This window comes from Ambystoma mexicanum, chromosome 1p (genome assembly GCF_040938575.1).
Source record: "Ambystoma mexicanum isolate Mex_15411 chromosome 1p, UKY_AmexF1_1, whole genome shotgun sequence".
Taxonomy (NCBI): domain Eukaryota; kingdom Metazoa; phylum Chordata; class Amphibia; order Caudata; family Ambystomatidae; genus Ambystoma; species Ambystoma mexicanum.
The window spans coordinates 1,257,255,347-1,257,327,435 of NC_090921.1; the positions used below are offsets into that span (position 1 = coordinate 1,257,255,347).

Genomic DNA, 72,089 nt, shown 5'->3' on the forward strand with positions numbered 1-72,089 from the left:
CCACGGTAGGGGTACTGGTGTTCTACGATTGGTAAAGGGCACTTTTCCTCAATGGCAGCCACCAGCAAGGGACACAGGCCATAGTATTAATGCAGGCCACATATCCTATGAAAAAGGTGCACATAATCCAGAAAAGACGGATGACTCCGATTAGCTGCCTTGCAGAATGCAAATGTGCTCAAGCATGGAGAGAGGATACCAATTTAGAGCAAGGGGAAAGCTACACATACAACAGCATAGATATTGGATGAAGCTTAGAAACTACCAGGAAGGTGTCCATAATCCTGACAGAATGAGATTAGACGAGGGCCATGGTTTTCAAGTAGTACTACCATTAAAGAGCAAATAAATACGTGTCTGTGGTGTGCAACATATAAATACCCACCATTATTATAGAGGAAGCAAAACTGCAGCCAGTGAAAACACGAGTGAGGCTTTTTTGAAGATCATACACTGAGAACAAAATCACTCTGAAGTGTGACAATTTTTAAAAAGTTTAGGGAAGGGTAATATTGATAGATTAGGCAATGCGAGATTAAATTAGATGAGGATCACACATTGTTTAAGAGGCTTGGCTGGGATTTGCGCCCACTGCAGTTTCTGCATTTTACGACTTTCTTTTTCCAGTTCTTACCATGAACTAAAATAATACAATTTGATCGAAGTGACTTGGAAAGTACACAAATCACATAACCCAACATGACAATTTTTTAAAAATAGTTAAGCATCTAATGCAAAATGGAAATTATTGTAGCTCCATTGTCTCCATCATCACGGGAAGTATATAAGTAACAGCAGTCTAATTGATCGTACAAGATGTTATCTGGATTTCTCTTTTGTATTTTATAGCTTTAAACATGCCCAGAACACAGAAATGTGAAATTATTATTTATAAACGTGCAGATAAACCTTTGAATTAAAGAAAAAAAGCAAACTGTGTTTTGGTGTCAAATGAGCAGACCTTAAAAAATGCTTGCCAGAGGCCTGCGTTTTCTTGTCCACTTCGTTCAGTTAAATGTTATGTTGGAGGCATCATAGCGCTAATGGAGGAGAGAATCACAGAAAAGGCCAGCAGGCTAGCCAATAGACACAAATATTTAGAAAAGGAACATTTTCAGTTGACGGTGAAACAAAAGATGATCGTTGATAGCACGGAGAGTGCAAGCCAGCTGATTCCAGAGTGTGGTGGCAGCTACAGAAAACGCACGGCCACCCACTCTGGAGCGGCAAAAGTGGGGGACCTGTATAAGAAAGGCATTGGCAGAGTGAAGCGAACGTGATGAAACCCCAGGACAAAACGTGTCCCTAAGATATTCAGCCCCTTTCTTCTGTCTAGAACCCCTTACACTCAAATGGCTTATATCAAAAGGGTTCTATGTTATTTTGCCGCAGGATTTTTCTTTTTTTGGGGGGGGTTACCCCCCGAAACCCTCCTTTTTTTTTTGTTTACATTATTCCCTTTCACCCACAAATATTTATTAAATTTTCAAACCACGCCCCCCCAAAAAAAATCCCGCGGCAAAAGAACTTTATATCATCAAAAGAAAGATGAGTCAATGGGCTAAGCACTGCCACCAGCATGTAACAAGCCAAACCTTTTCACAGAAGACAGCATAGTACTATCAGTGATATAAACTGATTTGTCCAGGATAACTGTATCGTTTGCTGGCAAAGCCAGGATATGGCTATGAACACCTTGGTTCCACAGTCTGGAATTTGGTCACCTAATCACCTATCCAGACAAACACTTTATACTAATCATCAGGAGTGGCTGTCTAGGTTTTACAACCATGCATCTGAAGAAAACGATTTCTAGATCTCACCAAAACTGACACATTTGTGTTTTTCTAGCAACCACTATCTGGTGCAGGTACAATGCTGATAATAGCTCCTGGTGTGCTACAAAACAAAGGACATATAAGTGCAGATTTACCGGCTTCAGACATAGCAAAGGCCGTGTCAGATGGAATTTCTTTTTGTAATCTTGCATATGACCACATATATCTGCAAAGAGTGCTTAACACACTGAGCTATCTTCTGCGCCATCACAGCACTCAAATGTATCAATATGCATTTGAACTTTGGATGTTACACATGATCAGTATGCTCCCCACAGAAAGGTGAGAATGCTACAAGAATTTTGCCGTAATTAATGAGAAGACCCGCCTGAGAAGGAGCGGGTGCTTAATGCCCTCTGTTCCTCTTTCTCCTCCTAAGAATGATAGAATATTTGAAGATCAAAAGAGGAAATGTATCCTCTAAAGGAGTTAAAAGCAGTGGCGGGGTATGTTGATCGGATATATGCAACCCCTGCTTATAGGATAACATGGAAGAGAGTGTGAAGGAGCAGCTGAATGCCTCTGCGGGAAGTCCCGCCCCCATCCTTCCTATACGCTGGAAGCCAGAAATCACGACATGCACAACACCAATGATGGTACCTATTTCACAAAGAGCCTTCGACAAAAAGGTATCCATTGAGAAGACCCTATATGATGTATAACCGTAGAGATGACAATCTCTTGGAGGAGATCCCCAAAGGAATATGAAGATGAGAGAAAGAGAAGTGGTGACGTTATAGGAAGCGAGCATGACGCATTGAGAAGAGTGGCTGAAGAAAAGGATGTATAGACTTTATGAAATCTGATGATGAAATAAAGAATCGAGTAAACTTTCATATGCAGAATGAAGATGGCACGTGTGAAGATCACTGCAGAATATGCAAGCCATTTTATAACTGTACAAATGCAGCAACGCAAGTAGACTAGGTGATCTTAAAGGCTAACTATACGTAGTGAATAGATTGCAGGCAGTGCCACCATTATATAGAATTCTGGACATTGGTGTTGCATATTTAGTAAGCTCAGTCCCAAAGAGAAGGAAGGATGGGAAAGCTGTGTCACTGCAACATGAAACTAAGAGCATGGAAAGGCCGGGAAGGGCTGTCTGGCCTCATGTCAAAGGATGAAGTAGCTAAGAACTGGTTATCTATCTCTAAAGAACAGGAACCGTGAGACATTGAATCATCTTGTGTTAAGGTACAAAAAAAGAACACCATGAGTGCAAAGTAAATAAATTCAAGAGAATTCAATGCTGCAAAACAGGCCAAAATAATGTCTCCTTTCACGTGAGCCAAGGATGGAAATAGGAGCTGAGCTGGCAGACCAGAATTGGGATAAGAGTGTGATTATACTCCCTTATATTCCCAGGAGTAAGGATACTTTGCAAGGCCAAGTTCAAAGAAAATCTGAATGGCAGAAGGCATGAGTGATGAGAGATGTTGGGCTAATTGGGTGGGGAGACACGGTCAAGTCCACCCACTGACACCTGGGTACCAGCTTATGTGCTGCTAGTGAACTGAATGTTCCAGAAGGGCACGAGCGTGCCAACCAATTATAGCGGGCCATATATCGAAGGGCCTTATAGTTTGAGAGCCAATTATATACTGTGTACTTATTAACTGTTGAAGATGGCTTGCACTAGGGGTGGGCATAAGCTGTCCACCTGACTGTAGAGACCCAATCACTACCCATCCCTATATAGAAAGTATACTTAGATGTACCCCTTGAGCGTATCACAACACCCGTAGTTTTTTTTATTTGCCATGTAGTTTGATGGCACGCTTGATGAATTTTTAGTATATAAATGTGTTCTTTATGCAAAATGATTGAGAGCTTGAACGAATGTCCGTTGATGTCTGTTGTAACTCCCAGATTTAGACAATTGATAAAAAAAACAGTGAAACAAGACTTTTTTCCAACTTCCTGAGTCAGTCTTATCATTTGGTATAAGAGTTATGCTGCATCCCATCCATGCATGACGTGTTACTGATTTAAGGACCCCCTGGGTTCACGTGGTAGCAATGTCAGATGGTTGAATAAAGACCCATAGACCTGTTGACTCCAGAGCTTCGGACGATTGGATATCCTTCACCATCTAACCGGAAGATTGCAGGGTTTCCTGTGGAGAGTGGCCAAACAGAAATCTTGCAAGAAAATTAAGACAGTGGACAGGGTCCCTCGTTGATGAAATCCCTACCTGGATTCCACAGGCGCTTTGCGGACGGAAGGTGAAAGTGGTCGATTGGAGGAGGATACGATACAGAGGGCTTTGTGCCAAATGAGCGAATGGTGAATAGACTGAGGGGAATGGCAAACTAAGGGGATGGGGTTGTGATAATTTAAATATAAGGAAAGTAAACGAAAATAACGGGAATAACAGAAAATATTGTGTAAAGAGAGAGAGAGAGAGATATAATGCTCAAGAGTCCTAACCCAAGTTTTTTTTAGAAGCAGTGTTTCACACTCCAATCAGAGTAAACTAGGCTACGTGCAGGACAGGTCCGCATATGGTGCCAAGCTAAACTCTCTGATAAGAGTAATAACTAGGGGCAAGAGGAAAAGGGTGATCACCAAAGTGTTTATGTGAAGAGTCGACTAGTTTGTCTGTTTATGTATTTGTGTTGAATTAAGGTGTCGAGGAGCAACACAAACAGTTGTGTGAAAATTGAGAAAAAGTCAAGAAGTCATACTATCTATCTAGGGAAGTGGTTGGTACCAATCCAGAGGTAGACACTGAAAATTGGAGAAATAAATGTTTTCAGCAGTGATTGTTGGCGCGTGCTCATATTTATTGTTTTAAGAATTGAAAAAATGGCAAAGGTATTTTATAAACTCTGGTAAGTATTGACAGTCAATTGAGACTCGTCACAATGGGAGATTTCACTCCTCTGATGCATTTATATAAGACATTGTCAAAACACATGCCCAAGCCCAAACAGTATAGTGCAGAATTGGTGAAGGGCACGGCAGATAAGATCTTCATGCCATGGCCACACGGGGGATTGTTGTCAAAAGCGGTATTACAACACATGACCAAATACTTGCACACTGCGTACACCAGAAAGAAGTTAGAGAAGAGGTTAGCTATTTAAGAGCTCTGGAAAATGTACCAGGAAGAGATGGAAGATCTACCACCCGAAGAGTGGATGCCTCAATCAGTATAAGGAGGAAGGTGTTGAGCCGTCAGCTCCCCTTACCTTGCCGGAAATAAAAAGTGATAGTACAGAAGAAATAGGATTGTATCCTTTAAAAGGAAATGAAAGCGGCAACAGGGTATAGTAATCTGATATACAAACCGCCTGCTTATAGCAGTGACGATAGTCCAGAGGAGGGTAAGAGAAAAGAGGAGATCTTTAAGATCTTGCAGCACAAGAAGGAGAAAAGTGAGTGATTGAATATATCGACAGAGATAGAATGAGAAATTAAGAGATGAAAGGGGAAAATGATAAAACTGACGAGGTAACGCTTGTACAGAACAAATGGATGGGAGGACAGATATTACTCACGCTAAATGGGAAAAGCATTGAGGAAGTAAGGCAAAGAGAAGATCAGGATGAACAGGATAGAAAAGACAGGGAACAAGAAAAGATATTAAAGGAAGATGAGCATAAAAGTGGCGAGAACAGATGTATCAAGAGGAGCAACAAAAGAAAGAAGAAAGGGCAGAGGAGCAAATGAAGTATGACAACAGGCAGAGAGCAATGGAAGAACGGGATAGGCAAGAAAGGAAAAGACAAGTGGAGAAAGTGCAGAAATTAACGGACAAAAGAATACAGAGAAGAGGAAGAAGGGAGAGCAGGAGTAAGGAGAGAGGAGACAAGACAAAAAGAGGAGAGAGTTAAATGGGAGGTGAAAAAGCAAAGAAAATTAAATGAAGAATTAGTACAAAAGAGAAGACAGCAGGAGTTTGATATTAACCTCATTCAAAAGGAGCTAATGGAGCCACGTCCTACAATACGATGGGACAGAGTGCAAGAGTTACTCCCAGTAAAGGGAGCAACGCCAGGGCTATCTCGAGTGGCCTTAGAAAAGAACTTTGATATAGGATGTATCAGAGACAGGATCGATAAAGCCTATCAAGAGTTAAGGGAAGGTACCAATTAACACAACAATAAAAGGATTTAATGCAAATAGAGAAGAATTGAGGGCCATCAGGCTCATGGCCCTCCAGAACAAATATATTTTGGACTTGATTATAGCAATTGAAGGAAACGTTAGCACCAAGATTGGGCCTTCTTGCTGTACTTAATCACCTGCCCATGATGGAGAAAACTGAACCCTGATGAAAGCAATAACTATGCTGTCGACCCTGCATACTAAAATGGTGGAAGAAATAGATGAAAGAAGATGAAGATTGGTTTTCGTCCCTGATTTTATGGGTTGTAACCTGGATGGCAAATGCATTCCAACTACTGGAATCAATACTAGTGTTGGCGTGGCTAGTATTCTGTCTTGTAAGAATATTCATAGGACAGAGCAAGAAGACAGCAAAAAAAAATAATGGGGCTGAAGGTAATGATCGATGTGAATGCTGTGGCTGATGAGCATACACATACCGAAAGCATCACCCGTGAGCAAATGTAAGGAAGTCCTCTGGCACCTTCAAAAAGGTAGTTTGATCATCCCAAGAATCATAAGAAATATATGGCACATTGAGTATTCTGTTGACCAACTGGTGAATGTTGCCACATGACATGGAATGTGGGTGAACATGTAAAAAACACAGGTGACCCGAGTGGGGTGACAAAGATATGGATTCTGAAGAACCAACAGTATGAAGAAAAGGAGAAGAGGATTGAGGAGTTGGTTGAGGAGTCAAGCAGAGGAGGGAATGTAGAGATGGAGATGTACACATCACTCATGCAGCCTGCCCTCTCACCTCTGTCACACTGGAAGAACAGTAAGAAGTCACTATGCATGACACCTGGTATTGTCCCAATACTGCATCGAAGATATGAAAGACGTTATGCGCTCAGACTGCTAAGGATTTCAATCAAGCGACACACCTTGGTCTCGGTCTAGTATGCAGCGCTCGACGGAAATGCTTATCTTTTTATATTGATTCAATATTGAGATGGTACACCACTCATATCACACCCTCTTTTCAAATATCCCGGGTCACAGTAGACCATGAAAGCGGCTGGTTGGTGAAATGGAATATGTATTTATTTATTTTAAAATTCAAAAGAAATCATATACCTTTAATATGGGGCAGCAATCTCCAATGGGGTGATATTTACAATGAGAATGTGAGCAATTCACTGGGTTCAACCTTCTAGTGAAACATATACACAGCACAGAGGAATAGGAGCACTTTTTGATTTAGCAAAGATAGCACCCAAGTTAGAATTTCCCCCTGCAATGTTCCCTCAACCCACAAATAATCAAGTCTGAGTGGATAAACAGACAGAGCATGTAATCAGGAATAAGAGGCAAGAAACGGAATCCAAATCTGAACTTCCCTCCCCAAATAAGAGAGAAAAACAGATTTTAAACCCCTTTCAATGTTATAAATTGACATTCGGAAATGGACCAATAAATAATGAATGTGTGTTAAAAACCTTGAAGCAAATATAATTCCTCACTAAAGCAAAAATGCAAAGACACTAATAATCACAAAGAATGGATTATCAAAAGCATACATTTCGAAAATGAGTGGCAAGTTTAAAACATGTTGCAGCAAAATTACATGTGTGAAAGTTGCATTTTTTCCATTCCCGCCTAAAATTAACCAAACCGTTTTTAATAAAAACGGGTGAAATACACTGATTTGGTTGGGGTGTAGAGGTATATCTCAGGTACAACATGGAGGTGAAAGTAAATCTCTAGCTGGTAAATTGAGAGAGATATGGAAGGTAGAGTGAGGTTCGTTTTTAGGAAAATAGAGCAGTGAAAAGAGGAATCGGCTTTAAAATTGAAAGGTAAATCTCACTTAAACTAGATTTAATGGCTAAGAAAAGAGGAACGCCACCCGTGAATCTCAAAAGTTACGCTGCAGTTGTAACCCTTCACACAGTGTACCCCTTTTCTTAAAGGAAAATTAATTGATTTAAACACAATATCGCTGATGACTTAGGATCTGGATCTATGCAAGACAGAAATGAAGAGAAACGTGGTGCTAACACTAGAAATCAAGGGCAAAGTTGCAAGAATGAGTCAGACAGTTTTACAAGTTATCAGAATAAGGATAGGATGACTTAGAGTGGGGATAAGAACCCAGATAAGATAGGCTATGGGTTTAGATGGGGTAGGGATGATACTCATAGTCCACTTTAGTTTGGGATTTTGGACTATAAAGGATTCTGCTCAATACATGGCAGGCCGCCTGGCAAACAGCTGGGCAGTTCTGTTCACCGGATGGCACTTCTGGACTGGCAATTCTGGTCACTGGATACTAAAGATCAGCTGGATGGCAGGTTTGCAGGATGCATACAGTTAGTGGGATCAGGATGCTTCCCAAAACACCACAGCTTTCCCTTTTGGTTATTTGGGAATTTTATGTGGGATTTCAAAATGTAGGCCTTGCTGGGAATAGGATCAGCACTGCTTGGGTTTTGCAGTGGGCCCTGGAGTAGGGTCTGCAATGTTTTGGCCTTGTAGTGGGGATCTGGAATCTGGATGGATGGAACAGGAACAGGCCACTGGCGCAGGAAAATCAGGAAGAGTGGGTGTGTCTAGAGTCTTATCAGGAACTCTTATTTATAATGCCTAGTGACATCATCAAAGTATGTGACTTGGGCAGGTTTAACTAAACATGCCTCTAAAAACTGGATAGGACAAGGATGATAGTGTCTGCCTCGCTCTCAGCTGGTTGGATTTCAGAAAAATTATGTCAGATTTATGATGTGATTTTTACAATGTCCAAAAACCACCCACAGTTACTTTACTAAAATCTGATTTTGCCACAAACATACATTTATACCATTGTAATCTCTCAGCAAATTATATACACAGGTTACATATTTTGTGCAGTACATTGCAGTCCAATCCTCCAGTCCGTGAGACCTTGTTTCCCCTTTCTACTAGTTTTTCACGCTTTTGAATGGGATTTATAATACTCAAAATTCTATAACTTTATACAGGGGTGTATGTACGAAAATTCACATTTGCAACATGGATGCTTTTCTCGTAGTCTGCCATATTTTGCCATTTCTGTCCCCAAGCGTCAATGAATTCTACCAAGTCTTAAAAGAAAGCCCAAAAATCACTTTTACACTACCAAAATTTTACATGTTTACAAAGTCTTGCTGCAGAGATAAAAAGCCTTTAAGGTTTATTTATAAAACAGTCTTTGGAAGCAAATGGCAGTCCATGCCACTGCATCATTTTTTTTCCTTCCTTCAACTATTACCAACTGTCATTTCCTTCAAAGCAAGGTGGGGGTTTCTCAGCTTAATTGAAGGTTTTATTGCCCCTTCAAACTTCACAGGTTATTGTCCCAGGACTTCTATTGTCCCAGCCTGGAGCACAGACGAATGTCTGACGAGCGTGTGAACTTTCTTTGTCCTGGCCCATTCAATGTTTTTCAAGCTGGCATTTATCACTTTCATGTCCTGAGAGTTTATGGTGTGTCTCCCTTCCGAGGGGGAAGTTTCAGGGCTGGCACCTGGAATAACTGTTTTTTTTTTACTTGCAAATTCAGCCCATGTGTTTTAAATCTTTATTTTCTTATTTTGGGTCCGGAATTAAAATCAACTTGTGGAATAAAAATAGCCCCTGTATGTATTTTGACCAGCCACAAACCGTTCACATTGCTAGGTAATGGCATGTTTTCCTTCAACAGTTTACATTTTAAATGGGCATTTTTCTCCTTTACTTTCTCAAAAGCCCATTTTTATACATGTTTTGAAAACTGCTAGCATTTCCTTTCAAATTCGATTTTGCCATCTGCCTTCCCAATATTGCCTTGCAGCCATAGTTAGTTTCTTGTACACAACAGTCTGTACAAGGCAAAGGTCTCCTGGAATGGACATGTGTACAGAGCTATGATTTCTTTTGCAGGGTTCATTCCTTTGACACTTTATAGCACAAAATAAAGTGTTTCCTGTGCACAGCAGAAAGTGAAGTTTCTTGTTGATTTCTCTCAGAGTTGGTTTGACAGGGCCTGTCATTCAGGGATTATGCCTGGTTTTGGTGAGGCACAATGAAAAATCCTGGGCATGGGAGGGCCTTTTTAATCACCGTAGTTTAAGACCGAACAGATGGCATTATCGTCAAAGCAGCATTTTTAAAGGTTTGAAAATGTTTCATTTTGAAGGGGCATTTTGGGTTTCGAGCAAAGCAGTGCTTCCTTTTCACTTTATTCCCTTTATATGTTTCAGAACACACTGGCACGCTTGTGATACTGGTAATGCATTGGAGGGACAGGGCCTCCCTGTCTTTGTCCTGTAGTCCTTTTTCATTTGTGTTCTGTATTGTTTTCTGCCCAGTAGTCCATGTGGGACTCCTGGCAGTGCAACTCTTCCTTTTTTTGGTTTGGTGTACAGACCCATGGGAGACCCTTATGGCACCCATGGGTAGGGGGTACAACCCTGTGCCCCTAGTGTATGTTTAGGGCACCTGTGTGTGGCCCACAGAGCAGGGTATAGGCTGATGGCAGCTCCATGCTGAATTTGATAGGTGCTCTGAGTATCCTCCATTTTGGTTCTACCCAAGCCCTGCCATTGGAATCAGATGATTCCTGATAGAAAACAAGATGGCCCCTGTGGCCTCTTGCTTTCTATTGCCTGTTGCCTCGTTTTCCCAAAGTCCTGGGAAGCCCTGACTCTGTCCCTTCCACCTGACTGGCTGTTGGGTGGAAGTTACATAAATGGTGTTGTTGTGAAGTCCAGGCCAGACTGGCTGGAGCCTTCCCAGTGACTGTATGTTGTGGGTACACCCTGTGGGTGGGACCTGGGTGAATGGAGTGTGTGACCAATATGCACTTCTTGTTGTGGCTGTCTGGGTTCTGGTATGAGAGACAAAGACTGAGACAACCCTGCCCAAAACTGGTTTGAATGCAGTGTGTAGTGTTGAATGGCTGGGTTCTTGCCCCAATACACATTCCGTGTTGTGAGTGTCTGAGAGGGAGGAGTATTGCCTGAATGCACTGTATGCCTGATTGGCTGACTGACTGCATGAATGACCTTCTGTATGATTGGCTGCTGAGTGTGACCCAGCAGAAATTGTTCAGAAGCTGTGTCTACACTTGAAGAGTAACTGTAACTGCTGATCCTCAATGCCCAGCTGGAAGAAGAACTGCTGCTGCATTTGCTTCGACCCGATCCGAAAGCTGTTGAGTTCGTGGAGGACTGATCCGAGAGAGGACCTGGTTCGGCGCCCTCTTCCCGTGCTCTGAGGGACCATCGCGCACCGCAAACCTTCGCCGAAGCTCCCTAGAAGACAGACACTTGAAAGGCTGCCGACCGGAGACGAGGACCGCTGAAGAGACCGAAGTGAAGCACCCGGACATCGACGCTGTCGAAGTACATTGCCGTCGACCAGGGTTGGGAGTATCGCTGTAACCGTTGGAGGCCCATTGAAGCCGTGTTGCCCAGGAAGAGGGGACCGTTTGACACTGCGCCGCCTTCGACCGGAGCTGCCCGCTCCTTTGCCTAAGACTGTTGAATCGAAAGGACTCCCTTGTCCGCACCGATGACCGCTTTATCCCACCGGAGAAAGTCGAAGATGCCAACGCGCCGAGGAAAATCCGCCGGAGGGTTTCCCGCCACCCAAAGACCACAAAGACTTTGACGACTGGACGCCCTTGTCGGGCCACAGTTCTTCTGAAACTCTTTGCGGTCCAGAACTATCAAACGCTGAGGTTCCCCTCACACCTCATCCTCGCAGGACGTCGCCAACGAGCACCGCCTGGATCGACACTGTGGTCTCGGCACCCTCAAACTTTTCATCCACGCCATTGACGCCAAGTTCACCTTGTTCCGCGCCTCTTGACGATCCGTGGCTCCTGCTTTAAAGGGAGTCACTCAAGAAGGATCCATCGATGCTTCTTCGAAGAACTCTGCTCCACCAGGTACATTGGGGGATAAAAACATTATAGGAGAGAATAAGACTATTGATCAATATATGGACTGGGCTTGTGCTATATCTTCATTTTACAGGTTGCGCAGGTGGGGGGATCTCCACACAGAACTGTGTCTAGTGGTAGGGGCCAGTAATCTGCCTATTGTTTCAACCATCTTGCTTTCCTTCCTATGCATATTGCTGGTTTCCTTTTTATTGATCTGTTTGACAGTATAGTTCATGCACTTTAATGAGATCTGATAATAATTGTGGTACCACTTTAGAACCACTTTAGAACCACTTTAGAACTGTATATATTTACCATTGTTGATTTTCTGAGCACAAAGTGAGTTATTGTGATAGTGTATATAACCTTGAATATTAATTATATAAAGACTGTGTTTTCAGTAATACAGTGTGCGGACATTCCTTTGTGGGGGCTTGGGGACTACACTGTACTTAAGAACCAGCCTGCATCACCTCCTGAGAAGCTAGGCCTTGATTGCTCGTACATTGCTACCATAATAGAGAATCTTGGCTGGGGTCCTCTGTGCCTCTCCTCTACCATATAGAGAGCAGAAGTACAGACCCCCCTCCAGTCTTTACAACGCTCCTTCAGTGTGTCCCCATGTTCCATCTTGCCTGAAGTGTGCTAGGCAAGATGGTGCAGCCATCTTTTTGTTGCTGCAAAAATGCAGTTTTGAGGTCCTGGTGCATACAGGAGCCAGAGCAGCCATTTACTGTTTCTTGCGCACATGCAGCTAGGTGATGTTGTGAAATACTGTTGAGTGGGTCAATATATCCCACATATCCCCCCCGACTCTTCTGAGATTTCAAGTCGAGAGAGAATCGGGCAAGTGGGATTTCTTCATGGGGCAAAGCAGGACCAGTCAGGTATGAGTTCTTCTTCCCTCAGAGAGCAGTGGGTCACGCTCCTCTCCCTGTCTCCCAGCTTTCTCTTGGATTTTCCTTTATGGTGCTCAGCGACAACCCCAGATTTTCTTGGGTTTCTTCTTTCCAGGTCCCCGAGGAGGTCCTCCTTGGTAGTGATGGTGCAACCAGTACAAATCTATGAAAGAGAACACAAACCGGTTACTACCATTTCCCACTAACTGCCCTCCAATCAGGTTGACAGCAGTGGGATACGCAGGCATTCAGTGACAACAATTGATAATGAAATTAAATACTCCCTGATAAATAATTATACCAAAAACTCTAACTGTTCCCTTCTGGTTTTCCTTTTTCTTATTCTCATGTTTCAGATGTCTCCTCTATTTCATTCTCTCTTGGCTCCTCAATTTATTTCAAAGTGTGCCTAGGGTGACAACTCTTTAGCTGATTAATATGGACCAATTTCTCTTCTGTCAATTCGCCTTTGGGGATGCAGATTCAGTAGGCTAGGCCTGGGAGGGTGACCTCTTCTCCAATTTTGAACTTCAATTTCCTACGGTAGCACTGGGGCTGAATGGAAGGCTTTTTTTCAGGACTGCCAGGGCCCTGAGATTTACTCTCCAGTTGGGACCGGGCTTGGAAATAACTGGGGCCCAAATTAATCTCGGCTCAGTTGAGGATGTGACTGCCAATGTAGAAGGCGGAAGGAACACCTTGCACGACCCAACTATTGTGTTCTATGCTTTTGTCACTTCTAGAAATTTTTATCATACAACTGCTAAGCAGATGATGTTTGGAACAGGGAATTTCCAGGCCCCATACCCACTGATAAACTGACTCCACAGCGGGCAGTGTCTGGTCTTTTGGGAGTTTCGCTGATCAAGCTTTCTTCGCTAATCAAGTCAACTCAGGCGAGGACAGACTCCTTCCTGTCATTTAACTGAATCGGAAAGAAGAGCTGTTCGCCCGACTTCTAAATGCCAGCTATACTTTGTGCTGGTTTGTTATCAATTTTGGCCATAGAATTGGGATTTTCATATTGTGAATTGGTATAGAATTTCAAAGTATTTCCTTCCAGTGTGGAATGCCATTTGAGACTGGAAGGAAGGTTGATTTTCAGGAATGGAGAGGAGTTCCCATCACCAGTTTGTTGTCCAACAGCAATTATTGTAACGTCGGGTATTTCATTATTTTGAAGATGAAACTTAATTTGATCTGGTTTTTGTTCAACCATGTGGCATGTGCCATTTAGACTAACATGGTTGACACTCTGTTTTAATTTTATTGGCCTGTGCGTCTGGGTCCAGAGTAACTTGTTCACACAGTCTATTAGGGGAGACAACCTACGAAGGCTGTCATTCCCTATTAGACAGGGGGTTCCCTCTAGAGCCACAACTATGAGTGGGTGCTTCATCTTGTGCCGCCCTATTTTAATTTCCAGCTCTGCAGTCCCCTCAACAGGAACTTACTTCCCGTCGAAGTTCTGGAGTTGCCCAGGAAGAGGGGTGAGAGGGATCTGGTATCTCTCCCCCTTCCGGAATTTAGCTGATCAAAGGCCCTTTTTCACAGAAGAGTGGCTTGGGATCCAATGTCCACCAGCGCCGGAAATGCACATTGCCCTTGAACCTGGACCGGGGCATAAAATCTACCCTCCTTCTCCTCCAGGGGGCAATAATAATGTGCATTTTGGGCAAGTTGGGTGGTCAATTTCCTTACTTTTAACTCCAACACAGGGGTAGTTTGGGCATAATTCTGTGTGGGAGTTTGGGGATCTGAAAGAAAATGTTTACATTCTGCTATTAGAGGAGTTCCGGGCTTCCTTTTTTTTAACATCTTTATATTTTTTACTGACATATAACAAACAAACACACTACACATGACATAGGATGCACATTATTTTTAAGACTGGGGGAACAGTTCTTTCAGTAAGTAGCTGTATGGGTATTTGAGCTTGAGTGGGCAATTTCTTCCTGCTGGGGGTTGGTAGTATCCCGGGGATGTTACATTTGGGTTGGGTTTCGAGTTGAGTGATTCATTGTTAGATTAGTCCCTGACTGGCCTCAGGTAGTTCCGCAGGGGGGGGCCCATGTATCCTTTGGTCAGCATGCGGGCGTGATATTTCTGACATATGTCTCCTCTATCTCCTGTATGTGTATGAGGTCCTTCAGCCACGCTCGTCGAGTGGGGGGTATTCCACGCTCTGAGGATGTTCCTCTTGGTGACCATTCCCGCCACCGCAAATAGCCGCTGTGTTTTTGTTGGAACTTTCCCTATGCCTCCCAATAGGTATCTCAGAGGGGTGGCTGGGATCTGTAGGCCAATGATATCACTCGCCGTTTCGGCCACCTCCATCCAGAACAGTTTTATCAGGGGGCAGTCCCAATACATGTGAAAGGAGTCTGTTGCCAGGGTCTGACACTTGGGGCATTCTGGTTTCAGGGTGGGGTTAATTTTAGCTATTTTGCTGGGTGTGATGTGTAGGTGATTCAATATCTTAAATTGAATCAGTCTGAAGTTTGCGCATATTGAGATTTGGTGTATTGGCAGTATCTTGTCCATTGAGTTTCTTCTATGGGGGCACCCAGGTCTTTTTCCCATTTAGCTTTCATCATGTTTTTAGAAGAGGTGTGTCGCTGGGCGGCCTGATATAGTGTGGAGATACCTCCTGTGAAGCCTTCTGGTGTCGGGATTTCAGTGAGGAATGGGTGTGTGGGGGGATTTCAGGGAAGACGGGCCACTTTTTTTGCATGCAGCTTTCATTCTGTGGTATTGTAATGATGTTGTTAGCCCCGTTCCCACTTTTGCCCGAACAATTTCCAGGGATGCAAACTTCCCTTCCGGGTATAGGTCTCCCACTCGCATTTCTTTCCCGGGGTCCCATCTCGTCTGTATGGCTGTGCCTAAAGTAGGTTCAAGATCTGGGTAATGCCATAATGGGGCATGGGACCAGAATGGGTTCTGGCATCCTACCCTGTCAAATATTGGGGACCAGGCTTTTACAGTGGAGCTTACCGGGTCAAGTTCTCCCTTGTCTCTTGTAGTTTCAGCAAATGGCATAGCCCCGAGATTAAATGGGGTGGCTGAAAACTTCTCTGCCATTATATGTGCCTGTGGTTCCGCAGTTGCGCCCAGTATTTAGCAAAGTGTGCTTGGGCTGTCTGGAAGTACAGTAGAAAGTCTGGAGCAGATAGTCCCTCCGTTTCATATCTTTCACACATCTTGGGCCATTGGATACGTATTGTTCCCCAGCTCCACACAAAATTTGTCACCATTTTCTGCAGTTTTTGAAAGAACGATCTGCCAGGCCATATCGGGATATTGCAAAATAAATGTAATAATTTTGGTATGATCACCATTTTCAGTAGCGCTACATCCCCATATAGTGATATCGGGAGTTTGTCCCATACCCTGAGTTTATGTTCTAGGAATTCCAGGTAGGGGTCATAGTTGTTTGCAATTAAGGTCTGTTTATTTGTGGATAGTATGATCACTAATTATCGGGCTGTAGTGGGCGACTATTTGAATTGTGTAGTGGCAGGGGACTGCACTGTGGAGTGTGTAAGGGGGATAATTTCAGATTTTGCTTGGTTTATACGGTATCCCAAGTACTTGGCGAAAGTCTGAATTTCCCGCATCACTGGTGGTAGATGAATTTTGGGGTGTCTAAGTTATAACATAGTGTCGTCTGCATACAGTGAGAATAGTTGGGGGGGTCACCTGATACGACTTCCCCTCCATTCATGTTCGTATCTTATTTTGGCTGCCATTCCCTCAATTGTGAGTGCAAAAATAAGGGGGGATAGTAGCTATCCCTGTCTAGTGCCTCTTCCATGCATAAAGCTTGTCGATAGGGTGTTGTTAGTCTTGACAACTTCTCTTGGATCGGTGTATAGGACTCAAATATATCTGGTGAATACCGGGCCAAACCCCATTTTACTCATAACCGCATACATGTACCTCAAAGATATAGAGTCAAATGCTTTTTCAGCACCCAGGGTGACCGCTACGGTCTGGGCTTTCAGGTCCATTTGCGAGGCAATAGAGAAGAATCTCCTGAGGTTTAGTGCGGTGGATCGGGTGGGGATGAATCCCGATTGGTCGGGGTGGACTGGCTTGTTCATATGTTTTATTAGCCGGTTAGCGATTGCTTTGGCGTACACTTTGGCGTCCGAGTTGATTAATGATAAAGGTCGATAGGACGCGTGCTCTTGGGCTGGCTTATGTGGTTTGAGAAGGACTGTGATTATTGCTTCTCTCATAGTGTTTGGTAAGAACCCTCTTGTCAGCGCCTCTTTCCATATTTCTAGTAATTTCTGGGTGAGCTCTGTCTTAAAAGTTTTGTGTAGATCAATTGGGATACCATCGGAACCTGGGGGTCTTGCCTGCTTGTAGATCCCTGATGGCTTGCTCTATCTCTTCGATGGTTAGGGGGTGGTCGAGTTCTGTTTTTTCTGCTTCGTTCAATCTAGGCATGGGGAAGGAGTTCATATATTCCTGTAGTTCTTCCAGGGACTCTGTGTCCGCATTGGCATAGAGTTTATTGTAAAAGTTCCAGAACACATTTTTTATATCCGCCGGCCTATTTTGTACTGTTCCGTCGGTGTCGATTATGATGGTTATATGTCTCAATTCTTGTTCCGCTTTAACAAGGTTGGCCATATTTCTGCTGACTTTGTTTCCTTCGCCGTATCTTCTTTCTTTCATAGGTTGCGTCACATATAGTAGTTCGCGTTCAGCTACTGATTTGAAGTTTGTTAGTAGTTCCGATATTTTGTGGAGGTGGGTTTTGCTATTGCTCAATACATGTGCGGCTTGCAGTTCCTTCATTGTGCGTTCGTTGTTGTCTAACTCTATTCTTATTTCTTTCAGTGTACCATATGTCCGCGACATTAATAGGCCTCTCAGCTATACTTTGAAGGTTTCCCAGATAGTAGCGTTAGAACCGACAGTGCCGGCATTCAGCTCGAAGAAGTCTTCTATATCTATTGTAAGTGTTTCTATCACAGTGTCATCTTTGAGCAGGGCGGGGGGCATTCTCCAGTTACGGGGAGTGGATTCTGAGTTTTGTGGGATCAGTTCAAGGAGGTCCGGGGAGTGGTAGGACTTTGTCCGCGGGAGAATCATGCAGTCATTTGAATCTGTGATGAGGTTCAGTGAGCATAACCAATAGTCTATTCATGAGCATGAGCCATGTACACTGGAATAGAAAGTGTATTCCCTCTTCTGTGGGTGTAATTCCCTCCATACATCAGTTAAGGATAACGTGGACATGATTTGAAGCATAGTCGCAGCGGCTTTAAATTGGCTTCTGTTGCCACTCGATGTTTGGTCCAGGTTGGGATTGAAGATAGTGTTCAGGTCGCCTTCCCATATCACGTTGGCCTGGCCAACCGGCGATATCAGTTCTAGGATTTCCAGGTAGAAGCTTGGGGTGTTGATATTAGGGCTGCAGGTGTTTACTATAATCGTTTCCACGTTATATAATGTTCCCATGATCACGTAGCGGCCCTCCTCATCTATTGCGGTTCTGGCTATCTGGTAGTTTATGCACTTATGTATCACTGTAAGCACACCCCTTGCTTGGGTCGAGTAGTTAGTGGCGACTTTCATGGGACCCCAGGTTTGAGCAAACGTATCCGTTGTTTTCTTTGTGGCGTGGGTCTTTGCAGGAGAAGTATGTCTATTTTGTGTCTGTTGGCATAGCTTATCCGTTTTCTTACTTTAATTGGAAGTGCCAGACCTCTGCGTTCCAGGTTAAGAGTTTAATCCCCTGTGTCTTTCTTACTGAGGACATTGGTGGTTAGTTGTCTTTTAAGTTCTGGTGGACTTCCCCTGGTCTGGTGCAGTGTATTCCTTGCATCTGTCAGTTGTTTCTTCATTTTCGTCATGTTTCCCTTACTCAAACTTAGCCTATAGTTAGGCCGGTGGTTCGGATGCCTTCCATAGGGTTTGTTGTTTATTCTTCTTCGATTCCCAACAGGCCCTTTCTTCCCCCTCCTCCCTCCCTCACCATCCCCTAAAGTGGACAGTGTAACCCTTTGAAACAGTGTCAACTTTTGCAATGGCGGTTGGTCCTGTGGGGGAATCTCTTTCTTTTGACAGACAGACCACCTCGGGGGTCACCAGGCCTTGTTGTGGTTGAACGGAACCTGTGTTTAACTTGGACATCTCTTCGGGTTCTCATCTTCTTTCAAGTGTTGGAGCCGCTGGGTTGAGTATTTTTGTCTGGAGGCAGTGGGATGTTTCGTTCAATGTAGCCCATTGCCTCTTCAGGAGTGTCAAAAAACTGTGTCTTGCCAGAGATCTGTAGGTGGAGTCTGGCTGGGAATAACATGGCGTATGGTATAGCGCGGGCTCCGAGCACTCTCTTTACTTGGCCAAATGATCGGCGGGCTAGTTGCACTCGATTGGAAAAGTCAGGATATATATGTATCCTGGCAGAGTCATACGATAGGGTCCCTTTCTCTCTGGACAGCCTCAGGATCAGATCTCTGTCCCGGTAACTAAGCAGGCGGGCTATTACAGTTCGAGGTGGAGCCCCTAGTTTGGGGGAGGGGGAGCAAGAGATCTGTGGGCTCTTTCGATCAGAAATTGCTGGGAGAATTGTGCATCCGGTAGGATGGTGCAGATCACTTCTTCCAGAAATACTTCCATTGGGACATTAAGGGGCTTCTCTGCCAGGCCGACCACCCCGATGTTGTTCCGGCGGGATCTTGATTCTAGGTCCTCGCATTTCGTCTGGGCCATCTTCAGATTCTTCCTGATGTCCTCAATGTCTTTGCCATGTTGAACGGAGGTGTCTTCCAAATCCCCTATCCTGGTTCCCGCCTCTAAGACCCTGGCATTTACCTGTTGTAGGTCGGATTTGATGGAGGATATGGGGCTGCCTATGTCATCTAGTCTGTTTTTGACCACTGCAAATCTGACCTGGAGAGCCGTCATGTGGGGATCTGAGGTGTTGTTTTTAGGGGGTTGGTCTTTAGCGATCGACATTTGGGGTGTTTTACCACCTGTGACTCCATGTTTGCATTCATGAAGGCGTCAATGGGGCCCGTTCTGCTGCTCTTATTGCCCCTGGGCATTTCTTTGTGGACTAGATTTAGTATCTGGTGTGCCCCACTTGTTTTGAAAGTGGTAGTGGAATTGGCCACAGTTGCCTTCGTGCTTTGCTGTTCTGCCTGTCTAGTCAGGTTGGGTTATAGTCCTGGCAGGGGGCTTGAACAGCTGGGGCCTAGTGTATCTCAGGGCGGGGTTTGCGCTGCGGTGTGGGCCTCGGTGTGTGGGTCTCTTCGATCAGAGTTAGTGTGGTCGGTCCTGGAAGCCTGGGGGGTTCGTCCTCACCACCCACTGATGTGTCTGTTCTCTCAATGGGCTCACCAGGAGGGTATGGGAGTATTAGTCTGATGGCACTTTCTTCCCAGGGTTTATGGATGCACTCTGGGTATCAGAGGTTGTTCACAAAGGTATTGCTTAAGTGGAGTGTCCCTACCAGAGCCCAGTTCTTCGGGATAGAGGTTGCTGACCTGTATGTACAGATACTCAGTCTTTGCCAAGGAGCAGCTTCAGGCTGGTATGATGGGGCACGTGGTTGGTAAGCAGATGGTCATGGCATATGGATGTTTCTGTGCACCTCTTAGATGATATTTACTTTGTGTGGGTAGCTGCCAGGTATGTCCCAGGTTGTTGTGGTGGTCGGAGGTCGGGGACAGTGCCTGCTATGTGGCGGGTCTGCACCCGTCGTCATTGAACGTGCTGGCCTCCCTTTCTTGGCTGCTCGTGTACTAAGCCCCCAGCCCCTCTGTCAGCTACCCGCGCCTTGAATGCGGGCTAATCTGCCGGGTTATTGTTAGACTCCTGACCCGCACCTGGCCCAGGAGGGGTCCTGCCACACGTACCTTGTAGTGGGGCGACGGCCTCACACTTGGGGTGCACCTCTACCCGGGTCGCCCGTGCCGCTCGCTCACAGCGCACACGGCAGGTGCCGGGGATGGGGGCCCGTGTGATCACCACAGCCCACAATGTTTGTCGGATTTCTGTTGCTCACCGCCTCCCAAACCCCAGCTATTAGCTGCTCCTCTGCTCCACTTTGGTGGACAGGGCTATGCGGGCAGGCGGAGCCGTTCGGCCTGCGCCGCTTCTGGGTGCTGCAGTGCCAGCAGTGGGGCATGGGATCTGTGGCCCATGTTCGTGCCATCTGGAGTGCAGGGGCAGTCAGCGAACTCCATAGTTTTTGGTTGTTTTAATATCAAATAGGGATGTAGCAGCAATTCTAGATACCCAAGAGTGTCCCCTAGACGAATCTGGTCATAGTTTTCAGGCTGCAGGTCTCATTCAGCAGGATGTAATCTGATGAGTTTTGTTATGCGGCGCAGCTACACAGCTAGGCGGCCATGTTCGTCAGCGTCCCACAGTGCCCCCTCCTGGCTCCCCTTTTTCTTATTCGGGGCTGTCCCCCCCTTTTGGAGGCAGTCACCAGAATTGGTTGATGAGGTTTTTGATCCCTATGTTACTATTGGGTTTCCTGGATGCCTATTCTGGGGTTGAATGATGGGCGATTCTGACTCAGTCCCCACATCCACCCAATCTTTATTTAAATCTCTCGGGACCCATTTTTCTTTGGGAGGAGTTCCCCTGTCCCTGAAGGAGAAAATATTTTTCCCAGAATCCTTTAAGGATTCTTCCCCTTCAAATTGGAGGACACTAACTTCCTCTACAAAATGGGTCTTTTTGAGTTCTTTATTTTTCCTACCTACCCTCTGTTCCTTGGGTTGCAGATTTTTGGGGGCAGGAGATTTTTGTTCTGGTTCCTTGGTGTCCAGGGGCTTTTCACGAGTAAGGAAGGAAGCTTCTTCTAGGGCTTTACATCCCCATTCCCCCGTGCCTCCTCCTCTGGAAGCGGTGAGTTGTCAGGGTTCTTGCCCCATCATTGTTCTGGGGTACCAGACCCTTGGTTTGTGGGGTTCTTAGCAGCCATGTTCATCTGAGGGTTCTGTTGAGCCCTCAACATGCGACCCACATCCTGGGTTAGGTTCTGGACCTGGTGCTCCAGTTGGGACACCCGTTCCGGCTCGTACGGGGGTCTCTGATCAATCCTAGGTGGATCACGGGAAGGGTAACTATCCCTTCTCCCGTAGTACCATGGATACTGTGAATTTTAGTAACCAGCCACCCTTGGCCTCCCCTCTCCCGGATTGGGTTGTCTGGGTTCCTGAAATCGGGGAATGAAAGGAGGGTTGTCCTGCAGGTTGGGGTTTTGTGAGTATCAGGGGAAGAAACTTAACCCAGCATTTGGGGAATTACTGCCTTCCTGGGGGAAGTTAGGAGGGAAGTTTCCTGGGGCAGTACTTACCTGATTGGATCCACCCTTTGGGCTGGAGGAGACCATACATACCCCAGGATTGGTTGGTTGCCCTTGTATCGGGGGCTGATATAATCAGGGGAGTTAGGGGTCGCATTACCTCCCTGACTGCCACCTGTTTGTGACTGGCCTGAAGGCCTTCTGGGTCTTGGATTTTGCTGATTTTGTGCAGGGATATTTTTAGGCCCCCCCATCTCTAGGTCTAAAATGGGGGCAACCTTCACCTCCGCCACCTTAGTAGCAGCAGGGGTGTTGGCAGGGGTGTTGGCTTGTTTGGGGTTTTTGTTCAGATTTTTATTTTCTGCAGGTTTTTGGACCTCATAAATGCGGGTTGCCTGCTCAATGTCCCAGTCCAGAGATCTTTTCTCGTGGAAGTCCCTCGCCAGCTTTGTCATAATATACTTGGGGAGTGTATGAAAGAAGGTGGTTACAAACTCCCTGCTATCCATGCGCACCCTCCTAGTGGTTTGTGAAAAAGCGCGTTTGAGCTCCTGCACAAACTCTCGTGGGACCTGATCTTCCCCGCACTGCAGATTGTAGGCCACTTTGCGAGCCTCCTGGGGGTTTCTGTGGGCAAAGAAGTGTTTCCAGATGGCCGCTCTCTAGGTGGACCATCTTGAATGGTTCTGGTCCTCCAGTCCAGCAAAGAAACTGGAGTACTCAGGGGAGAATGTCCATTTTACATACTCTATGAGGTACGGGTTGTCTTTCATATGAAAATTGTCCATCATCTGCTCATAGAGTTCCAAGTGTTCCCAAACAGAATATTTTGCTTTTTTATGGTAGGGTGTTATAACACTCCTAAGGGCCTTAATCTGCGTAATGGGGTCTTTTATCATCACTCTCTTGAGTTTGTTTGCTTTCTTTGGCTTAGTCACCCGAGTGCACTCGGCCTCAGACTCAGAGGTGCTACTAGTTGAGGTCCCCTCATGATCATCTAGGCTCTCCCGAATTCTGTGAGCTTGAGAGGGGCTCACAGAATGGTGGGGCTAGTTTCTCCACTCCTGTGGGACACAGCAGAGTTGTCTTCTGACTTCTCCCTGCTCCCAGGGTTAGCACAGTAGCCCCCCCACGGCCCTAATTGGGTAGAGGTCTTCAGGATGCTCTTTTGGGCCTCATTTCATTGGGTTTTTCATCAAATTGGACCAACCGGTCCCTTGGAAAGTAATATTTCTGAGGATCTAATTCCCTGACCCTCCCCTCATAGGCGACTTCCTTGTCAGAGACATCAGCTTAATGTTTGGGTATCTATACAGGGACGCCTGTCCATCACTTTCTGTGGGGCACTGGCCTGTCAGTTCCATCATGCGTGGTCTATTAAATTCTGATGGCCTCATGGTCTCTGGTTCAAGTGAACTGGCAGCCATGAAGTCAGCAGTGTACAATGTGTTAAATGGGTTTGAGTCCCTTAGTAAGGAGGTCCTTATGCTATGATCAGCGGTTGCCTTGTCCCTCTCTTTTTGTTCAGGGTCCCTCCAGTTAGGATTACATCTAGCACCCTCTTTGTCCAACCTTGCTAGTTGCTCCTTCTCAGCCCCTACTTCTTGATAGTAAGCAAAGACCTTAGCTTTTTGCTCAACTATCTCTATGACCCACTCTTGCGCTGCCACTTGTTTGTGGAGCTCATCATTCTTTTCACAGAGAGCCTCATTGTCTCTCTGCACTTCCTGTATGGTTTGGGAATAATGAGACAATTTCTGTTGCAGGAGACTCACCTCCTGAGTTTGCGTGTCTTTGCTCTGGGTGTTCTCTTCAAGAGCACCTTCTACCCATCTGGTGTGCTCCAGTAGATTCCTGTACTCTGTTTTGAGTTCATTTAGTTTCTGGAGGGCTAACTCACTTCCCTGTGACTCTATTTTTAATGTGCTTACTTTCTGGCCTAGGGCGTCTCTCTCCTGACTTGGGGTGCCTCTCTGTTCAGCCAGGTTATCCCTTTGTTTCCTGATGATATTGAATTTCTGGCGCTGTTCATCAAATTCTGTCTGAGAGTGGAGGTCCGTCAAAATTAACTTATTATTTTCCTCTTTCAATTTCTCTATCTGGTCTTGTAGGGTAACTATCTGCTCTGCACAGACCCTATTATAGGTTAATTGTTGAGTCAGCTTCTGTTGACTCTCTTCCAGGGAGTCAACCTTTTCCTGACACTCTAGTCTTAATGCGTCTTATTTGGGCCTCTTGATCTGCATTATTTTGCTGTTGGCGAGCCAAATCTTCTTTTCATTTTATGATATAATTTCCAGATTCTACCTCCAACTCTTGGCTCTTCTGTAATTTCTGTTCTGCTAAATCTAGATCAGTCTGGATTTTATTTAATAGTTCTGATTGATTCTGCGCTAGTGTCGTGTTTCCCTCATGCCTTTCCTGCATGATTCTGGCAATTTTGCTTGGCTCCTCTTTAATTTTTGGGGTCATATATAGCTCACTCAGAACTTGGTGTGATAGGCCCCCGTCCTGCCACACATCCAGGTTCATGGCGGTGACCTGTTGTGTTATTTCTTGTAGCCAGACTTTTTCATCCTGTTCTGGCCACTCACCTCTGACAAATAGCTTGTGCACAAGGTGCTCCCTAGCCATATTGATTTCTACTACGGTCATTTTGGACATGTTCTTTCATTCTTTATTTATTTATTCATGTAAGGGTAACCTGTATTCTGTTGCTTTTCTGTCTATTTTGGGGTTGATTTTAGTTTTAGTTTTCTAGGCACAGGCCTACTTAGAGTATTTGCTTTGGGGAGGCGCTTGTACAGTGTAACCCAGTATTCCAAACACACAAAGTAGCACTACCTTGCAGGTTAGTCTGCTGTGTTAGACTGTCACGGGTGGTAACCAAACTGAATCCTGGACGAGCGCTCAAATTTGTTAAGGATTTAAATCAGGCAACACACCTTGGTCTCGGCCTACTATGCAGCGCTCAATGCTTATCTTTTTATATTGATTCAATATTGAGATGGTACCTTGAACCAGGCTGGTTGGTAAAATACAATATTTATTTATTTATTTTAAAATTCTAAAGAAATTCAAAAGAAATCATGCACCTTTAATATGGGGCAGCAATCACCAATTGGGTGATAATTACACAGCACAGCACAGCGGAATAGGAGCACTTTCTGACTTGGGAAAGATAGCACCCAAGTTAGAATTTCCCCCGGCAATGTTCCCTTAACCCACAAATAAACAAATAAACAAATAATCAAATCTGAGTGGATAAACAGACACAGCAGGTAATCAGGAATAAGAGGCAAGAAACGGAATCCAAATCTGAACTTCCCTCCCCAAATAAGAGAGAAAAACGGATTTTAAACCCCTTTCAATGTTATAAAATAACAATCGGAAATGGACTAATAAATAATTAATGTGTGTTAAAAACCTTAAAGCAAATATAATTCCTCACTAAAGCAACAATGCAAAGACACTAATAATCACAAAGAATGGATTACCAAAAGCATACAGTTCGAAAATGAGTGGCAAGTTTAAAACACGTTGCAGCAAAATGACATGTGTGAAAGTTGCATTTTTTCCATTCCCGCCTAAAATTAACCAAAAGTTTTTTAATAAAAACATGTGATTTGGAGTGCGGTTTTATGATTGGGGTGTAGAGGTATATCTCAGGTACAATATGGAGTTGAAAGTAAGTCTCTAGCTGGTAAATGGAGAGAGATATGGAAGGTAGAGTGAGGTTTGTTTTTAGGAAAATAGAGCAGTGAAAAGAGGAATCGGCTTTAAAATTGAAAGTCAAATCTAACTTAAACTAGATTTAATGGCTCAGGGCTGCAGTTGTAACCCTTCATGCAGTGTGCCCCTTTTCTTAAAGGAAAATTAATTTATTTAAACACAATATCGCTGATGACTTATGATGTATGCAAGACAGAAATTAAGAGAAACGTGGCTCTAACACTAGAGATCAAGGGCAAAGTCGACAGTTTTACAAGTTATCAGGATAAGGATAGGATGACTTAGAGTGGGGATAAGGACCAAGGCAAGATATGCTATGGGATTAGATGGGGTAGGGATGATACTTACAGTCCACTTTAGTTTGGGATGTTGGACCGTCAAGGGTACTGGTCACTACACGGCAGGGCGCTTGGCAAACAGCTGGGCTGTTCTGGTCACAGGATGGCACTCTGGACTGACAATCTGGTCAAGGATACTAAAGATCAGCTGGATGGCAAGTTTGCAGGATGCATGCAGTTAGTGGGATCAGGATGCTTCCCAAAAACACCACAGCTTTCCCCTTTGGTTATTTGGGAATTTTATGTGGGATTTCAAAATGTAGGCCTTGCTGGGAATAGGATCAGCACTGCTTGGGTTTTGCAATGGACCCTGGAGTAGGTTCAGCAATGTTTTGGCCTTGTAGTGGGGATCTAGAAGCTGGATGGATGGAACAGGAACAGGACACAGGCGCAGGAAAATCAGGAAGAGTGTGTGTGTCTAGAGCAGGCTTGTCCAACCTTTCTGAATGTGGGGCCGAAGCATTAACTTTTTGTCACCCAGTGGGCCGGCGAGCCAAAAGTCAACAACCTCACCCAAAGCAGTATATTAAAAAGCGATATTGTGTGACCTTTGACACAATAGCATCACAGGCAGTGATAGTCATTCAATCCCAAAGATAGCTTTTGGTGTCATGGGCAGTGATCAATTGATAAGTTGCTTGCATTGATTTCTTTCAGTGTCTATGTGTTCATATTTTTCAGAAATAGTGGGGGCGACCGAGCGTAGCGAGGGAGCTATAAGGTACTAAGGAGGGTTTGGGGCGGTTGCCCCCCAAGAATTTCTTTTCAAATATGAGGTTGAAATGGTGCATTTTACAGCAGAAAAGGTGACCAAAAAGCCATAAGTTTACAATCAGTTCTAAAGGGGAACATGAAAATTCCATGTCACCAACAGCAGAAAAGAACATTTTACAACACAACACATTTTAATGATCAATGGGCCTCATTACGAACTTGGCGGAGGACCATGGCGCTATTAGCACCATGGTCCATGCCGCTAAGGTCCCAACTCCGTCATGGTGGATGGCGGAATTACCGCCCCATTCCAAGGTGAGTGGGGCGGTAATTCCCCATTCACCAATGGCCCCTTCCCCATTCCCATTTTTGCCCCATAGGGCATAATGAGAATGGGGAAGGCGATAATTACGGCACCGTAAATTATGGTTGCCGTAATTATCGCCAAGGTCCCTTTGCGGCATGGTTTTTAACGCCTGCAAAAAGCAGGTGTTAAAAACACCATCCCGCAAAGGGACCTCGGAATCAGGCGTTAAGGGTCGGCGCCGTTTATGGCACCGTTAACCCCTTAACGCCTGACTCGTAATGAGGCCCAATGTGTCCACAGTGTAAGACAGCACTGTCACTGATGTAGCACATTGTCATGCTGGTTGTACCCAAAATATGCCTCTGTAGCAACATGTCTATGCTGGCTGTTCCCAATTTAGGCCAGCATTGTCCTGTACAAAGCATGACTGATGCTGCCTGAGCATGTGCAGTATGCCCAATACATATGGTAGCTTATCTCTGTAATAGACATTACTTCTGCGGTGATGAAAGAAGCATAATTCAATTCAACAGCTAAAATGTGGAAAAGCGATCACCCAAAGGTGAACCTAATTGAAGAAACGCAATGTGAGCACAATCAGCAGGCCTAGTGCACACTTTACCTTTTCTTTCACCAATAAATCGGGGGGAGAGCGCGAACGCAGTCCCCCACTACCAGAAATAATGCAGTTGTGTATCCTGCATTTGGGAACATAGCAGGGGTCAGCAAATCAGATGTGCAATGGGTAAGCCTCACCCTGGGAGATATGCCCTTGAGATCACATTCTCCCCTGCCAGCTAAGTATGAGTTGCATGCAAGAGGGCAGGGGTTGGGTCAGTTCTGGGAAGCCCCGCTAAGCGAGGGTGAGAAGGCAGGCCCTGACCCAGCCTCAACCCCCCACCCCCCGGAAGCTCTGAGCGTCTGCAGAGCTGCCTGTCCCGCGTGTAGGGGGAAGCTCCAGCAGGCAGAGCCCAGCAGAAGAGCAGATTGTAGCGCAGTTCCTTTCTCCCATCAGGCCCTGCTCGGCCCGAGATTTGTATAAATAGCAGGATGGCTCGAGCAGGCCTGTTGCAGTCTGCCCACTGGCCTGTCGGCCCCACACGGGCCCATGGCCCTCCTGAGTGGAGCTGCTCAGCACTGGCCCCATTGACACCATCATAATCAACCTGGACCTCGACGCTCCACCACCCCTGAATCTCAGAGTTCTGCTCAATGACAATGCTGAAGTTTTGACATCTTTGCTGTAACCATATGCCGTGTTGTGTCAGCCGAGCCTGCACAGCGCCAAAGGCAAGTATTCCCTGGTCCGGGCCCAGAGGTCACTGAGTCTTCCAGTGCCATCCACTTGGCATGGCCTACTGTTCCCAGCGTTTTCTACCCACAAATCAGCACCACTGCCAAACAGAACTGCATCATTGGGGCCCATCGCTGCTGCCCTCCGACTTGACCCCAGCCGAGCGCAAAGGCACCCATGCTTCTGGTCTGATGCTGAAAAGCCTGGCTCTGCTGAGATCCGAAAGACAAGAACTAAGGTATTTTGGGAACATAGCACTATTGTTTTTTGTGTTGCAACTGTATCAGCTCACACCTCTCTTGAAGGGTATAGGCTGCCCTCAGACTGCGCTACCAAAAGAGTGAAAATAAGTTATACTTGTTGGGCTTGCCTGTTTCACTTTTATGATTGGGATCACTGCTGCATGGGTATTAAGCACGTTATAAATAACCTATCATATCAGATCATATCATAGATCACAGATCAAGATCATAAGCAACTTCCAGAAACCTTGGCAGGTGGTCCACTGAGGCCCATTTGCAGGTTGCAGTGTGTTATTGGGGCACTACTAGGGTAACATATTGTGCTGTACATGTGGTATTCGCCATGCTTTGATACCCCACTGGCCACATCTATAATCTCCAATGTACTTGGTATAATGCATGGACATTTTCATCAATCCGCACTGTGCTTAGAGGTAAACGTAACTGAGCTCCCGCTGTTCTTCTTTGTCTCGAGACAAGGAAAAAAAAAAAAGCACTGCAAAGGTTAAGTTTCTCAGCTGATAAAGGTTCATCTTCGGTGACATTTGCAATTCAAAAGAACGATTTTTGGGGCAGACAGGCTGTGTCGCCGCAACCCCTGCTAAACATATGTCCAGAGATGAAAAACCTTGAAAGTAACTCCGCACAATGGCCCTCTGAGCAGCGGCCCACGGCTAATCAGGGGTTCAGGAATCCGCTGTGCTGCCCACACCGAGAGGAACTCCTGCACAGCACCTGTCCACATAATCCTTCTCCCGGGCCAGCACTCCCTTCTCCTCACCTCACCTCCTCCTCCCTTCACCTTGGCTCGCCTTTTGCCCCTCAGAGCACTATGCAAGAGAGGATTGGGCATGTCTGGGCCGGAGCCCATTCGTCTCTTGCATGGTGGGTCTTACTTGCCTGAAATGGGATATTTAAATGCAAAGTAATTGCTACTATATTAATCCCATTGTTCATAGTTTGTGGGAGTACTAGGCAATTGTATGGGCCCGCGCTCACTGAAAATTAATGGTATTCCCGAGGTAACCCTCACTATTCCGTGATACAAATTAGTCTCTCCTTCACCCATCATTAAGTCCCAAGATCTTCATGACGAATGTATTTATTTCTGCAATGTTTGTCGGATATCGACAAACATTGCATAAATAAATAAATTAACGCTTTGTGGCTGAGGACTGTAACTACCTCTGTTGACCCCATGGGGTCACCAGAGGAAGTTACAGTTTTGTGCACAGGCACATTTAAAAAAAAAAGTATTTTTTTTTTTACTCAAGAGTTGTTCAACATACGGCCTTGCGGGCCACATAAAATGGCTTGGCGGGCCGCATTGTGGCCCGCAGGCCTTATGTTGGACTTAGTCTGGAGTCTTGTCAGGGACTCTTATTTATAATGCCTAGTGACATCATCAAAGTATATGACTGGGGCAGGCTTAACTAAACACACCTCTAACAACGGGATAGGGCAAGAGTGATAGTTTCCGCCTCGCTCTCAGCTGGTTGGATTTCAGGAAAATGATGTCAGATTTATGAGGTGAGTTTTACAATGTCCAAAAACCTCCCACAGTTACTTTACTAAAATCCAATTTTGCCACAAACATACATTTATACCATTGCAATCTCTTAGCAAATTATATACACAGGTTACATATTTTGTGCAGCAAATTGCAGTCCAATCCTCCAGTCCGTGAGACCTTGTTTCGCCCTTCTACCAGTTTTTCGCAATTTTCAATGGGATTTATATTATTCAAAATTCTATAACTTTATACAGGGGTGTGGATTATCATAAGGGATGTATGTACCAAAATTCACATTTGCAACATGGATGATTTTCTCGTAGTCTGCCATATTTTGCCATTTCTGTCCCCAAGGTGTCAATGAATTCCACCAAGTCTTAAAAGAAAGCCCAAAAGAATCACTTTTACACTATGAACATTTTACATTTTTACAAAGTCTTGCTGCAGAGATAAAAAGCCTTTAAAGTTTGTTTATAAAACAGTCTTTGGAAGCAAATGGCAGTCCATGTCACGTGATCATTTTTTTTCCTTCCTTCAACTGTTACCAGCTGTCATTTCCTTCAAAGCAAGGTGGGGGGTTCTCTGCTTAATTAAAGGTTTTAATGCTCCTTCACACTTCACAGGTTAGTGTCCCAGGACTTCTATTGTCCCAGCCTGGAGCACAGACGAATGTCTGATGAGCATGTGAACTTACTTTGTCCTGGCCCATTCAAAGTTTTTCAAGCTAGCAATTATCACTTTCGTGTCCTGGAAGTTTATGGTGTGTCTCCCTTCCAAGGGGGAAGTTTCAGGGCTGGCACTTGGAATAACAGTTTTTTTGGAACTTGCAAATTCAGCCCATGGCCCTCATTACAAGTCAGGCGTTAAGGGTTTAACGGCGCCATCGGCGCCGTTAACCCTTAACGCCTGATTCACACTTTAACGTCTGCTTTTTGCAGGCATTAAAGTCCAAGGCGCTAAGCGACCTTGGTGCTAATTACGGCACCGTGATTTACGGTGCCGTAATTAGTGCCTTCCCCATCCCCATTATGCCCTATGGGGCAAAAATGGGAATGGGGAAGGGCAAATGGTGAATGGAGAATTACCACTCCACTCACCTTGGAATGGGCGGTAATTCCGCCATCCACCATGGCGGAATCCGGCATGGACCATGGTGCTAATAGCACCATGGTCCACCGCCTGACTTGTAATGAGGGCCCATGTGTTTTAAATCTTTATTTTCTTGTTTTGGGTCCGGAATTAAAACAACCCTGTGAAATAAAAATAGCCCCTATATGTATTTTCACAAGCCACAACCCCCTTCACATTGCTAGGTAATGGCAGGCTTTCCTTCAACAGTTTACCTTTTAAATGGGCCTTTTTCTCCTTTAGTTTTATAAAAGCCCATTTTTACACATGTTTTGAAAACTGCTAGCATTTCCTTTCAAATTTGATTTTTGCCTTCCCAGTATTGCATTGCAGCCATAGTTAGTTTCTTGTACACAACAGTCTGTATAAGGGAAAGGTCTCCTGGAATGGACATGTGCACAGAGCTATGATTTCTTTTGCATGCTTCATTCCTTTGACACTTTATAGCACAAAATAAAGTGTTTCCCGTGCACAGCAGAAAGTGAAGTATCTTGTTGATTTCTCTCAAAGGTGGTTTGACAGGGCCTGTCATTCAGGGATTATGCCTGGTTTTGGTGAGGCACAATAAAATATCCTGCGCATGGCAGGGCCTTTTTAATCACTGTAGTTTAAGACAGAACAGATGAATTAGCATCAAAGCAGCATTTTTAAAGGATGAAAATGTTTCATTTTGAAGGGGAATTTTGGGTTTTCAGCAAAGCAGTGCTGCCTTTTCATTTTATTCCCTTTATATGTTTCAGAACACACTGGCACGCTCCTTCGGTGTTTCCCTTTGTTCCATCTTGCCTGAAGTGTGCTAGGCAGGATGGTGCAGACATCTTTTGTTGCTGCAAAAACACAGTTTAGAGGTCCTGGTGCGCACAGGAGCCAGCGCAGCCATTTGCTGTTTCTTGCACACATGCTGCTTGGTGATGTGGTGAAATACTGTTGAGTGGGTCAATATATTCCATAAGGCAACCGTATCAAAATACCCTCGAACTGAAGTGGTAGGTAGAATGAAGTCTGCAGACACCATCGGACATCGAAGAACTTATAGTGAAGTCTGACAGGTGTAAACTCACGTCATGAAAAGAAGAGACGAGGACGCATTGAAACGATATGCGAATACTCAAAGAATGAAAATGTAACTGACATAACAAAGTAAAGGAACAAAGAAATCATATATACTGAAAAGATAAGTAAGAAGAGATGCAGTAAATCTATATACACAAAAACACAAGGTAGATGAGACATACAGAAGCTTGCTACAGTAGAAAATATAATGCGGGTAAAGCACCCATGATAAGAAGATGGACATCGGTTTTATATAATAGTAAGCTGAAAATCCCAAGGAGAGAGACTAAGGCTGCAGAGCTTCAGAGCTGGCAGGCACTGGAATAGAAATTCATGCAAGAACAAAGAATATTTGTTTGACTAAGGATCAAGGAGGACACAGTAAGAAGCTACTGCAAAGTACAAAGGGAGTCGACGAGGATAAGCCATGGAGGTAAGACATATTCCTCTTAGATTAAGCAAAGTAGTAAACATTTGCGAGTACCAAGTGTTGGACAATTAAAAGTGAAGAAAGCATATGCAAGAAGGAGCAACCAAGTCTCCAGAGGCCAAAGAGAGTAATAGCACTGAGTATAATTTAATCAAATAGCACTAAATAGGCATACATAATTGGCAAATCATGGTCTCCTCAAGATGTGATGCAAGTCCAGATAACAAGGCCTATTCATAATTCTTTAGATGAATATAGCAATGTGCCCTCACTCCCTTAAATGTTCTGGAGAAGAGAACAGTCAGCAAAGTCAATTACAGAGAAGAGGTCTTGGCTTAGGGCCTAACTGATGAGAGCTGGTAAGGCTTATTGGCCGAGTGGGTAGTTGTCTGACGTTGTTCCCCGCACCTGGGTTTAGTTTTGCTTACGTGCTGCTAACGAGCCGAATGTCCAAGGTTGGAAGAGGATGCCCTGTGCAATAATGCAGAAGCCAATCCGCTGCTGTTATTCTACTATTATCTGTATTATATGTAGAGGTTGTTCTAGGCATGCCTGCCTACAAGATAACGGGCAGCCAATAATGTTAATAACACCTAAATAAGCTATAGGTATCTACGTTCCCTTAACCAATCCCTCCATCCGATAGATTTTTACTATTTGCCACATAGGATGACGTCATAGCTGATGCATATTGAGGTTTAAAGCCATTGTGTAATGGAAATGTATTTTGAGAGTGAGCATGCTGTGATTTGTTATGCTTGCAAGATTTCCCTGCTTTATTGAACTGATAATAAAGTAGTACTTTATCATATTCTTTGAGTCTGTCCGGTTATTTAGGCCCGTAATTAGTTGTTATGGTAATCCCGTCCAGCACTTGATACGCTCCAGGTGCTACTGCACAGACCTGCCTCAGTGCTGGTGTTCCACATTTTCTTGCATCCTCATCCATAAGTGGCAGACCTGCCTCAGTGCTGGTTCTCTATGTCTTCTTGCATCCTCAGGCTTCAGTGATAGAAATTCTTGAGTGTTGGTCATCGGCGTGGCTTGCAACCTGAGTCTTCCTTGAGAGACTTGTCAAAGTGCTGGCCCTCCACAAGGTCATACAGCCTTAAGCTATTGAGAGAGACAAATGCCAAAGGACTGTTCTCCCACGTGTTCTTCCAGCCTCTGGCTTCACTAAGAGACCTTCCGCGGTGCTGGGCCTCCGTGTATTATTGAACCGTGAGTCTTCAGTGAGAGACATGCCTTATTGCTGGTCCTCCACATGGTCATACAGCCACAATCTACAGAGAGAGACATGCCTAAGAGCGGGTCCCTTGCGTGTTCTCCCGGCCTCTGGCAATTGTGAATGGCCTTCTTTGGGGATGTTGTTCATGCTCTTTGGGTTTTGGGTTTCAGTGAGAGGAACTCTTCTTGTTCTGTCCCCAAGCTCTACCCTACATGGATTTAAGTGAATGATAATCCTCCAAGATGGTTTTTCGGGCTCCATTGAGAAGATGTTGTGGTGCTTGCCCTCTTGTTCTTCTACCTCCAGATTCCATGAAGGCCTCTCTCAGACAGGTCCTCTAGCTCCTCTTGCCTTGGAGTAGATGCATATCAGACTTAAAGGCCGATTCATGGAATAATTAGCGCGGCGCAAGTGGGCAAAAACGTGCGAATCGCAGTGGAATAGCGAAAATCGCAGTGCAAGTGCGAAAATCGCACGAAAAGCAGCGCACGTCGATTCATGGAAGGCCGTGCGCGAGAAAACCAGCGGATGTGCGATAAAAAAGTGCGCGGCGCACGTTGGCGCACGTTGGCGCACAGGCCATCTAACAGCGTGTGCCAGGTCACAGCGAAAATCGCACAGGCCACAGCGAAATTCGCACATAGCGCGGCGCACGCAACAAAAGTAGGCGGAACACGGGCGTAACACTCGGAATGGGGAACAGCTTGCCAAAACGTGGGCGTCACGGGGGAAGTACAGGGCACAAGTGCGCGGAACGCCCACACGCTCGCCTACAACACGTATTCATGGAATAGAATAGGGGAAAAAAGCGCACGCTCAAACCAGCGCACAGGCACAAACACGACCGCCACAAGAAAGGAGGCGGTAGCGTCTCTGCGGCTGTAAGAAATGTGCGCCAAAAGGTGCACCAACAAATAGCACCTATATACTGCCATGATGAATGTCCCATACTGTGGCCCTCCAGGAAAAATGACGTGCAAAGGGGTACCCACAAACACGGACACCCGCTGACAAAAAATACGTGTGCATGTATACCGGGGTGCGCGGGAAGTGTCACACGCGATTTGCAGGGTACGTGCATCACAGGGGTTCGCGTGAAGTTATTCACGCGATCGGGCCTGGGGGAGCGGGTTTACGTGTATTTCAGGGGTTCGCGTGAAGTTCCTCACGCGATCGGGCCTGGGGGAGCGGGCTACGTGTATTTCAGGGGTTCGCGTGAAGTTCCTCACGCGATCGGGCCTGGGGGAGCGGGCTACGTGTATTACAGGGGTTCGCGTGAAGTTCCTCACGCGATCGGGCCTGGGGGAGCGGGCTACGTGTATTACAGGGGTTCGCGTGAAGTTCCTCACGCGATCGTGCCTGGGGGAGCGTGCTACGTGTATTACAGGGGTGCGTGGGAAGTTCCACACGCGAATAGCCTGGGCGCGTGAATTTGAGGGGTGCGCGGGAAGTCCCACACGCGAATAGCCTGGGCGCGTGAATTTGAGGGGTGCGCGGGAAGTTCCACACGCGAATAGCCTGGGCGCGTGTATTTCAGGGGTGCGCGGGAAGTTCCACACGCGAATAGCCTGGGCGCGTGTATTTCAGGGGTGCGCGGGGAGTTCCACACGCGAATAGCCTGGGCGCGTGTATTTCAGGGGTGCGCGGGAAGTTCCACACGCAAATAGCCTGGGCGCATGTATTTCAGGGGTGCGCGGGAAGTTCCACACGCGAATAGCCTGGGGGCGTGTATTTCAGGGGTGCGCGGGAAGTTTTACACGCGAATAGCCTGAGCGCGTGTATTTCAGGGGTGCGCGGGAAGTTTTACACGCGATTTCTGCAAGGTACGTGTATTTCAGGGGTGCCGGGGAGTCCCACATGTGATTTGACAGTGTGGGTCCTCCCAGGTGTACCCTGTACACCCTCCACGGCCCCTGCAGGCAGCCCACACCACAGGGGACTACCCTGCATCCCTGGTCATGTCCCGCAGGCAGCCCACCCAACATGGGCATGCCCCCAGCAAAGGCACATGTCTCCTTGAACTAATGAACACCAACACATGTCCCCTTGCACCCCCACCCCCAGCACTGTGGGGCACCTGCCAGCAGGCCCCCACCCATGTCCAACTCATGTCCCCCACCACCCCCACCCCCCAGCACTGTGGGGCACCTGCCAGTAGGCCCCCACCCATGTCCAACTCATGTCTCCCACCACCCCCACCCCCCAGCAGTGCAGGGGCAGCCTCCACCAGGCCCCCACTCATGTCACCCACCACCCCCACCCCCCAGCCACCAGGGTCACCCTCCACCAGGCCCCCACGCATGTCTCCCACCACCCCCACACCCCAGCAGTGCAGGGGCACCCTCCACCAGGCCCCACTCATGTCACCCACCACCCCCACCCCCCAGCCACCAGGGTCAGCCTCCACCAGGCCCCCACTCATGTCTCCCACCACCCCCACACCCCAGCAGTGCAGGGGCAGCCTCCACCAGGCCCCCACTCATGTCACCCACCACCCCCACCCCCCAGCCACCAGGGGCACCCTCCACCAGGGCCCCACTCATGTCTCCCACCACCCCCACACCCCAGCAGTGCAGGGGCACCCTCCACCAGGCCCCCACTCATGTCTCCCACCACCCCCACACCCCAGCAGTGCAGGGGCAGCCTCCACCAGGCCCCCACTCATGTCACCCACCACCCCCACCCCCCAGCGACCAGGGGCACCCTCCACCAGGCCCCCACTCATGTCTCCCACCACCCCACACCCCAGCAGTGCAGGGGCAGCCTCCACCAGGCCCCCACTCATGTCTCCCACCATCCCCACACCCCAGCAGTGCAGGGTCACCCTCTACCAGGCCCCCACTCATGTCTCCCACCACCCCCACACCCCAGCAGTGCAGGGTCACCCTCCACCAGGCCCCCACTCATGTCTCCCACCACCCCCACACCCCAGCAGTGCAGGGTCACCCTCCACCAGGCCCCCACTCATGTCTCCCACCACCCCCACCCCCCAGCAGTGCAGGGGCAGCCTCCACCAGGCCCCCACTCATGTCCCCTATCACCCCCACCCCCCAGCCACCAGGGTCACCCTCCACCAGGCCCCCACTCATGTCTCCCACCACCCCCACACCCCAGCAGTGCAGGGGCACCCTCCACCAGGCCCCACTCATGTCACCCACCACCCCCACCCCCCAGCAGTGCAGGGGCAGCCTCCACCAAGCCCCCACTCATGTCTCCCACCACCCCCACACCCCAGCAGTGCAGGGGCAGCCTCCACCAGGCCCCCACTCATGTCTCCCACCACCCCCACACCCCAGCAGTGCAGGGGCAGCCTCCACCAGGCCCCCACTCATGTCACCCACCACCCCCACCCCCCCAGCGACCAGGGGCACCCTCCACCAGGCCCCCACTCATGTCTCCCACCACCCCCACACCCCAGCAGTGCAGGGTCACCCTCCACCAGGCCCCCACTCATGTCTCCCACCACCCCCACACCCCAGCAGTGCAGGGTCACCCTCCACCAGGCCCCCACTCATGTCTCCCACCACCCCCACACCCCAGCAGTGCAGGGGCACCCTCCACCAGGCCCCCACTCATGTCCCCTATCACCCCCACCCCCCAGCCACCAGGGTCACCCTCCACCAGGCCCCCACTCATGTCTCCCACCACCCCCACACCCCAGCAGTGCAGGGGCACCCTCCACCAGGCCCCACTCATGTCACCCACCACCCCCACCCCCCAGCCACCAGGGTCAGCCTCCACCAGGCCCCCACTCATGTCTCCCACCACCCCCACACCCCAGCAGTGCAGGGGCAGCCTCCACCAGGCCCCCACTCATGTCACCCACCACCCCACCCCCCAGCCACCAGGGGCACCCTCCACCAGGGCCCCACTCATGTCTCCCACCGCCCCCACACCCCAGCAGTGCAGGGGCAGCCTCCACCAGGCCCCCACTCATGTCTCCCACCACCCCCACACCCCAGCAGTACAGGGGCAGCCTCCACCAGGCCCCCACTCATGTCACCCACCACCCCCACCCCCCCAGCGACCAGGGGCACCCTCCACCAGGCCCCCACTCATGTCTCCCACCACCCCCACACCCCAGCAGTGCAGGGTCACCCTCCACCAGGCCCCCACTCATGTCTCCCACCACCCCCACACCCCAGCAGTGCAGGGTCACCCTCCACCAGGCCCCCACTCATGTCTCCCACCACCCCCACACCCCAGCAGTGCAGGGGCACCCTCCACCAGGCCCCCACTCATGTCCCCTATCACCCCCACCCCCCAGCCACCAGGGTCACCCTCCACCAGGCCCCCACTCATGTCTCCCACCACCCCCACACCCCAGCAGTGCAGGGGCACCCTCCACCAGGCCCCACTCATGTCACCCACCACCCCCACCCCCCAGCCACCAGGGTCAGCCTCCACCAGGCCCCCACTCATGTCTCCCACCACCCCCACACCCCAGCAGTGCAGGGGCAGCCTCCACCAGGCCCCCACTCATGTCACCCACCACCCCACCCCCCAGCCACCAGGGGCACCCTCCACCAGGGCCCCACTCATGTCTCCCACCGCCCCCACACCCCAGCAGTGCAGGGGCACCCTCCACCAGGCCCCCACTCATGTCTCCCACCACCCCCACACCCCAGCAGTGCAGGGGCACCCTCCACCAGGCACCCACTCATGTCGAACCACCACCCCCACCCCCCCAGTCACCAGGGGCAGCCTCCACCAGGCCCCCACCCATGTCCCCCTGCCCACAGGTCCTGACGATACACAATCATGGCAGTAATGGGCAGCATACCCAGCACAAACACCCAGGCAAGGATTGCATCCACCCACATAGTGAATGCAATTACATGACACAACCCCAATGGCAAGTATGTAAATGAACACATGTCCGTCACACACACATACACAATGGCTGCAAGTGAATGTCAAAACCCATATCATGACATGTATGAAACCAAAGACAAAATAACACAAGTGGAAGTAAAAATTAAAAATGTATTAAAGATTAAAAATAAGTAAACAAATAAAACATACAACTATGTGAATAACAAAATAAATGGTCCATGTTGGAGAACAAAAGTAAAAATCAAAAAACGAAAAAGGAATACAAAAACAAATGTTGACCAAAGCAATATCAAGTAGAAGCAAAAGAATGAAAAACCATTTCCACATGGTGAACACAATAATGAAATAAAGAAAATGTTCCTTCAAAAAACAAACTAAATACAGGAATGTACCAGGGTCCATGAGCCCAACACCATAAAGGAAACCTACTACTACCTAATGAAAAAAATATATACAAAAAAGTGGCCATTGTCCGAGTGGTCCAAAATAATAAAAACAAATAAAGGAAACCTAACACTAACTAACTATATAACTATATACAAAGGCAGCGGGCAAGTCCTGCGGCTCACTTGTTGATGTTGCTGGCCAGGGCATCATCGAACTCCATGTCGATGTCCTGGAGGCGGGACTCTGTCCTGGCCCCGAGGTCTCGCAGGGATAACCCCATGTCCAGCTCAAACTCCCTGCGAGCTTCCTCGAGGCACTCAGCCCGCCTCAACGCCCGACGCATGGAGAACTCCGCCCTGACCATGGCGAGCCGCTCCTCTTCCGCCCGCTGCCGCTCCGCACCTATCCGCTGGACCAACTGCTCCCACACGGAAGACACCACCATCCCAGGGTTGCCCTGCCCTCCGGCCGATGCCTGCCCCTCTGATCTTGATGGCCCCGAGCCATGATGCCTCCCACGTCGAGCCCGCTGCTGCCTCCGACGCCACTGCCTCTGCCAGCACGACGGCATCCAGGCTGATGGAAACCACCGACGCCGTCGTGCACGTGCCCTGCCTGATGATGCTGTCACATCTTCCATCTGCTGGGGTCCAGTTGCTGTGTTGTCCACCCCTGCTGGACCTCCTACTCCCGACTGTGGCAGGGATGGGATCCCCACCGAGCTGGCTGCATTGGTCGGGGCAGGTCCACAGGGGGCCCTGGTGGCATCTGGGCTGGAAGACGGCAAGGAGAACGACTGGTGGATAGCCTGCACAGAGGAGGAGAGGGCCGCCACATTGGCCAACACATGCAGGAAACCCCCGAACATGGCTGATCCCAATTGGGCCACGTCGGCACGGTGCACTTCGTGATGACGTGCGTGCTCCTCCCGGGAAGCACGCACGGCATCACGAATCACAGCCGTGCGCATCGCGACCCCAATCAGGACCTTCTCCGCACGGCCAGGGGTTCCCACGTCCGCAGGTGGAGGGGAGTCAGGTGACATGGACATCCCCCTCTACCTGCGGACGGGCCTGGGACGGGGCATCCCTGCTGGTGCATGGTGGTGCACTCACAGGGTCAGGGACAGCGACATGCACAGGCCCCTCCACGGTGACCTGTGCTGCCTCCTGCCCCTGGCCCTGGACTGCACCACTTGCACCAGCAGGGATGCCCCCACCAGGCCCCATGTGTGCCCCAGTGGCGGCCTCCTCCTCCTCTGTGCAAACCACCAACCTGGATGGCTCCTCACCGTCTCCCACCGTAGCAGGCCCCTGTGGGGGCTCACCCACCCCTTCCGCTGCAGCCGTGGGGGCATCCCCGCCGCCTTGCTCCACAGCGCCGTCTCCGCCCTCTTCTTCACTAGCCGCTGCGTAGAGGGAGACAAAGAACACAAGCATCAGGGCACTGTACAATGGTCCCCTAGACAGGAAGCAATAGCAGATGAGCACCACTGTCAAAGTACACTTCCATCATGTCCCTCCACAACACATGGGTCAGTCCAGGCAAAACACACACAGTAACAGGCATGGTGCATGCCATGGACATTTCCATGCATGTCCAATGGACTCTTGAAACATTCAATGATATGTAACTCACATGCATCATGGCTCATGCCTATCACATGCACACACTTCACCTCAGTCACATCCATCTGGCCCCAAACACACCAAACACAGCGGATACAAGGGTAATTTGGCTGCTTCACTGAATCTGTGCATTGTCACACACATGTGTCATGCATCCATGGCATGCACAAGTCACAGACACGCAGGTCAGGCACACAGACATGGCTACCATATATGTACCTGGCATCAGCACCCATCCCTCACCCCCACCCATGTCCAGGTACAGAGACTGGCATGCTCTCATGTTCAAAATCTGCATAGGGCTCCCCATGCGGCATTTGAACACATGCAACAACCATGTGGGTCACACATCACTGGTCGCACATGCATTACCATGATGTCCCTGCACACATACATGCATACATGGCCTATGGCACACATACAGGCAAGTATCATAGAACCAGCACACCGCAACATGCCCTGTCTCACACAGTAATGCTTGGACACTTACCGCTCAACTCCAGACGGGTCTCCCTCTCAAGGATCTGGGCGTGGAGCGCTGGGCGTACGCGTTCCAGGACCCTCATCTGGATGGAACTCATGCGGCCCCGGCCCCCCTCCACGAGGCGCCGGGCCTTCACAAGGGTCCTGGACCTGAAGTCCTCCCAGCGCTTCTTGATCTTCAGGACGTCGCGGGTTGCCACCCCCTCCGCGTTGATGGCAACCACACAGTCGGCCCAGATCCTCTGCCGTCCTTCCTTGCTGGCGCGGGACGATCCAAAGAGGGCATCATACTGCCCCAGGACATGCTCCACCAGGACACCAACTTCGGTGGCAGTGAAGCTGGTGCCCCTCTGCCCCTCTGGCCTGGGGTTGCCACTGGTGCCAGATGTGGAAGTGCCCGACATGGCAACCCCAGAGGCAGGTGTGGGTGGGCAACTGGGTCCTGGGGCTGGGCTGTGGAGCGATGTAATCCCAGTCGGGAGTCTTCAGTTCCAGCAGGGGTGGACACAGCAACTGGACCCCTGCAGATGGCTGATGTGCAGGCACCAAATGGCAGGGCACGGTGGCAGCAGGCAGGCAGGCAGGCAGGCAGCAGCAGATGGCACGTGGGAGGCTGCTCGGGGCACTGGGGGGCAGTAACTCGGCCTTCTGGGCAGGAGCGTGGTCTTCCGTGTGTTTTCACGTGGCCAGCTTGATACGGAGTGATTTGGCATGTGAAAATCCTGCACGTCAGCGTGAAATCCGAGGAAAGGCCCTTAGCGCGTAAGCGCGTCAGCACGCATACGCGATTCTATTGGACCAGAGTCCCTCAGCGCGTAAGCGCGTCTGTGACGTGACCCGCACGGGTGTTCCCCACTCAGCACGTGATGACGGGGCACACGTGGAAATACTGCACGTCAGAGTGTCATCGCGTGTAATTGGACAAAAGTGCGCGTACACGCGATTGGCCTATGTACGTGTATTTAATGGGTGCGCGGGCACTTACACACGCAAGTACGTCAGCGAACCTGTATCCCGTGGTGCATGTGGGAACTGGATTCCAGGGGTGCGCGGGTCACACGCTGTATCCCGTGGTGCATGTGAATTTCCACACGCTATTGGACTGGGAACTGGATTCCAGGGGTGCGCGGGTCACACGCTGTATCCCGTGGTGCGTGTGAATTTCCACACGCTATTGGACTGGGAACTGGATTCCAGGGGTGCGCGGGTCACACGCTGTATCCCGTGGTGCGTGTGAATTTCCACACGCTATTGGACTGGGAACTGGATTCCAGGGGTGCGCGGGTCACACGCTGTATCCCGTGGTGCGTGTGATTTTCCACACGCTATCGGACTGGGAACTGGATTCCAGGGGTGCGCGGGTCACACGCTCGCCTAGAACACGCGCAAAGCATAAATTTGCGGACTTTAACAATAACAAGCTCAGACGCCAGGATGAACATACCGTTCCTAGCAGCAGTGGCAGTGGGCTACCAAAGGAGGAGGAGGAGGATAGTCAGGGCCAGAATATTCACACCCAGAACCAGCCTTTTCGGGATGCCTGATGACCAGGTGTATGGGAGGTACAGGTTTCCACCACACATTATACTGGACCTGGTGAGTGAGTGGGAGGATGACCTCACATCACCCACCCTGTGCTCCCAAGCACTCAGCCCCCTGGAGAAGGTCCTCAATGTACTGCACTTCTTAGCCAGTGGATCATTTCAGCGGACAAGTGCCATAGTGGGTGGGGTGTCACAGGCCACCCAGTCACGCTGCCTACACCAGGTCTTGAACATCATCACTGCACGCCCATCAGTCCGCAGGCACATATACCTGCCCAGAACACCTGCAGAAAGGCATGCTGCCGCCCTGGATTTTTACGCTGTGGCACGATTCCCCAAAGTGCTAGGTGCCATCGACTGCACCCATGTGGCTCTACGTCCCCCCAGGGCATCTGAGCACATCTATAGGAACCGCAAGCACTGGCATTCCATCAACGTGCAGGTAGCATGCAATGCCAAGGGAATCATCACCTCAGTATATGCCAACTATCCCGGCTCCACCCACGACAGCTTCATTTACCGAATGTCCACCCTAAGCCGGGACCTAGAAGCTGGGCGGCATGGCGATGCATGGCTGCTTGGTGAGTATGTATGCCACTGCACATGCATGCATGTTGGTCACAACCCCACCAATGATACCAATCACCACCTCCACAGGGGACAGTGCCTACCCTCTCAGCCCCCACATGATGACGCCAATTCAGAACCCCACCACGCCACCCCAGGTAAGATATAACACAGCCCACATTACAACCAGGGGCATAGTGGAGCGCACATTCGGAGTGCTAAAGTCACGCTTTCGCTCCCTTGACCGTTCTGGCGGGCAGCTGTTATACGCTCCCCCAGTAGTGTGCAGGATCATAGTGGCAGCATGTGTCCTGCACAACGCTGCAACACGCCGGGGCCTGGCCGTGGACATGGTGGTGGCCCCACATCCCCAACCACATGCACAGCCGCTGCGCATGGGAGGGGAAAGGGCACGGGGGGAGGCAGCCCGTACACAGCTAGTGGCTAATTACTTCACATAGAAATCACACCCCGGTGGAGTGCACACTGCCCTGGCACATTCCATCTGACGATCAATGATGACTCAACCTGACACTGATCCTGAATGTCTGGAGAATGAACCGTGAATACCATATCAGCCTGAGATTGTTCACCTGGAAGTGTCACAATGTGTGCATCCCTACCCACACAGACACCACCAATGCAGTTTTGTGAAGTTACACATTGAAGCAGCTAAAATGAATACCCACTTGCAAAATGCAACAAGAGGACAGTGCCATGTCAGCCAACCCAACCCCAGCACCGCCACACGACACACCGTGCCATGTCATGCCAATTGCAGGTAAACAAAGTAATCCCCACAACATGACATCATTCTCACTATGTACAGTGTCCCTATTAGAAACCTGCAACACCTGAAATGCTCACAGCAATGCCGGACCAACAACATACTTGAGCACGTACTACCATTAACATGACATCACAAATGTTACATATTAGTAGTCTCACCACCTGGAAATGCCTGCACTCCCACCACTACCAACTGTGCAGTGTTGGCGCCATGTAGAGTTGTAGGTGCACTGCTGCCAACATGGACCCCATCTCCAGACTAGAGGTCCTTGTGTGTACATGAGGAAGGGACCTGCAAATTGGGAGGTAGACACAGAAGAAGAGTTACACATCAATGCAACATGCAGTGTACAACACAACAGCAATATGCACTAGGAATGTATACACAGTATTGACTACAGACTGCCCACACAGCTCATGGGAGTCCAACGTCACTGTGTAATTCACTGTCACTTGGGCACATCCTTTGCAAGCCCATGGAAACGGGAAGCAGGAGGGGTGTGCGTGACTCAAACCCAAGCATCGGAACCAAATACATTACAAGCCTGCATGTGCCCAGCCACAATGCAGCGTATGCCCACAGGAACCACGGAAGCCAACAGATCGTCCCAAAAAAATTGGGAATAAAAGAAATCAAAATAAAAATAAAAATAAGAAACAATCAAAAATGGCCATTGATGGGCCCGGGGGCGTTGGGGAGGCCACCCAGGAGGTCCGAGGACAGGATGCACACCAGAACCCACCTGCGTGGATCCTGGGAAGATAAAACACCTCCATGGGCTCATGGCCCACACGGCTACCCTATTGTGGGAGTATCACTGCTGTCGCTATTATCACCCTGTGCAGCTGCATCCGGAGGTGGTTGCACTATGGGAGGCAGCCCACGCAAGGCCCTAGTCTGCTCCTCCATGGCTGCAAGCATGCGGGTGTGGTAGGTCTGGTTCTGGAGGATGAGTGTGCGGAGGTCCCCATGCAACAACTCACGGGATGCCCGGACCTCCGCCCTCGTTGCCTGCATCTCAGCTGAGAGCGTACGGGTGAGACGCTCCAGCTGCTGTTCTGTCCTTTGGTGTGTTGAAGCCTCAAGCTCAACAAGAGTCGTCCTGAGGTGAAGGAGCTCCTGCCTCAGGGCTTCCCTGTGGCCCTGGGACTCAATGGAGATGGCCTCCTGCAGAGTCGCCAGTGCCGCCCGCCTGTCCCTGTTGGACCCCAACATGTCCTCCCTGTGTGACTGGCAGATGGAGTCGGTTGCCTGCTCTAGTCGCTCCATCAGCCTTTCTGGGGGGACAATGGAAGTGGCCACCCTATCCATGGCCTGAGCCATCATCTCGGATGATGCAGCCTGTTGGGTTGCCATACCGTAAATGGATTGCTCCCATGCGGTATTGCCGGGTGGCGTACGGCCACCACGTCGGCGGGCACCACACCTGTCTGGGGCAAGGCGAACTGCGCCTTGCTGTGCCGGCACTGCCTGAGGCTGCAGGACTGCATTCCCCCTCTGATCTGCTGGCCCAGGAACAGGATCAGATGTCGCGGAGTGTGACCCTGCATCCGTAACCACCGAAGGCGTAGCTGCCAACACTGACATCCCCATGGAGGGTTCTGACCCTGGTGCAGGTGGGTGAGACAGAACAGAATCCCTCCCTGGAACACTCACCTGCGACGGCACGTAGGTCTCATCCGAATCAACACCTGAGTACAGCTCGGGGGAGGTGCAGCCAGAGACACCCCTTGAGAGCACGACCTGCAGCACTTGTGGGTTCTCCCCCACCACCACACCACGTCCCTCACTGGTGGTTGGTCGGCCCTCGGACCCCTCCTGGGTCTGCACCATCTCCACAACCCCAGCAGTATCAGGTGCGTCTTCCCCTGCAAAGACATGAAAACAAAGAAATGGAAACAGGCATTAGCACCATGGCACACAATGAGGGCTGAGAAGCAAGAGAACCAGTACTTGCTTGACACATATCCCACATGACTAAAACCCTCCCATGCATGCACCCTCACTGCGTATGAAGTGCAGGCAAATGGCACACACTGATGACACCAAGATGGAAGATGAACACATTTTCTGCATGCTGCCTGGCAGTGGCATCACACATTGGCCTGTGATTGCCAGGTGAAACACGCATGCAATCACACAGATGGCATGTACCATTGCTATTGAGTGAAGATGGAGAGGAGGGCAGCACCTATTCATTCAGTCCAGTTCCCGCATGTAATTGCTTTTCTAATTCTAACAGGTCAGATTTTTCACCTGGAGCTGCCAGTCTGAAATGGTCCAATTGCACAGGGACATGTGTGTACAAATGATATCCAGGTAACAAAGTCACTCCACTTTACCATACCCATGTCAGACATGTGACTAGTGGACAGCGACATGCCTAGTGAAAGTGGTGGAATGCAAACAAACTGACTGAATGAACAGTGAAAAATAAGCAAATATGTTGTGGCAAGGTGACACTTCAAGGGCAACTGGCGTGCAGTTGGGCTAGATGTCTACTGTTGGCAGAAGGGATACTGCTATGGCCAAATGCAGCTGCGCAGGAAGGATTGCATGAAGCACATGGCTGACCCATACGACTCAGGCGCACACACTCTCACCTGGCACACAAACAGAAGCCCTCACACACACACCATGCACATGGATGACACACACATGCATGTGCACTCACCGGACAATGCCTCGTAATCAGCCAGATCTCCCACGCCTTGGATCTGTTCCTCCGTGACGTAGGTCCCAGCGACTGACTCATGTGGAGTGAGTTCCATGTCTACTACTGGAGACCCACCTCCAGTCACTAGAGTTGCGGCATGACTTGAGGCCAGCTTACTCTTTGCCCTGCGCTTTAGGTCATTCCAGCGCTTATAGCAATCATTGGCTGTGCGCCTCACGATTCCAAGGGCACTTACGATGTCCGCAACGGTCTGCCAGTGTGCCTGGCGTTGTGCAGGTGTGGTCTTGGATCCTGCAACAATGACCATCTCGTTGTCATGTCCGGACACATACTCGACAAGTGCATTCAGTTCGTCATCCGTGAAGCTGGGCTTCCTGGACGGGCCGGACTGTGTAGCCGTGTCTGGGGCATCAGCCTGTGCCGGACGAGCACTCTTCCTCTTCCGCTTGGAAGGTGGTGGTGATCCTGAGTGTCCTGCGCCGCTCTGGACACTAGGGGCAGGAGCCCTGGTGGACTCTGTATCAGGAGTGTGGGATTGCACACTCAGCATGGGAGTTGGTGCAGCTATTGGCTCTAGTGTGATGGTGTCAGGGGGAATGTCAGCAGCATGGACTAGGACCGACACTGTCCTGGCTGGGTGTGTGAGGGCTGGGGTGGATGGAGCCGCAGCTGCCCCTGCAGCCTCTCCGCCCTGCCTCCTTGGTGCAGCAGATGACCTTGCTGCCCCAGATCCACGTGGCATGATGGCATCAATGTGCACCAGCGCACGTGTCGTAGCCCTGCTGACCTGGAAGTCAGCCATGGAGTCAGCCAGGTCTGGTGCCACAATGGGCTGGTCCAACAAGGGCTGAGCATGGATGGTGTCAGCCACATCAGCCTCAATGGGAGGGGGGGAGGGAGGGATTATGGGTGCCCGTGACTGGTCCTCCACACATGGGGGGACAGGCTCACCCTGCAAGTTACGACCACGTCCCCTACCGGATCCACCACGGCCACCACGTGTGGCTCTTCCACCTCTGCCACCCTTACGGAATCCTCGCCTCCCAGCCATGGCACTGATGTTAATGTGCGTATGGGAGTGGATGTAGACTATTGTCCTGGGCAATTGGGGGTTAAAGGGGTTGGGTACCAGATGGTAATTGTACCCTAGTGCTCTAGCAAGGCTGAATGTAATCCCTGGGGAAAGATGACGGGTCACGCAACGCACAGGAGGCCCAAAAAAGGGAGATGACGTGCACGCAACCCCTCCTAGACCACGTGTGCAGAAAGAAAAACCTGCACTACGCTGTGGCACCCAGTAACAGAAGAATGAACGTATGCGTGTCACACGCAGCCTAGAATGACCTCTGAAGGGGTAGGCTACACAAGGGGCAAGCACTGATGTTAGATACGTGCGTGACTCACCGTCTGCCTGGTAAACGAGCGTGTAAAAGGAGCATGTTTGGTTGGCAACACCCCCGCCAAAAGAAGATTTGTACGCTGTCTGAGGAGACAGGACAACAGTAGAAGGGAACACTGTTTGAGGGAACAGGCCCAGGTAAACCAGTAAAAGAGAAAAAAGAGAAAAAGCTGTCAGAGGTAACAGGGAATACGAACTTGAAACACCGTGAAGTAAATCGCGTGTGAAACGACAAGAAGTACAGAATTCACCCACTCGCTCTCCACGAAAAGCACGTACAAGGAAAACGTGTTCTACACGTACCTTTTATACAGGCCCACACGTCCAGCGTCACTTACGCGGCGTGTACGCGCTAGGGCCATTTCCACCTATTACATGCTTTGTCACTTCTGCGTGTAGGGCCATTTCCACCAATTACACGCTTTGTCACTTCTGCGTGTAGGGCCATTTCCACCAATCACACGCTTTGTCACTTCTGCGTGTAGGGCCATTTCCACCAATCACACGCGATTACACTCTGACGTGCAGTCTTTCCACGTGTGCTCTGTCATCACGTGCTGTGTGGGAAACACCTGTGCGGGTCACATCACAGACGCGCTTACGCGCTTTGGGCCTTTCCTCAGTTTTCACGCTGACGTGCAGGATTTTCACGTGCAAAATCACTCCGTACCAAGCTGGCCACGCGTACGCACACGGAATACCACGCTCCTGCCCGGAAGGCCGAACTACTGCCCCCCAGAGCCCGAGCACGCTCCCACCTGCTGCTGCCTGACTGCCTGCTGCCCCTGCACTGCTGGGGGGTGGAGGTGGTGGGAGACATGGGTGGGGGCCTGGTGGAGGGTGCCCCTGGTGACTGGGGGGGTGGGGGTGATAGGGGACATGAGTGGGGGCCTGGTGGGGGCTGCCCCTGGTGACTGGGGGGGTGGGGGTGGTGGGAGACATGAGTGGGGGCCTGGTGGAGGGTGCCCCTGGTGACTGGGGGGGTGGGGGTGATAGGGGACATGAGTGGGGGCCTGGTGGGGGCTGCCCCTGGTGACTGGGGGGTGGGGGTGGTGGGAGACATGAGTGGGGGCCTGGTGGAGGGTGCCCCTGGTGACTGGGGGGGGTGGGGGTGATAGGGGACATGAGTGGGGGCCTGGTGGGGGCTGCCCCTGGTGACTGGGGGGGTGGGGGTGGTGGGAGACATGAGTGGGGGCCTGGTGGAGGGTGCCCCTGGTGACTGGCTGGGGGGGTGGGGGTGATAGGGGACATGAGTGGGGGCCTGGTGGGGGCTGCCCCTGCACTGCTGGGGGGTGGTGGTGGTGGGAGACATGGGTGGGGGCCTGGTGGAGGCTGCCCCTGCACTGCTGGGGGGTGGGGGTGGTGGGAGACATGAGTGGGGGCCTGGTGGAGGGTGCCCGTGGTGACTGGGGGGGTGGGGGTGATAGGGGACATGAGTGGGGGCCTGGTGGGGGCTGCCCCTGGTGACTGGGGGGTGGGGGTGGTGGGAGACATGAGTGGGGGCCTGGTGGAGGGTGCCCCTGGTGACTGGGGGGGTGGGGGTGATAGGGGACATGAGTGGGGGCCTGGTGGGGGCTGCCCCTGCACTGCTGGGGGGTGGGGGTGGTGGGAGACATGGGTGGGGGCCTGGTGGAGGCTGCCCCTGCACTGCTGGGGGGTGGGGGTGGTGGGAGACATGGGTGGGGGCCTGGTGGAGGCTGCCCCTGCACTGCTGGGGGGTGGGGGTGGTGGGAGACATGAGTGGGGGCCTGGTGGAGGGTGCCCCTGGTGACTGGGGGGGTGGGGGTGATAGGGGACATGAGTGGGTGCCTGGTGGAGGCTGCCCCTGCACTGCTGGGGGGTGGGGGGGGTGGGAGACATGAGTGGGGGCCTGGTGGAGGCTGCCCCTGGTGACTGGGAGGGTGGGGGTGGTGGGAGACATGAGTGGGGGCCTGGTGGAGGCTGCCCCTGGTGACTGGGGGGGTGGGGGTGGTGGGAGACATGGGTGGGGGCCTGGTGGAGGGTGCCCCTGGATGGTGGGGGGTGGGGCTGGTGGGTGACATGATCAGGTGTGCAGGGTAGTCCCCTGTTTTGTGGGCTGCCTGCAGGGGCCGTGGAGGGTGTACAGGGAACACCTGTGAGGACCCACCCAGCCTAATCGCATGTGTAACTTCCCACGCACCCCTGTAATACATGTACCAAGCCAAATCGCGTGTGAGAATTCCCGCGCACCCCTGAAATACACATACCCTGCTGAAGTCGCGTGTAAAACTTCCCGCGCACCCCTGAAATGCATGCGCCCAGGCTATTCGCGTGTGGAACTTCCCGCGCACCCCTGAAATACACGCGCCCAGGCTATTCGCGAGTGGAACTTCCCGCGCACCCCTGAAATACACGCGCCCAGGCTATTCGCGAGTGGGACTTCCCGCGCACCCCTGAAATACACGTAGCACGCTGGGAGACATGAGTGGGGGCCTGGTGGAGGGTGCCCCTGGTGGCGGGGGGGGGGTGGGGGTGATAGGGGACATGAGTGTGGGCCTGGTGGAGGATGCCCCTGCACTGCTGGGGGGTGGGGGTGGTGGGTGACATGGGTTGGGGCCTGCTGGCAGGTGCCCCACAGTGCTGGGGGGTGGGGGTGGTGGGAGACATGAGTCGGGCATGAGTGGGGGCCTGGTGGAGGCTGCCCCTGCACTGCTGGGGGGTGGGGGTGGTAGGAGACATGGGTGGGGGCCTGGTGGTGGGTGCCCCTGGTGGCTGGGGGGTGGGGGTGCAGGGGGACATGAGCAGGTGTGCAGGGTAGTCCCCTGTTTTGTGGGCTGCCTGCAGGGGCCGTGGAGGGTGTACAGGGAACACCTGTGAGGACCCACCCAGCCTAATCACGTGTGATAATTCCCACGCACCCCTGTAATACACGTACCCAGCAAATTGGCGTGTGATAATTCCCACGCACCCCTGTAATTCACGTACCCTGCCAAATCGCGTGTGATAATTCCCGCGTACCCCTGTATTACACGTGCCCTGGCTAATCGCATGTAAGACTTCCCGCGTACCCCTGTAATACACGTTCCCTGGACAATCGCGTGTTGAACTTCCCGCGTACCCCTGTAATACACGTTCCCTGGACAATCGCGTGTTGAACTTCGCGCGTACCCCTGTAATTCACGTTCCCTGGACTATCGCGTGTTGAACTTCCCGCGCACCCCTGAAATACACGTACCCTGGCACCCTGGCTAATCGCGTGTATAACTTCACGCGTACCCCTGATATGCACGTTACCCGCTTTGCGTTCCTTGTTTGGCAGCCCTGTAAACTGGTCCAGGGTTAGCGCAGCCCTTTGCGATGATTTAGCGATTTTGATGGCTTTTCCTTGCGCGAGGGCGTTCTTGGGGGCGTTACTGGCGCTGCTGCAGGGTCGCTGCGATACTCTGCGCCACGGCTGGTTTGGGAGCCTAAAATCCATGAATACGCTGTGCGCGGAAATCGGTTTTAGCGCACGTGCCTGGCGCAGACAATCGCACGCGGACACTCTGCGCCAGCCGCTTGCGACACTTTTCTGCGAAATTCTATGAATTACCCTGTCAGTCTTCGCCCTGCCAATCTCATGATCTACGGAGGGGTGGCTTTTGCTGGTCCTTGGATTCCAGTAGGAGGTCTGGCATAGCCTGATTTAACTGTAACAGTAAGGACATAGAGCTCTTCATCCATTGCAAGATAAGGTTTGCCTCAAATGTTAACATTACCTTTCTGTGCTGAACAATGATAATTCATCCAAAAGTTTTTTTTTGACATACAGATACAAAGAACATGTTATCTCCAGTTATGGTGTCCAACACATTATTACAATGTGAATGTATTTTGTTGTGCTCGTAAAGAAACTCACGTCACAATAATGTATTTATCATTTGTAAATATTTACACCTACTCATGAGACCTGTTGCTGGTCCATTTTTAACCTATATGGAACTTAAAAAACTGGTAAATGGTAATATCTGGGATCTACGCAGGAGTGAGCTTGCAATTATATCTCTCAGATGTTCTGCTGGGGTTAATGACATGGCTGGCTGTTGTGGGATCTAGTATCTCTGTTAGGGACTAATTGCTCTTAATTAATTGATCAATGTGTATAGGTGATTGTTGCTACTAGTTCAGAGACATATTTGCACCAGCAGGAGAGTGTGCTGGCCCAACTTATTAATATAGTGGAGTGGATGATCCAAGCATGCAATGCAGTACTTAAGACATAATCAAACATCAATAGATGCAGGAAACAGCATGGATTAGTGGGCTGTTGGATGCATGGCCCTGCACCATTGATCCCAGGACACTTTGATTGGACCAACACTTGTGTGACTGCTTTGAATCTCTGTTGGCTGACTGCAATCTGGTTCATCTGTAGAGTCTTAGCAGCTCATGTTCAAATCTCACCTGGTTTTGTGCCGCCAGTGGCTCACTTGTAATACAAGAGCTGGTGCTGGGCAAGCACCATTGAACAGTAAAGCTTGTTGGCACTGAGGATCAGAAGCAGCCCAAATAAGAGTGTTGATAACTGACTGACTGCTAGCGCCCTGCCTTCACTTACCCTTGGAGGCCCAGGATGTGTGCTGGGTCAATGTAACTGTAATGGTAAACCTACGTTTGAGCATTTTTTCCGTGATACCGGTCCTTTCTATGGCCAGGATTGAAGCTTCAATTTCACTCTATGCCTATCACCTCCAGATGCCCATAAGAGGCCTGAGAGAAAGGAAGTGCTGTCCCCCTACCTATATGAGAGATGAGTGTGCATGTAGCGATTTGAACTTGGGTGTGTGAGGCACAAGGCTCTCACCAGTTTCAAACCCTTCCTATGAATGTGTGATTGCATTGGGACAGGTTGGCCACCAATCTTGCTACTCTAGGTCAGTCTATTCTGATGTGGGCATTTTAGGTCTTTTTCTGGGCATATGGTGCTGAGTAATGACACTATATTATCAACATTGAACCACACCACAGTGGAATTGGTATATATAAACTCCCCCATGAAGCAGCATCACACTAAGGCTACACCCTCACACACAAACAGAAAGACCTCCTCACCATAAGGACCCTTCACAGCACATACCAAGCATTCATCACTAAAGTCAAAGCAACACATAACTCCACCTGGCACTTCTTGCCCAGCGCATTGCAGCTCTCTGCCCCAACTTTTAGTGCTATGCAGAGGACATTCAGCTCATTTTCAGGCTCCCTTCTGACACCTCTTCTCCTTCTCTCATCTCTGACTGTCTGTCTGCTATCCAGGAGTGTTGTGCCACCAACGATCTCTGCCTTAATGCCAGTAAGACTGAGATTCGCCTCATCGGCACACCTGCTCCCTCCTTCCCTGCCACTCTCAGGCCAGCCTCTCTTGGCCCTCTTCCTTCTCCCATCTGTGAGGCTAAAAACCTCAGGGGCATCTTCGACTCCACTCTCTCCTTCTCTCCTCACATCTCTGATGTCTCTAAGAAGTCACACTACCAGCTGCACCACCTCAGAGGTATTCTTCCTTTCCTCTCCTTCCCCCAGAAGCTCACTGGGCCTCATTACGACCCTGGCGCTAAGTGTTTAACGGCGCCGTAAAAGGCTGTGGCGCCGTTAAACACTTAACTCCTTACTACGAGGTCCCTTTGCGGGACCCGACCTTAACGGCTGGTCTACACCAGCTGTTAAAGTAGGAACCTGCAAAGGGACCTTAGTGCTAAGTACAGTACCGCAATTTGCGGTACCATACTTAGCGCCTTCCCCATTCCCATAGAGCCCTATGGGGCGACAATGGGGAAAGGCCATGGTTCAATGAGGAATTACCGCCCCGCCAACCTTGGAATGGGGTGGTAATTCCCCATTGAACCATGGGGGACCCGTTACAACACCGGCACCAACCATGGTGCTAATAGCGCCATGGTTTAGCGCCGGTGTTGTAATGAGGGCCACTGTCTCCAGAGCTCTGGTTCTCTCTAGGATGGACTACTGCAACAGCCCCTTTCTAAATCTGCCTGCTTCTACTCTACGCCCTCTGCAACTCATCCAGAACACGACTACGAGACTTGTCCTTGGCCTCAAGCCAAGGGATCGTATCTCTCCAGTACTGAAATCTCTGCACTGGCTCCCAGTGGCTGCGAGGATTAAGTTCAAAACCCTCTGCATTATCCACAAGGCCTTCTGGGGCCTGGGGACTCAATACCTCCAACTCTCACTCTACCTAAAAATCTTCCTTCTCAAGCTCTTTGCTCATCCGCCTCCAGCTCCATCAGGGTCAGTCGCTTCTCTAAGCAATGAGTTGGTGGTAGATCTCTTCTTCGGCTGGTGCCTTCCACTGGAACAGCATCCATGCCTCCCTGAAACGTGAGAAGAACCATCTCTGGTTCCAGAAGCACCTTAAGACCTTCCTCTTTGCTTCTGCTTTCTCTCCTCCTCTCCCCTGTTGAACTCCTGACTGAAACGGCACTGGTCACCTGGCCACCCTATAATCTTGGGCCCAAGTCCCCCGCCAGCTGAACGCCTGCACTGGCACCCGGGCAACCCCTGCACTTAGGGGCTGTTTCTGTATCCCTACAGTCCCCACCAGCTCTTGACACTTGATGTCTGCACTTACTCCTGCACCTGCCACTAGCTGGCCACACTTTCACCTAATGTTTTATTTATTTATTTATTTTATTAATTTCTGTTGATTCAATGTATTGCACTGCCCCCTTTCCTTTCCCCCACACTTACCCTTTCCCCCCTAGCCTGCACTTGTGTGATCTTAATGCCACCTGGCCTAGTAAGATCGTTGTCTTTGTCTTCCCTCTGTTCCCCCTCCTTTGCCTCGTCGCGCCTTAAAACACTTGTGTATAAGCAGGTTATAAATGCCATATCATATCATACAACCATCGCAGCAGCACCTAACAGGAGCAAAACCCTTTTCACAGCAGTCAAAAAAATGTCCTACCGCTACCTTAACCGGTAATCCCAGGGTCCACAGAAAATGTAATGCAGTAATAACTTCTCCACGCCAAGTTAGACAAAATCAGACAACACATTGATGTTCCTAAATCTGTGGCCTTGTAAGGGTGCAGAAGTAGACTCGGGACACAAAGGTGGCATGCTTCTTGGCAATTACTTTTATCTAACAGAAAATAAGGAAGAACCTTACCTGTCCCTATAACTAAGAGGGGTATCCCTGCCTAAAATAAAACTAAGGATGATGTCAGAACGGCGGTCAAACGAAAATAGTCCACTGTCCTATGTCCCAAACCTTTTTCCGTCTCTTACACTTAAAAAACAACTATAAAACAGGTTTTGCCCTCACTCCAGAAGGGTTGCTCCTTGCTTCTGCATGGTTTTAGGTGGTCCGTGAGTGATGGGGGTATATCCTTCTTCCCCACCTTTCACTAGGACTTTCTAAATAGTTCCACATAGACAGTGAAAATGCCTCCCTTCCCCAAGCCTTTTCCAGGCTCTCTTTTAACAGTCACAATGAATGATGTCTGGATTTTTACCAGAGGATATATCTTCCCTCCTCTGGTCTTCTCTCGACTTTTGCCAAAGGATATTTCTGTCTTCCCCTGCTCTTCTCCTGACTTTGACTAAAGAATGCTTCTCTTTTCTGTTGGTCTTCTTCTCACCTTCACCAAAGCATGTCTCTCTCATCCCCTGGTCTTCTCTTCTGGTTATGTGGGTCCCAGACCACTTTCTCAAGTTTCAAATGTCTCTTTCTCAGACCCGGTTCGCTATGCTGCCAGGCATTATCTTGTATGTATAACTTTCCAAAACTCTCAACATTCGGGTCCCAGACCCTTATTTCTCTTCTGGTTTCTTTAGGGTGCTCACTCACCCGGTATGTTTTGTTTCTCTGTTTGGTCCCACTAAGACGATGAAGATGGTTCTGCACTTCCTCCCAACAACAGCCCCCAGGGTTTGCAAGTGCCTTCCCAGTCCCTCTCTGCGTACTTTCTAACTTGGTCTGTGAGAGTCCTGGTCCTTGGCAGGTCCGGCAAGCTTCTCTAGCTTCCCTTACACTCTTGAAGCCTGCTTTCACCTTTCGGCGGCTCCGCCACATTGGTTTCTCGCAGTATGTTGGATCTCGTCTAGACCATTTGGGTGGCTTGCTTCCTGCCCCCGTATGTTGGATTTCCCAGCCTTCAGGTGAGCCCTCTCTCCATTCAGTCTTCTCGACACCGACTTCCTTCTCCTGGCATCCGGGTCTGCAGTACGTCCTCCCTGCGCGGCTTCGCTCCTAGCCCAATGTTCCTCTGAGGAGAGTCCTTCAGCAGTTTTTATGGTCTGCCATCTTTCGAATCTCAGAGAACTAGTATGTTTGTCTTGGATCCGCCATAGGGCTCTTCATTGCCCTGTTCTTCTTTATGTCAGTACTTCTGGAGCCATCTACTCTCACTCTTTCCCCACTCATCCTCATCACAGTACTGTCTATCTGATAGACATGGTTACTATTCATGAAGTAACTAACAGAAGAAAGAGGGGACACATAAGGTGGGGGTGCTTGGGCGCTATGCATGTTGCTGGGTGAACAATGCATGGCAGCATGGTGGTTAACAAACCATGTTCTCCCTTGATATTCTTCCCTTCTCCCATGGGATACTCCCACTGATTACACTCCCATGGGGACTATCGGACTTAATGGAAAGGCATGTTGATCAGTAATGGGCCCTAACATAATGGTTAGGGGCTTCATCACCGGGTGTATGACTGGTATTCGATATGCCTACCTCTCTTCCTGTCTCCTCTGATGCAGCGACATGAGAAAAATTGTTCATTTGCAAATCAGATCGATTTGTCACGATATCTACCAGACACGGTACTGATAGCCCCTTAACCTGGCATTGTACATAATGCCCTTCCTGGTCAACATGGATCATTAATGCTTCCAGAGTCCCTTCCCCTTCTGGTTGCCAAAATCCATTCAGACCATCCCCCACCCTCTCGGGTCTCCGGGGAGAAACGGATTGGTGTTTGGGTTCAGAAACTGGGGCATTGATCCCACAGGAGCGATTTGTCTTTGCACCTGCCCTCCCTGTTGTGGTAGCTGGACATTATTTGGAATAGTACTACCCTGTTGCTGTTGTCTCTGTGGTCTGAACGGGCACTAATTTTTCCAATGGCCCTCCTGTTTACAATAATTGCAAATGAAAGGTTTCAGTGACATGGCTCTAGGAGCCTGTAGATTATTCCAATTTCCTTGCAGCTGCTGACCCTGTGCTCCCCATGCCTGCTGTTGATCAAAATGTCCCGACTAGCTCAGCTGCTGTTGTTGTTCCCCATATGCAGTTGTGTCTGATATTTCTGCGTACCCATCAGACCTCTAAATCAGGACCGCCCCCCCCAGCAACCATTTGGGCATATAGTCTGTGAATATTGTGCCATGCTTTGGAGCTGTCCATGCATCTGTCCCTGAAGGCTCTGCATCTGCAATGTTATTAGTTTGCTGGGAAATGTTTCCTTCCTCTGCTCCTAGCAGGCCACGCAATGATTTGTCATCACGACCAGTTCGGCTAACGTCTTGGTCTGCCAGCCTGTGCACACGTTCTCAAGCTATATCTGTACCTTTGGAAGTAAGCCTGCAACAAACGAGTTTGCTATAGCTTCCTGTGCCTTGGCCTTCAGCTTTGTAATACCAGAGTGCTGAGTGAGCACTACCTTCACTCAAAGTAATCAGCAGGAGATTTACTTTTATTTTGTTTACAATTCAATATGTTTGCCCAATTTGTTTTTCTAGGGCAAACCTCTGTAACCGTTGTCACTATTAATTCCCTTGTCTGCACCAGGGCATTGCCCGTGCCAGGGTCAGCTGCTCAACAAGTCACCCTGTCTATTAGTCACTGCCTTCCATCCGGTGGCATCACTATTCTCATGAGTTGGTTCATGTCAGCCCACTACATGTTAAAAAAATGCATTACTGTCTGCAGTTCCTCTACAAATCGTTGGGGCTCTTCCCTTATGTTGAGGAACTCTTTAGCCAATGTCCTAAAATCCCCGGGTGTCAAGGCCGCATGGACAGTAACTAATGCCTGTTGTTGTTCTCCATTCTCATGATGAGATGGTACTTGTCTGAGGGGTGCTTGAAAGACGTGTGAATTAATTCCATATATCTTACCTCCCCTTGTCATCAAGTGGTCGTACGATGATGGCAGCCCGCTGGGCATCTGCAACCCAATCCACTCAGCCCAGGTGGCCCGTGGGCCCATTCCCAGTGAAAAGATATTTTTCAACAGATCTTTTCACTAAAAGGTCTCTAGAAGGACTGCTCTGTGACCGCACGGAGCGGTCTTTCTAAAGCAAACTCTCACGCCCCTGCCGCACACGAGTGTGTGCAAGGGCTGACAGGCTCTGCTGGACCAGGCAAAGGAGGGCGGGGAGAATGGGTAAGTGAGTGTATTGTGCGCGTGTGTTGTGTGTGTGATTGTGTTTTGGTTTAGGGGTGGGGGATGAGAGGGTGGGGGTTGAGGGACCTGGGACTGAAATCCTGTGGGAGAGGGTGGAGCTGAGGGAGGGGTGTGTGGCTGAAATCCCATGAGAGAGGATGGGGGAAGAATAATGGGGCACTCTGGGGTGAAACCCTCATATCCCTCCAATATGAAAAAAGGGAAAACTGCATTTTAAAGGTCTCAAGAGAAAAAGACCTTTACAATTACGTGTTTCCGATCAAAAGAAAATCGGTCAAAGTAAATCACTCTTTTTCTTTTGAGACCTTTAGAAAAAGGTAATTTCACAAAGAACCCATGGGCCATCAGCACCCAGTGAGACATCTCCACCACTAGTGCCCCCTGATGCGCCTCTTCCGGTCTAGAGCCTGCACGTGGTCTCATATTAGTGAAATAATCAAGTAAATCTTCCAGCATTTAACTATCCTGATCCTCTTTATCCCCCTCTGCCTTTTTGGTATCCATTCCTTCCACTTTTTCTGCTATCTGGGGGGCATAATCGATCCCCTTCCATTGGGTCTCCTACCCCTCAAAGTTTTATTTGGCCCCTTAGCCGGTCATTAGTGTCCCTCAGTAACTTTCGCGTCACAGCTTCTAGCCGTGGCCTCTTCCACGGATGTGGCAATCTTATTGCACCCTACTGCTGGTATCTTAATCCCTTCCTTTCTCCAGCAACCTTCTAAGGGTGCCCAGTTTGTCCAAATTAAATGTTCCCCAAATGGGAATTGCGTCTGTCTGTTTGGTCGAGAAAAATAATCCTGTGAGTCCAAATAATCACAAGACGACCTGTTGAACTGTCTAAACATATAATGTGTGGACGACCCCTTTGGGGGGTCCTCCTCCTGTTTTGATTGCTGTTTGACCTTTTCCTTTCCCTATTGAACTCGGCGCTCACTCGTCGCTTGGCCGATTACCCAGGTGGCCCTGTTCCATGTGTTCTTTTGACTCCACTCCTTTGCAATACTGTGAGGGGAAAGGGATCTTGTTTAACAACCAAAGAAACAGCGGAGTGGCCCTGACAAGGATAAGGGCTTTCACCATACATGCATCCAACTACACCTATTTACTTTTGGGCTTTAGCTTGTCCCCCAAACCGTTACTCGAACAGGGATCAGCCGGTGACCCAAGGGATCAAGTTGTTGAGTTGAGTGGTTGCACTGAAGTACTAGGTGTCACGACACTCTCAAGAGTCAGTGATAGAGGTGGGGAAGAACTACCCACTGATATAAGGGGTGCTGGCCGGCCACAGTGTGAAAGAAGAAAACCTGTGAAGTATTGGTATTTCGTAATGGAGTAGATCATGCTTCGCAAGGAAACGGGGTATGTAGAGCGCTAGTCTCGCGAGAGCGACTCCGCCCATGTTCTCGCAAGACTTTGACCGTGCACAGGCAGCGCGGGAGCGCACCAGGAAAGAGCCGGAGCTTGGAGAGACATTAGATGCTGGGTATACCATCAACAACAATAAGCGAATAGATGAAGTGAGGTGGACAGTGCACGCAACTGTCTTCCATGTAAATAGTTAACTTAAATTTTTATACATTAATCCCTCCAATCTACGAGTTGAATAATCTTTATTAGGCAACAAAACAGCCTGGCACATATTTACTTACCGTGCTGCTGTGAGAGAAAATGTTAGATTACAGAAAGGCAGTTGTATTATTTCACCCACCGAAAATAAATGGCCTGCTTTCCCCATTGTTTTTCCTTCTGCGTCTTCGCGAATTCACAATGACACACACACCCCGCGCCACACTAGCTCAATCCAGTGGCGGTGCACCGCCGAGAGCCGCGCCGCAGCCCGGGGAGGTGTGCCTGAAATGCAGAATGAATGGCTCCGCATGAGAGGAGCCGAGTGCGCGGGAAGAGCGGCAGGCACACGTCGGAGCTAAATATAGCCAGCTTCCTACCGCAGAACCACGGGCAGCAGCTAAAAATAAACCCGGGCCTTGAAACAGCTCACGGCCTCCCCCTCTCTCGCGCTCTCCCTCCCACGCTCTCCGTCTCCAGATGCACATTTCTCATTTTCTCTCTGCCCTTGTCTTCCCTTCTCCCAGTTCAATTAAGTCCGATTAAAATATGCTTTAGCATAATTTACATTAGATAAACGTTTCCAAGCATCGGTCGTTGAGCGCCTGTGTCACTTTGAATGCCTGACAATGGCCGGTGACTCACAGTGAGTTTTGGTCTTTCGACATCTTTGGGCACTGGGGGTCGCGAGGAACAGTGTGGCAGATGATGAAATGCCGCCTATTTATAGTATGTATTGCATTTGATGTTTACTTCACGCAGGAGATTGAAACTAAAGCCTGCGTAATTTCAAAACACCGCATGCTGTGGATCCAGCACGGCAATTAGTCGGATTACCACCTGAAAATCAAGGCAAATAGCTGCAAAAAGCTGCCAAACACAAAAGGTGGTGGCAGTGGATGCCGCTTGATGGGAATTCAGGCACATCACATGGGCAGCACACCACCTGCCAAGGGTATACAACTGTCATAAAACGTGGAAGCACACCTAGGGTCAGATTAACACAACTTTACCCTTTGTAAAAAAAAAAAAACATGGAACTAGTGGATTTAGCACCAATTGTGCATCTTGGATAATGCAAACAGGTTGAGCCCCAATCTGTTTTCAAAAGATCAAACATGAACCAGCCTGTTTTTACTCTCTCTGTTGCAAAGCATGAAAAGAAATGCAGTGAACACATTTATCTATGTATTATGTAGCTGGAATAGTGCACGCACAGTCTGATATTTGTGTGCTCTAGTGCAAAAGACTTTAGATGGTACTGATTGTGACAAGACCTCTTTGCTCCATTTCATAGGACCTAAGCATTTGCTCCATTGTAAGGACTTGTGCAATTGTATAATAATATGGCCCCAAGGATCAACATGTTGGGCTTCAGTGCACAGAACCTGCGTGTGCATGAACTCTTTATAACTGTGGATGGAGCCAGGCAGCCGTCGCTACTGGAGGAAGGGTGAAAGGTGCACAGAGGAGGATGAGGACGATGAGACGTGTCACAGTCCGGAGATGGCGACCTTCACCTTGGATGATCAACCATTATCAAATGCTCTGCCTCTGCTAGCTGAGCAGGCACACTGCCACCTCCACCCTGCAGCTTATAGATGGAGACATTGAGGGCAGTGTTTCAATCTGCCCTCTCCTCACAGTGTGGCTGTGCTGCATTCTTGCACAACAGGTAGTTTACCGTAAGCAGTGGGAATGCTTCAAGGAATGTCCCAGCCCATTTTGTCCAAGCCCATATTGTCGGTTGACGTGAGCAATGTCTCAGACTTCTGACACATATCCATATAGACAATTCCTCTGCAACACCTAGGCCAAATTCAATGCTGCCAAAGCCAACCTCTAGGACAGTGGTCTGCAACCTCTGGCTCTCCAGCTGTATTGCTGTCAAGGATGGCACTCTAATCAGAGTGGCACAAGACACCCAGAAGAGTTTGGGTGCTGAAATAAAGTGGACAGACAAGTACACACACTGCAGAACGGAAAGAGAACGAAGAGTAGGGAAGAGTAGCAAGGGAAAAGGTACAGAGTGAATACCCTCTTGGGGTGTATGCAGAATAGGAAAAGAGTATTCCACGAACCTTGGAAATACTCTAGCCTTCTGCACAGTTTGCTATAACAGAGTCCCAAGCTGTTTGCTCATGACTTGGAACAGCAGCTATGGGTGTCTGTAATGTAGAAACAAGACAAAGGAAGGGGCAGAGGTTGACTGATGGGAACCAACAGACAAGCTCTGAACAAAAGGGTCAACAAACAGTACAAGAGATGTTACTACAGACAAATCCAGGAAAGGAGGAGATAGCAAACTAGCAGAAGGTATAGAATGGAAAGTCGAGTAACAGGAAAGGATAGCAGAGGACAGTAAGGTACAAGGTAGAGAGCTCCGAGGAGCAGGGAAGTAGTGAGTAAGTCCACAGGAGTAGGACGGTAAGGTAGAAAGCCAGAGGAAAAGGGTTTAGGGCAGCCAGAGAGAGGTAGGCTGTATAGCAGGGAGCCCAGAGGACAAGGGCTAAGGCAGCCGGAGTGAGGCAGGCTGTAGAGCAGGGAGCCCAGAGGACAAGGGCTAAGGCAGCCGGAGTGAGGCAGGCTGTAGAGCAGGGAGCCCAGAGGACAAGGGCTAAGACAGCCGGAGAGAGGTAGGCTGTAGAGCAGGGAGCCCAGAGGACAAGGGCTAAGGCAGCCGGAGTGAGGCAGGCTGCCGAGCAGGAAGCCCAGAGGACAAGGGCTGAGGCTGGAAAGCAGCAGAGCGAGATCAGCTGCAATGTGGAGAGCCCGCAGGGCAAGGGCGGAGGCTGGAAGGCAGCAGAGCGAGATCCGCTGCAATGTGGAGAGCCCGGCAGGGCAAGGGCGGAGACTGGAAGGCAGCAGAGCGTGATCCGCTGCAATGTGGAGAGCCCGGCAGGGCAAGGGCGGAGACTGGAAGACAGCAGAGCGTGATCCGCTGCAATGTGGAGAGCCCGGCAGGGCAAGGGCGGAGACTGGAAGACAGCAGAGCGTGATCTGCTGCAAGGTGGAGAGCCCGGCAGGGCAAGGGCGGTGAGGAAGGGAGCCTGGAAAGCTAAGGCTGGAGGCAGCAGGGTGGAGCAAGCAACAAGGCAGGGAGCCCAGAGGAGCTGGACTGTAGCAGGAGCCCAAAAGGCTAGGGCTGTAGGCAGCAGGGTGTAGCAAGCTGCAAGGCAGGGAGCCCAGAGGAGCTGGACTGAGGCAGGAGCCCAAAAGGCTAGGGCTGTAGGCAGCAGGGTGTAGCAAGCTGCAAGGCAGGGTCCAAGCAGGAGTGATGGTAAACAGCAAACAAGGATCCGAAGACAGACGCGAAAGGTGGAGGAAGGACTCTTAGATGCAAGAGGCTGAGCCACTGCAGGCAGCAGCCTTTATACTGCCTAGCCCAGCACAGAGGCAGGCTAATTGGTTTCACCTGGCGAATCACACCTGCAGGCAATCGGCCACCTCCCTTTCTGTTCCTGGGCTGGTGGAAGCAGGACCAGACTCTAAGGCTTCTGGGGGGTGTAGTTCCATAGAAAACCAATAGGAACGGCCAGGAAACAATGCTTGCGGCCAGGTGCATTATGGTATGCGTAGTTAGTTGACAATAATCATTAAGCAGCAAAGTCCAAATGGAGCATAAATGGATGTGCCCATGGCGCAGGCATGACAATTGCACTATAACTCCCTTCAGCACCGGTCAGCATAGTCAATGATGAGAGATCACGGGAGTCATGGTCCAGATTAACTGGAGAGCAGCAGGTTCTCAACTCCTGCTCTAGGACATCAATGGCCTCCCTGACCTTGTGGAGGCCCTAGGTTACACCCACATTGCTTTGGCCCCACTCTAGGCAAGGCAGCATATCTTGAGGCACCGCAAGCAGAGCCACATGGTGAATGTGGAAATTAAGTGCAATGCCAGTCTCTGATTCACCCACTGCTGTGCACTGTTTCTGTGAGGAATTTGACCATCCTCACTGGGAGTGTGCCCTCGTCTGGGCTTTTCTGAATTTTGGAAATGAAAATGAATGATGGGAGATTGTTGAGACTTGAGTGTCGTGTAGGCAGAAGAGGCCTCCGTCCCCAAATGCCGCACAGAGAGAACTTAAAGCCACTCTCTGTGCAGCCGTTGAGGCCACAGGCAAAGATGTTCAAGTCCGGGACCGCGAACCTCTGGGACCCCACACTGCTGCAAGAAAATGCGGATTAAGTACCAAGCAAGAACCAGTAACCACAGTGTTTAGGAAAAACGGAAAGGTCTTACCAATTAGGGTCAAGGAAGAGGTAGTGAACCTAGTGGAGAGGTCCGGGACCCACGTGGACGGAGGTACCCCAAGAGGAGTAATTCTCAGTAGTTCACCTGTTAGCAGGAGCTGTGGAGCTGTGAGGCAAGAAGTCCAAAGAGGATGATCCAGGAGGCAGTCCAATAACAGTCCGTGGTCGAGAGCCGTGTATCACTGTGCAAACGAATCCAAAGGGGCAAATCCAAGAAGAGTCCAGTAAAGCAAGCCAGGTCGATGATCCAAAGGTGATTCAAGGTTCGTAACGCCAAACAGAATGCAGAGCACAGCTGTGAAGCAACGAGTACCCGGGTTTCTGAGTTTAAGTACTCGCGCTTCTGGTCACGTGATGCGCGGCTGGGTCACGTGATCGGGCAAGAGCATCACGTGACCTTACAGTCCCGCGACGCGGAAGCTCAGGGCTAGCCCTTCGCGATCCTAGGCGCCAAGGCAATTGCCAATGTAGGAACGGCCGTAACTTGACAGCCGTCCTGTTACGGACCAGGCGCGGGTGCGCTCGCAAGACGTGTGAGAGTCCACGTGAGTCCCGGGGAAGGGGGGAAGAGAGGGAAGGGCGAGACGGGGGATGGGGGAGTGCCTTGGGGACCACATGATGAGGGATCGTGACAGAGATCAATCTCCGGAAATGTGCGGGGCCCGTCCGCACACATTTTCCTTGCTCACCCCACAATACATGCATAGTTGTGTGTACTCCGGGAGGGCACAGCCTACAGGCGCCATCCTCCCCTGTCATGTTCAGCTGGAATGTGACAGCCACAAGTACATCAAAAGCATCCAAAGAAGGGGGAAGGTGACACATTGCTCCAGCCATGGCCAGCCTAATTAAAATATCAAAGGCTCCATGGATCTGCAATCTCTATTGTCTAAGTCTGCTGGTGGCAATGCATACCGATGATGGTTAATTGAAACAGGCCTGCGACAGGCTTGGTCGCAGAACAGACAAAAGGGGGGGCAGGACTAACACCTTTTGGATATGCAATGTGGTAACTTGAAGCTAGCTCCCATCCCTTTGTATGAAAGGCAGTGAATTGCATGTCTGGGTCCACTATTTACCTTAGGCAACCCTGCATAGAGGACCCCTTTCAGAGGGAAGAAGTATGTGATTTAAGGGAGACAGGATGTCTGCTCTCATCACAAACTTCAAGGGAGACCTGCGCTTTGATCAAAAGTCACAGCGGGCTCAGTTAACCAGAGAGTCACTTTGATCTACAACAGACAGGAAGATGGGTGGGACTTAGGAGTACATGTTGTCAGTCCTTACCTTTCATGTTGCAAAGCACTCTGATCCTGATCTCACGCATAACAGAAGATTGTTGGTGGGGTCCCAGGATTTGTTCTTTAAGGTAGGGTTACCCTGCACCAATCACTTGGGCCCATTTGCTTTAAAGATCATCCAACGACTTCGAAAGGAGTAAGAAGGACTCATTTGGACCCTGGCTGAAGGTACAGTCTGCCTTACATCTTCCGCCAGTGAAGGAAGGCCAGGAATTCGAAGAGGGAAGCAAGATCCCTCCATCTCTCAGGGAACAGAGAAGATATCGGGATCAGAGGACCCGTCCAGTAGCTCCAGAACAGTACCCAGCCAGCACAAAGCGTGCCCCGATGGTTTCTGCCAACAAGCTTCCTAGGTGGGAAGTGCCACAAAGTCTCTGAACAAATGACAAGGTTGATGCCTGCAAACACTCTCCTCAGCTTTTGGCTGTCTGCGTTAAAGGACGACACAAGCCCTGAGAAGAAGCCAGGAGGAGTGCCACAACAAGCATGAACTAGCATCCATCTTTTAAGGACATTTTCGAGGCAGTCGAGCCCTTGAACCGCAACCTGCTGCACCACTGACTGTTGTCACACTGCAGATACTAAAGCTGTCAGAGACGCCTCGACCAGTGTTAAAGATCAGCCAACCAGCATAGATACAATGATTCTTTACCCAGAGCCTCTGTGTAGGCCAGCCTGCATCCGTCCATCCAGCCTCGCTTGCCGAACTGCCTGCTGCCAGATTCCCGCAGCTGTCTCCCATCTTGAACTAGGTCGCAGGAGCTGCAAAGCGTACTGGAACCGACTCAATGCAGTTGATCATCAAGATCATCTCAAGCACCAGGTACGTTGTGGTTCTGACCCTCAGAAGGTTCCTAGTGACATTTACTACCCCTTGCTCCCTTGGTGCTGAAACCAAATAACCTTGAAAGGCTAAAACAGATTCCTTTACTGACCCCCCTCTTGTCAGTATCCAGAGTGCATACCTTTCCTACGTGAAACTGTCTCTCCTCTGTGTTCCTGTACACGGTGGGTTGTATTCTGTAGTTTTCTAGAACTGTCTGTGTTTATAATAATAAAGTAGATACTTTATACAAACTTGACTGTACAGTCCCTTTTATCATTGGGTAATAATTGTATTTTCTCTGTGTGGCAACTAACCAACCATCCACGACCATGCAGAGATAATGCCTTTCCATCCAAGTTACCAACATTGGACAAGGAGGTTTATAATGTACTTGTGTTCCAATCTGTTCAGGTTCCTTCTGGAGTACTAGAGGTGTGGGGCTGATTGATGGTTTAGAAACCGATATTAATCCCTGGACCACTGGTGCCCCGGAAGTTGATTCGCCGCAGTCTCCACGATGGACCATGTAGGCATGGAGGAAGCAATAACTATGCTGACAACCCTGCATACAAAGATGGGAGATGAAGCTGATGAAACAGCAGGAGATGACTGGTTCTCAATCCTATTGTCATGGGTTCCAACCTGGTTAGCCATTGTTTTCAAAATACTCAGAGCAATACTCTTGTTGGTATTGCTGGGATTCTGTCTTATAAGGATCATCTTGGGAAAGTGCCATAAAACAGCCAAGAAAGCTATTGGGATGAAGATCATGATTGATATAGATGTTGGCACTGTTGAGCAGCTTGAGAGAGATAGGGCGAAACACCTCTTTTTTGTTTAAGGGGGGGCTTGACTCAAGAGGACAAATATCATATAATGAGACAAGCAGAGTCAACAGCTACCCCTATTCAGCTACGCATTCAGTGGTAGGGATGATAGGCAGTTGGCTAGTTTAATACATACTAGCTTATGGTGGTCACATACAGACTGGAAAAGTTATTCTGGGAAAAAACGGTAAATTTATTCAGGAATTTAGACACATGTTTAAAATTTGTAGCTCCAAATACACAAGGTTAGACCTTAAAAAGGTACAAATATGCCCAGGTGGGCGACAGAAAAAGTTCAACTAACCTCACTTCACATTTGAGTGAGGGTTAGTAGCAGATATTTGTGCAGATTCATACACTACTTCGGGGTCTGAGCAATTTGCAAGCCCAGCGAGCTGTACGGTGACTTGCAGGACAGTGGGGAGGGAGGGATTACGCGTGCGCAGTTAAACACTAACTGACACTGGGGTGTGCATGCGTGCCTGCAGGGCTGAGTGCAATGCCAAAAGGGAGCAGTGGGCAGGCGCTGCTAGGTGAACGCTTATTCAGAACTGTCGGGTAGTAATGGAGAGTCACTATTATTGCCGACATCAATTGTAACGGCAGGAATAGTGCTAATCCTTTATGCACGGAGAACCCTGTATGTATATTACACATTATTGTCGTTGTTCACAAGGATATTTCATGTCTGTTTTGACACATGGATTGAGGACACATTGAGTTGAACAGTAAAACATGGAACAAGGTGCTAGTCTGTGCACTGTGTTTGAATTTACACATATTTGTCATTTTTGTCATTTTTTAATATTATTATATTGTCATTACGGGGTGCATACAGGTTGTTTTCAGTACATATGAGATAGTGTTCGATTTTTCTCTATTCTATTTGCATTTTTTCCATTTTTATAATTGCGAGGTAAATAAAACTTTAATTAATGCTATCTCTGATTACAGATGTGGCCATAAATTGGCTCTTTAGATGATGCACAGCAGGCCAAGTCATTACACTTCTGTATTAAGGAGAATAGAACAAAGTCATTCTTTGCCACATTAGAATGAAAAGGGTACATTGAATCAGTGATGTGAATGGTATAATGTTGTACAGCAAGCCAAGTCAATATAATTCTGTATCAAGGAGAAAAGAAAAAAGTCTTTCTTTGCCACATTAAAATGAAAACATTGGATCAGTGCTGTGAATGGCATAACAGCTGACATCTTTTGTTGTGCATTGCAGGTAGATTAGACACATATAGGGAAACATTTAGCAAAAAATACTTATACGGGGGGTTAACTGAGGATAGGATGTCTATTTGAAGAACAGGTTCCATTCGATTGCACTGTACTGTTAAGCCCTTGTTTTACTGAATTAAGATGGAAAATCATTGTTGTTCTAGCTTTCAAAGGGCTAGGTCTCTATCGCCCCCTCTGAACGGGTTCCTCGCTATTTGGAAAATGAACCAGAACATCTCGTTGTGGCTGTGTTTCTTCTCTTGAAAGTGTGCCACCATTGGTTTATCTGGTATGGCGTTTTTGATGCACGATCTGTGCTCGCATATGCGCTGTCTCACTTCCCATGTACTTTTGCCTACATATATCAACTTAAATGGGCATTGAATGGCGTAAACCGTCCATTTACTTTTACAGTTGGAGAAAGTGTTGAAAGTCCAAGTTTTGCCATTCAGTGCAATGGATTTCTTGTCTTTTGTTAAGGAGCAGACTAAGCAGGATCCACACTTATAGTAACCTTTGACTGGTGGTAAGTTCCACAGCGTCAGTTGTTGGTTGCTGAGTGTGGTCAGTCTGTGTAGGTGTTGACCAGGCGATCTTTCAGGTTCCTACTTCGCTTGAAAGCAAATCGAGGTTTGGTCGGTTTGAAAGATTGAGTATATAGGATGCTCCAGTGCTGGAGGATGCTTTCTTTGATCTGGTTGCTAAGAGGCGTAAAGGTGGTGACGCAGGTCATTTTATCTTTGCATATAGCGCGAGGAGTTGGAGTGAGACACGTTTCTCTGTTAGTATTTTTCACTCTTTTTCAGGCTCTGCGGATCACGTGATTGGGATAGCCTCTGGCTGTCAGTCTGATTGACAGATCTTGGCTGGTGGTATCGAAGTCTTCTCTTGTGGTGCAGTTCCGTCTTAAGCAGAGGAGCTGGCCAAAGGGTAGGTTTTCTTTCAAAGCTGCTGGATGGAAGCTATGAAATTCCAGCAGTGTATTCTTTGAGGTAGGTTTATGGTATAGAGTTGTCGCCAGAGTGTTTGTGGTTGTCTTGTAGATGGTGAGATCTAACAAAGGAATGGATGCTTTGTAGTATCGTATAGTAAATTTGATACATGCGTCTCAGATGTTGAGCCAAGTAAAGAATTTTTGGAGTTGTGTTTCGTTACCTTTCCATGTCATCAGGACATCATCAATATATCAAATCCAGAGTCATATCTGTAGTTTGAAGGGATTATTGATGTCAAAAATTGAAAGTGTCTCAAAAGAGTCCATAAAAAGGTTTGCTATGTCTGGCGCGAAAGTTGCCCCCATGCTGGTGCCATGGCATTGTTGGTAGAATGTTTTTTCGAAGATGAAATAGTTTTCAGTGAGAGCAATGTGAATACATTCAAGTAGAAAAGCTGTGGGTGGTTCTCGGATAGGTCTTCTGTTGAGGTAAGTGGCAAGGACTTCAATGTATTCTGGCTGGGGGATACTGGTGTATAGTGATTCAACATCTAGAGTGACTAGCCAGTCTTTTTTTTTTTGATAAAACATTTTATTGGGTTTTGAAAACAAACAAACAACATAAGCATACTGTCAATACAGGTCATTGACTGTTTCCCACCCTCGTTGCTTACAACATTTTGAATCTGAGTTCACTGCCCCTCTTCAGGAGCTACATTCGATTCCCCCGCTTTGAGGGCACCATAGACGTCGAGGGGCACCACATTCTCTCTTCCTGTCCACTTGTGCAAAGTCACCTTTCAGTGGGCGTCTTCCCACTTTTGCCATATTTTCTGCGCCTTGGCCGGACATCCTCTGGCTGTGTATACCCTGCGCTCCATTGCAACACAGATGTCTACATCTGTCATCCATTGTCCATAACTCGGAGTCATCTCTGACCCCCATTTTTGAGCGATGTTTCTTTTGATAAGTGCGGTAGTGGTGCACACAAACAGCTTTTCGTATCTTGTCAGGTCAACTTCATCATCTATTCCCAGCAGTAGTAACTTAGGATCTCTAGGAATCTCTTTGCCTATGACTCTAGATAATTTGTTACAACATGCCCCCCAGAATTGTTCAATGTGTGTGCATGTCCACAGTAAGTGGAAGAAGGTGCCTTCCTCTGTTTTGCACCGCAGACAAGTTGGGTTGCTTATCCTTCCCCATTCATAGAGGGCTACTCTAGGATAGTATACTCTGTGCAATATCTTTAACTGAATCAGCCTAAGTCTTGACGATATGGCTACCTCCCTAGTGAACATCAATGCCATGACCCATTCTTCCGGTAGTATTGCACCCACATCAGTCTCCCATTTGGTCTGTAGTGCTAGCAATTCTGTTGTGCCAAAGGAGGTTATGGCACTATATAGAACCAACGTCACTTTTTGGGTGATTCACTCCGGGAAAAGGTTCCTTTCTATTGGGGTAAATTCCGCCAATGCGGTCATATCAGGGAGGTTACCCTGTAGTGCGTGTTGCAATTGGGTGTAATGGTATTGTTCAGTTTGGGGAAGTGCAAGGCGGAGAGCCAGCTCTGTGAATGGGATTACGGTGCCTTCTCTCACGACGTCACCCAATGTAAGTGTTCCATGTTGAGACCAATGCGGTCATTTGGGAAGATTGTAAACACCCGGGAGGTTTCTGTTATTCCACAATGGCTGGGCTTGTGACAGCTTATTGCCCCATCCCACGAATTTTTGTGTGTCCGTCCAAATTTCGGTTACATGTGTCCGCATCTTGGAAGTAGTTGTTCGGGCCCTTTTCTTGTAGCGATATTGCATAACAGGGTTTTCAGGAGTGCCAGCTTCTAATGAACGGTTATGCGGCGCGGTTTTGTCCCCGTGCAATTGGTCGTTCACTATTGTCAATTGGCTGGCCCAGTAGTATGTCTGCATTCGGGGAAGCCCTATTCCGCCCTCCCATATGGACTTTTGGAGCGTGGCAAGTGCTATGCGGGCCTGGCCATAGTTCCACAGCAACTTCCGAAGTGATTGATCTATTTTCCTGAATACGTTTGGGGGGGGGGTGATGTGGGGCATTTTGTAATATATATAGGAGTCGGGGCAGGGACATCATTTTAAAGAGCGCTGCTCTACCTAGCAGCTTCAGGGGGAGGGATGACCAGTGTCGGGAGTCTTCCGCGAGTCTTGTCATCACCAGGTGTAAATTTCTGGGGACATAATCATTAAGGTTATTTGTGACGAGTATGCCCAAGTACTTGAAATGTTCCCTCTCCACCTGGTAGGGGCATTGTGGTGGTATAGTTTGTTCTACCTGCCCCAGCGGAAACAGAATGGACTTAGCCCAGTTAACCCGCAGGCCGCTGAAGGCGCCATATTTTTGCAGTAATTCAGTCACTATGGGGCAGGAACTTACTGGGTCATACAGGTATACAAGCAAGTCATCCGCATATAAGG

The 72,089-nt window shown here is 49.2% G+C and overlaps 1 non-coding gene across 1 annotated transcript; it reads right to left on the reverse strand.

Annotated features, from left to right (window-relative positions):
• Positions 1–27,763: 27,763 nt before the first annotated feature.
• LOC138462649 (U1 spliceosomal RNA) lies at positions 27,764–27,925 on the reverse strand. The gene has a single exon (XR_011265248.1). It is a non-coding gene; the product is annotated as a U1 spliceosomal RNA (small nuclear RNA).
• Positions 27,926–72,089: the final 44,164 nt, after the last annotated feature.